The sequence below is a fragment of the Caloenas nicobarica genome, chromosome 4, assembly GCF_036013445.1.
Source record: "Caloenas nicobarica isolate bCalNic1 chromosome 4, bCalNic1.hap1, whole genome shotgun sequence".
Lineage (NCBI taxonomy): Eukaryota > Metazoa > Chordata > Aves > Columbiformes > Columbidae > Caloenas > Caloenas nicobarica.
Window position 1 is genome coordinate 51,374,106 of NC_088248.1, and position 56,140 is coordinate 51,430,245.

At 40.5% G+C, this 56,140-nt stretch overlaps 3 protein-coding genes across 8 annotated transcripts; 2 read left to right on the forward strand and 1 right to left on the reverse strand.

Annotated features, from left to right (window-relative positions):
* Positions 1 to 8,250: 8,250 nt before the first annotated feature.
* On the reverse strand, positions 8,251 to 30,849 carry SPATA18 (spermatogenesis associated 18). Of its 5 annotated transcripts, XR_010606181.1 has the most exons (14): positions 30,664 to 30,849; positions 28,062 to 28,167; positions 27,834 to 27,949; positions 27,135 to 27,253; positions 24,124 to 24,219; positions 19,445 to 19,579; positions 18,581 to 18,818; positions 17,373 to 17,531; positions 16,631 to 16,806; positions 14,637 to 14,760; positions 14,215 to 14,289; positions 13,356 to 13,401; positions 12,837 to 12,894; positions 8,251 to 9,874 (listed from the first exon to the last, which is right to left on the reverse strand). XR_010606181.1 is itself a non-coding variant. In XM_065634749.1 (13 exons), exons 1-13 carry the CDS (start codon positions 30,748 to 30,750, stop codon positions 12,887 to 12,889), a joined length of 1,485 nt encoding a protein of 494 aa, XP_065490821.1. In that variant the 5' UTR covers positions 30,751 to 30,849; the 3' UTR covers positions 8,251 to 12,886. The 5 variants fall into 5 exon arrangements, 4 of the variants coding, with proteins under 4 accessions (XP_065490821.1, XP_065490823.1, XP_065490824.1 ...); XM_065634749.1 differs by having other exon boundaries at positions 8,251 to 12,894; XM_065634751.1 differs by lacking the exon at positions 24,124 to 24,219 and having other exon boundaries at positions 8,251 to 12,894.
* A 293-nt stretch (positions 30,850 to 31,142) lies between these two features.
* Positions 31,143 to 40,146, forward strand: SGCB (sarcoglycan beta). Of its 2 annotated transcripts, none has more exons than XM_065634748.1 (6): positions 31,143 to 31,248; positions 33,488 to 33,697; positions 34,596 to 34,781; positions 34,894 to 35,085; positions 36,307 to 36,438; positions 37,299 to 40,146. In XM_065634748.1, exons 1-6 carry the CDS (start codon positions 31,228 to 31,230, stop codon positions 37,500 to 37,502), a joined length of 945 nt encoding a protein of 314 aa, XP_065490820.1. In that variant the 5' UTR covers positions 31,143 to 31,227; the 3' UTR covers positions 37,503 to 40,146. The 2 variants fall into 2 exon arrangements, with proteins under 2 accessions (XP_065490820.1, XP_065490819.1); XM_065634747.1 differs by lacking the exon at positions 31,143 to 31,248 and adding an exon at positions 31,784 to 31,992.
* A 504-nt stretch (positions 40,147 to 40,650) lies between these two features.
* LRRC66 (leucine rich repeat containing 66) lies at positions 40,651 to 48,394 on the forward strand. The gene is made up of 4 exons (XM_065634349.1): positions 40,651 to 41,146; positions 43,509 to 43,678; positions 44,239 to 44,569; positions 45,890 to 48,394. Exons 1-4 carry the CDS (start codon positions 40,651 to 40,653, stop codon positions 48,307 to 48,309), a joined length of 3,417 nt encoding a protein of 1,138 aa, XP_065490421.1. The 3' UTR covers positions 48,310 to 48,394.
* The last annotated feature ends 7,746 nt before the right edge of the window (positions 48,395 to 56,140 follow it).

The following is a 56,140-nucleotide window of genomic DNA, read 5'->3' on the forward strand; positions in this document are numbered from 1 at the left end:
CTTGTTCCAAAATCCAAGTGTGCTAAATGCACATGATTGAATGATCGCTGCCATCATAGTAGTTTATGACTTACTACATTTAGCCTGGTCCTTTGTAGCTGCATGAATATATATTATTCTGCTTCATATGAGACTAAGTCTGGTTTTGATTAGACTTGTAGAGAGCTGTCAGAAAGTCAGACTCGAGCAAATAAGCCCCTGTAGGTTCACTTGGAAAAGCCCACAAAGTGTCTGCTATTCATTTAAAACAAGCTCAGAAAGAAACACAAACCTGAAAGCTGCCAGTGTTTATATATTTGATTAAGATTTTTGGGTTGGGGTTGTTTTTGTTTTGTTTTTTTTCTTGGGGGGCAGAGGAGGCTGGGGGAGGAATTATCCTGTGAATGAGCCTAGTTAGAGAGGAACCTTGGGCCCATACCCTCACTCCTGCACACAAAGCAAAGGAAAAACAGGCTTATGCAAGCACCTTGAGCTATAGTATAGCCAGAGTAAATCCCTCCCTTGAACCAAAGTCCAGCAGTGGAGGAGCAGCACAGCTACTCTGCAGGCATTTCTGAAACCATTAGGTTGTGTCAGTGGCTAAGTCAAGTTCTGGGAATACTTTCCTATATGTGGCTTGCTTCATTGCACTTTTTCGACATGTCTCTGAGCCTTGCTTGAGGAAATCTGCCTGGATTGCAACTCAGACAGCAAGGCAAGGTGGCTCATGGCACCCGAGCTTCTCTAGGGCTGGCTCAGGTCTTTCCATGGGGCTGCCACCCCCAGAGGGTGGTGCCTGTCCTACATATGGATGTCACAGTATCACAGAATCATAGAATGTTAGGGATTGGAAGGGACCTCAAAAGATCATCCAGTCCAATCCCCCTGCCAGAGCAGGAACACTCAGATGAGGTTACACAGGAAGGCGTCCAGGCGGGTTTTGAATGTCTCCAGAGAAGGAGAATCCACAACCTCCCTGGGCAGCCTGTTCCAGTGTTCCGTCACCCTCACTGAGAAGAAGTTTCTTCTCAAATTTAAGTGGAACCTTTTGTGTTCCAGCTTGAACCCATTACCCCTTGTCTTACTGTTGGTTGTCACCGAGAAGAGCCTGGCTCCATCCTCGTGACACCCACCCTTTATATATTTATAAACATTGATGAGGTCACCCCTCAGTCTTCTCTTCTCCAAGCTAAAGAGACCCAGCTCCCTCAGCCTTTCCTCATAAGGGAGATGCTCCACTCCCTTCATCATCTTCGTTGCCCTGCGCTGGACTCTCTCCAGCAGTTCCCTGTCCTTCTTGAACTGAGGGGCCCAGAACTGGACACAATATTCCAGATGAGGTCTCACCAGGGCAGAGTAGAGGGGAAGGAGAACCTCTCTTGACCTACTAACCACCCCCCTTCTAATACACCCCAGGATGCCATTGGCCTTCTTGGCCACAAGGGCACAGTGCTGGCTCACGGTCATCCTGCTGTCCACCAGGACCCCCAGGTCCCTTTCCCTACATGCAGCAGCGTTTTGCCCTGCTTGGAACGGGTATGCCAGCCAGCCCCTTTATCTTGTACTGTCCTTTTATTTTCTCAGTACTCACTGGTTTTATACACCCATGCTTTAGCTGTCGGGGTTGAGGTCTGCACCCACAGCCTGGATGATGACATTGATCTGTCATCTTCAACTCTTAGTCCATGCTATCTGAAGCACTGCTTACATTTGGTTTCACTTAGGAGGCATCGCCTGAACCCGCTGCCTCTACTGTCTCTGAGACGAGCAGGCTGGCTCCTCCCTGCCCCTCTCCCTTTCATGCACACACATGTGCATCCTCAGCTCTCCCACACCCCTGACTCATACATTCTCCTTCTTTGCCTGTCTCTGCCTCATTTGGGTCTCACAGGCTTCAGTACGTCCCCTCCCCATGTGCAGCTCCATGGCTGTCCTCCAGAGCCTTCCTCGAGGTGCCTGCCTGTGTGCCACCACCATAGCCCCATTTTCAGGTTTTATGGGTGCATCTCCTATTGCTGGGCTGCTGTAAATCCAGCAACACCTCCCAAAGCCTCCAGCTGCATGTTTTTTCCTTGACTCCTGCACGCATGTGCACACGTGGATCTCGTCTGCTGCTCCTGCTCAGTGCTTCCTCAACGTGCTTTTGGCCTCCCAGGCTGGGACAGAGGACAGGTACCGCCTCTGAGGTCCCTGGGCCAAGCCCAGGGTGCAGAGCCTCCCCCGGGACCTCCATCTGCCCCCAGGTCACCGGAGGCCCTGTCCCCCTGCTGCCGCAACACAAGCATCCTGGGCTTGAGGCTGCCACTTCACGGGGCAGAAAGGCCAGACATCCTCAGGATTTTGGCATCACGACTGCTAATTATTTAACAGGCTGAGAAATAAGTAGATCAAAACACAACTTGGAGGTCCTGCACGACTGTGTCTTTAACTACTCCAGACCAGCGTTCAAGCTCTCCGTGGGGAAACTGGAACCTTGAACCCCAGTGAGAGAGAATTTCTCTTTCCTTTCTGTCTGGCCATCCACCGAAATGCTTACAGAGATGTTGCAGCTGCCGCACCTAAGCAACCAGAAAAAAGTCCCTCACTGCCCACTGCAGGGTCCTGGGGTGAATTTAGGAGTCTCTCAGTATTGAAACTTTCTATTAATTATTCTCATTGTTGCTAGCAGGAAGGTGGGAAAGCACTGGCCTGCTCAGTAGGGCAAGTGACAGGTGCTGCCCTTATTTTAATCAGAACCTCTCCTTCCTACCATACCAGGGTCAGGCTGCATTCGGCTGAACACACATGTGCTAATTATAGGAAGCAGTTAATAGGCACAAAGAATTATCTGTATCTTATCTAGTGCTGGCATTTTATTAGTTGCTCCCAAAGACTGAGGCTTTTCAGACTTTCATTTTAATTAGAAAGAACAGTTGCCAAAAGCAATTTCTCTCAGGCAACTTTCACCATTCATTGAAATCTTCATTTATCTCATATTACTACAAGGCCTGTTTAAAAAAAAAAAAAAAAATTATAAGAACAGTCTGTCTATTCAAGTCCCGAGAAGTCTCCTAGACAGCAGCTGGGGCCAAGAGCTTGCCTTGTGAAAAACCTCCTGTCCTTGGCTCAGCCAAATCTCCCAAGCAGCTTTGTTCCCTGCATGCACTCTGTGCTTCAGGAAGACATGAGGAAGCACCCTTTAAGTCTGTCCAAAAATACGGGACAAGTGGACAAGTACCTGCAGGAACACTTAAAGGCGCACTTATGTTTCAGGGGTGACTTAGGAAGGCTCTCTGTGTAGAGGCAATCTGCCTTTTGATCATATTCCCTCTAATCCTTGCTCCCTGCCTTTATTGCTCACAGGAATTGGTGCATGTAAACACTCACCCAGCTGCCTGGGTTGTTTTTATTTATACTAGATGACAGAGCTATTCAAACTGCACAGTACTCAGGCACAGACAGCGACTGACGCCGTGCAATGGGAGGGTGGATGGGTTCACAGACAGCTGGCAGGACCAGGGGAGCACGTTGCACCAAGCAGTGACAGCAGTAAAGCTGAATCTGCTGTGCAGACACATCGCCTGCAAAATCCAGCCCTGCTGCACAAGCAGAGGTAAGAAACTGTCCCCGCCCCAAAGATTTTAGTTCACAACAGGCAAGACAAAATGTGGAGGAAGAATCGTGGGGACATTAAAACCATCCTGTGGGTGCATAGAGACTTAGACACATTAACAGGGCACTTCGGTGACACAAGCAGCCCCGTACCTGCTGCCCGCTCGGCTATCACTGCTTGCGGAGCTCAGACATGAAGTGATGGCAGCAAATCATCTCCTGCCTGGGGAAAGTCCCATCCAACGACACACTTCAAAGCTCTGGGTGGCCCAGGACTTACAGAGAAACAGCACAAAACCAGAAGCATCACAGAAAATATTTGCACAGGGGCGTTTGGTCTGTGACAAGTGATATACCTGTATTGTAGAAATGGCTATGATGGCCCTCAGCAAATTTAAGAGATGGACAAATATGACTGAGAAAAAGAAGCATTTCTCAATAAATGAGAGCCATATCATTGATCAATCAAAAGGTAAGGAGTTAGACAACTTAAAAAATGTTTTTATTTTAAGCTCTTGCTGCAAACCATCAGGTGTGCATATTACATCCTTTTCTTGAGAAATTTCTAGTATTTAATTCTGTTAATACTAACAGAGACCTGTCAGTACCCTATATTTCAACAAGTTTATAGTGACACTCTTAGCATTTATTTTTTCTCTTGGCAAAGTGGATATAAATAGAGCTAAATAAGATGCTTTCCTTTGCAACGTTAAGCTCCAAGCAGTTTGTTTTATTGCTACTAAAGCTCTGTAAGGTTGGTTGTTAAACTCCACTCAGGCAACTTAACACAAGGCATCACCCTGCAGTAGTTTTTAGTAACAGAAGAACACAACCATGACTCATTACAGCATCCACAGACACCGCTGTCATGATATGTGCGCAAATGGGTGTCCGAAACTCAGAATTTCTAAAATAACCATGTCACCCATATAAAAGGCATTTACAGATGGAAAATCAAGAGCCCACAAAAAAGTGTGCGGATGAAGTGGCATTCTAGGGGAAAAAGGCCCATCAGTCTGAAACAACTGAGAATAATAAAGCTTATTAATTGATCACAGACATTGAGCCACTTCCCACAGAGATACTACAATGGTACAATGAAATTGATAAATGTACGATACAAAGCTCTTTTCAGGCCTTATCCTGAATACTGCACAGCACTTCTAGTTATCTGTGCTCAAGAAAGATGAATTGAAACAGAAATATACCCAGGGCCACCCAAACAGGATAATCAAGGAAATGAAGAGCCTCTCTCTTCAGAGGAGATGGAAACAGTTGGCTTTTTTAGCCCAGAGAAACAAAAACTAAGAGATGATTCCTCTCATCAGAAGGGCAAATATCAAAGGAGGGAATAAGGACTTCTGAAGATAAAGAATGATGCTGGCAGAAGAACAAAGAAATAAAGCCTGGAAGTGAATACATTTGGGCTGGGAATAAGAAGAAAATTTCCAAGCATCAGGGAAGTGAAATTCTGGAACAATGATGCAATAAGACAGTGTGGTGCAAAACAAACTTGGGTTTAAAACAGCAGTTAATAAGACTAAGAATATGATCATCCAAAGCAGTTGCTGTGACAGCAGGACTCCTTCCAGCTCTGCCCTGATGGTTCAGGAGATGCAATTGACCCTGTCTTTGATTAGAAAATCAACAGAAGGTGTAGCTAAAGACAGGGAGTATGATTCTGACTCAGAGACTTTGCAGAATTTGTTAGGAAAACAGCTATTTGAATCATAGATAAATGGAATAGTGGGACAACTTGTCAGCCAGGCAGAGCAACTGAACAATCACTCAAAATACAACGGTTTTGCAAGCTGAAGTTTTCTTGAACTAGATAAAAACTAGAAATAATAAAAAATAGACAAATGTTAAACGGAGTTCATTTTCAATGTGATTTTCAGTTTGGGGTTTGGTTTTTTTGAGGGTTTGTGATTTTTTGTTTTGTTTGTTTTTTTAAGATCTTTGAGAAGGTCAGGTAAATACCATTTGCTTTAGACAGCCACATTAATTTTGAAAAACTGACCACCAAAAAACCTAAATTCAAACCAGTTTCTCCAATAACGGAGTGAAAGTGGTGTTCATCACTCGTGCCAGAATTTTTCACATCCATATCAGGCAGCAACCTCCAGTCAGCAAGCTAATTTTCCATTTGACATATGTTGATACTGCTCCGATCTGTAACATTTATACACTTATTTGCAAAACTCGCTTTGGCAATCAGCGTTTAAAACTGCAGTTGAACCTAAAACTTGCTTTTTCCGTGCATAAGGCAATAGTGCCATCTCGTGGGATATGCTCTGCTCCGTGCCTTGTGGTGGGCGAAGGAGCTTGGAGCCTTTCTTCACACTAATATCTCCTCAAGAAAAATAGGTGTAAATTATTATTATTTTTTTTTAAGTTGGCTCCCTCAGATTAGCACACAATTTCACCTGAAGTGCCCACCAGTCTTTTGAGCCCTCGGGTCTGCTGCACATGCGCTACACACACATACACACCTGCCAGTCACATCTCAACCCTGCTATCGACGTTTTGGGTCTGTTTCATCTGATCTTGTGCCTCTTTGCCTTTTTAATGGCTTTTTTGCTTCAGCCTCTGCAGAGCCAAAACACAAACAGCACTTCACGCACCAAAGCACTGGAAACCTTTTTACCTTCAAAACGTCATCCGCCTTACACAGGGAAAAACAAGGATCCATCTGTTTCTTCCAGAAGCGGCAGAAGAAGTGTGCCAGGAACAAGGCCCTTTCTTCCATGTGCAGGGCTCCCTGGTGAAGAAGGGAACTGATTGACCCAAATCAGCTTTCTTTTTCACAAAGCAGGTGTTAAACAGCAACCAGCTGCCTGCTTCAGACTCCAGCCCTTTCTGCAAGGCCTCCCCTGCTCCCAGCATGCTGGTCTGCCCTGACTCCTCATCAGAGCCTTTAAGAGCGCTCTCGCCAAAATTACAGGAGGCTGTAACCCCGCCGGGGTTCTCGGCAGCCTGCTTCTCTGTCAGCAAATAAAGGTAAACCCCAGCATACTATTTTTGTCTGGATCCCTGTTAAAGGTGGCGAGTTTTGGAGACATCAATCAGATAGATGTTAACCAGAAATAGGAATTAAGTAGGATCCTGTACTCACAGTAAGTTTCTTTTTGCAGCCTGTACTCGGTGGTTCAAGGCTCGCTCAATAATGAACCTCAGGCTAGTACTTCCATGATGCTGTTGGTTCAGCATTGCCAATGAAGCCAAGCATCAAGAAAAACAGTCAAATATTACCTTCATTTACCATTTCTACGTTCTTGCCAGTATTATAAAAAAAAAAAAAATCAGTATTTATATTTTATAATAGCAGTATTATAAAATGAGAAGAAACTGTCACACCTATCTGTTTCATCTTTCTGTATGAGGCTCTAGACTGTTTCCCTGGCCTGTTGCAGATGTAGTATTAAGACAAACCTGCACTCCCGAGCTTAAAATTCCTGTGATGGACAACGTATCACAACTGTCAATAACTTGTGCCAGTATAGTTACAGCAGTATCAACAAAAAAAGGCCACAAGCTTATTGAGAACAGATGTCACCTTGAGGCTTGGCATCAGATGTCCATTTGCAATAACAGCAATTGAGATCTTGTTTCATTTGGTTTAAGCAGAATTCAGAGCAGGTCAGGTGCTGTTAGTATAAGATACAAAGAGCTTATGCTTGGTGTTTTATTAATTTTCTGACAAAATAACCAATTTACAATAGAGTTCTGAGGTACTAGTTTAAAACACGCTGTTTATTCAGAAAAATTGAAATGGACACGTTATCTAAGATCGCACATAGTCATTCCTGAAATTCCACTCTGGGTGAGAAAAATATATGGTACTAACTCGTATTAATCAACTGAAAATGGTTAAATTCAAAAATTCATATGCACACTTTAATAGCTGAAGAACTTGAAGATAGTACTTCATTTAAACCACAATCTCTTCAAGTTGAGCAATACACCAAACACTGACTGGAAATGAAAATACTAATTGTATTTCTATATTAAAGGACTAGCATAGTTCTATCTGTGTCTGGTTTTAGTTGGGTAGATTCCTGCCCAAATTACAGCAGCATGTAGAAATAAACAAGTTTCCTTTTCTGAGCAAAGGTGTGATGTTGAGGCTAAAGCTGAAGGCAGCAACAATGTGCCTTGGGGAGGACTTTGCACTGAACCAGCTAATACTTTACATGCCCTCATGTAAGCAACTCACCTCAGCCTGAGCAGTAATCACCCACTTACTTGTGGTATGTAAAGTGCTTTTAAAGCATAAAACATTCAATTTCTGATCGACACATAAAACCATAAAGCATGCATAAAGGTTTTGGAAAAGGAAGTCTGTCTACACAACGTGCACTAAATACAATATGAACAAGTTACCCTGAAAGCGGTCATAAAGCTTAGCCTTAAGAAACAGAGAAAAAATTGATAAAATAGCCCTTCAGATTTTTGGAATTTTGCATTCGCATCACAAGACATTCTGAAAAAAAAAATCTTTCTTGTAAGCTATTTGATATAGCTGCATATTCTAATATTTTTTTTTTAAGTATAGTAAGTTTATACAATAAACTTGGCGTGATTTTTCTAAACTGCAACATTTTGCCTTATTTTTTCATTAACAAAGTACCTGAGAATCACGCCTTACCAGAAAATAGACAAAACTTGAAAAATACTTGCCACATTTTAAAAATTTCATTTATTTTTTATTAATTCAAATGAGTCAGCCATAAAAAGTGCAAACTGAATAAAAGTTCATAGGGCAAAATGGTTTCTGTGAATAGAGGATGATGCTTCCAAATACTAAATGTTTGTCTTGTTCATGCTGTTTTGCAGGTACATGTATCATCAACACAGAGACAGGTTTTTACTGAAGGTCCTGAACGCAGTTTACAAAGGTAGGTGTCATATCTGCTTGTGATAGATCATATTCCTCTAATGTAAAAGCCTCAATGCCAGCTACTCTGAAGAGAAGGAATTAGCTTAAAATTATTTCTCTTGATAAATTTTTTTCTTGTCAAATGAACACCTCTGAATGCAGGCCAAAGTCCTTTAGGAAAAAACAGTTTCACAGGAAGCAATACTAACAGCTGACATTGTACTCTACATAGCTGCTCTATGCTGACATTGTACTTTCAAGCAGGTGACATTACTTTGATAACTGCGCTTTTGCAATGCAGAAGTGTTGCCTTCTCAAAGCCATAAGAAAGTATAAATACACCACCCACTTCATGTGTGTTCAAGCCTCTATCTGCTAACAGTAAAATGACACCAAGTGCTCATAAACAACACACCTGTATATCAGCAAGAGCCTGTGACAGATTTGCTTACATGTGTTGTTTTAAACCTTCAAAAACCTACATACAATTAAATGTACATTTCTTTTGTGTATTTGCTTAGTATGCTGCATAACTAGAAGAAACACAACACAGTCTTGAAGCTTAAAACATTCAATCCGAACACATGCTAATGTGGCTGCAAGCCATAACAAACAGATTTTCATTTCTTTAATACAAAGCTAGACTATTTAATACTACAGTAAGAAAATAATCGTGTAGTTAACACCAATCAAAAATGGTTGACAAAGGTTACATAAAGCTGAAAGACAGTAATTCTGATGGCACTTCTATGGGATGACAAACTTTTGCAGTACATACATGCAATATAAAAGTAAAGTTAAAGGCTCAAATCCTGGAGGATGTACAGGCGTATGTTTTCCAATGAGTATTTTGATAATTTTCAGCCTTCACATTTACTTTCTTCAGGCTGTAGAGTATTTCTGCTGTAACTTACCACCCATCTCCAGAGATATCTCCAGAGACAAGACTGAATCAGCACCACAGCTCACTGCCAGCGAAATTAGATGGGAGGACTCCACCAGCCTCCTGCTTCCAACTTTCTTTCTCCTGTCAGGAGGCTGGGAGAATCTAACAAGGATAATTTCTGAATTTAAATCTTCATTTTGCAGTAGCAAATTTAGCTGAGCCATTTACCCTCAGTATCCACTAGCTCTGCATGAGTCTCTGTGTTATTGAGCTGCAAACCTTGAAGAAAGAAGACTGAAGATATTTTGACAACACTGTACTTTCCCAGAAACAAGGGATAAAACATCCACATGATTAGACTGACTCCAGGACAGCCTTTGAATTGAGATAGATAAAATCAGCCTTCAAAGAGCTGACATGCAGGGAAATTTTCCAGCAATCTCAAAATGCCTCACAAACATGTGCTGTTCTGCATGAACATCTTGGCCCAAAGCTGGTACTTTTTTACATCTTGTGCAGTCTCACTTCCATCAGTCCATCTACAAAGACATTAAATTAGCTCAAAATCTAGCCTTCTTTTTCCTGGTATTAACACTTTCATCATGATCATATTGTTTCAAAAATATCTTGTAAGAGAAGCCTTACTGGCTTTTTTTAATTTGTCACTTATTAGAATTTGTCACTTATTAGAATTACCATTTCTATTTTGCATGGCATTATCTGGCCTTGTGGCTGACAGAAGAAAGAGGAAAAAAACCCAAATCTTACCGAAGATTTTAAAAACTCTTCTTAAAGTATTGAGTCATTGATTTCACATTAATGTTCCATTCTTTCATAGGGTCTCACAAAGCAAATGCAGAAGTCCCTTTTTATAAGTTATTTTGCATTTGCTGGTTAATTCCATATAATCTTTATTGGTATGCATTCTCTGCACAGTTGTCATGTGGATAAAAAGCAGCACAGGAGCTATTAGTGTCTAACTTGACACCAAAACCAAGCTTCTATCTGACCTACAGATTTGATTTGCTATAAATAAGCTATGCAGGCAAGTAGTACAAAACAGTCTATTCCTATAAAAAGATGATGGGCTGCAGAGTACAACTGAGTAGAGTAAGGTTTGTTTCACTAATTGTTACCATGCTGTGGACTGACTTCCTATTTTGATGGAAACAGTTTTCTCTGCTCTGAAACATTATGAAAAAAAAAAAAAAAAAAAAAAAGCTAGAGCTGCTTTCTCCCTACCAAAACAAGTCACTGCCTGTCATTTCATTAGTTTTTTACTTTGAGACTAACTAGTTCTCTAGGTACCTGCTGGGGGTGTAAGATGAGACGGTCAACCAAGCACCACAAATTTGTCTTTTATGGCAATTTTAGACCTTTGGGAATACTAGTTCCTAGTGGAATCACAGGTGTGTGCAAGTCTGGAACTACCCTGCCTCTCGTGCTTGTCAAGAAAAACATATTTCCTCGGTGTGGTCTTGGTTTTCTCACAGTTGGTGTGGAAACTTCCTTCAACTCAAAATCATAAGACAGACATGTCTTGGTCATTATATGCAGAAGACAAACACACAACAACTAGGGTTTTTTTAAAACATACATCTCCCTAGCCCTTGGTAATTAGAAGATTTTGAGAAATTCTTTGTTTTTCTGCTCAAAACCATATTTGGTATATCTGATTGCCTTCTGTTGCCACACAAGTTGCAGGTGCTCAGTTTTTCCACAACTGTGGTGGTTTTAGTCATGATATCAGTGCAGAAATATGCAGGTTTTCTTCAAGCTCAGATCCATAGCTGTGACCAACAATCAGGCTCTTAGATGAGGAAATACATTGCTTTGCTTTTTCTCTTGTGACTTTCTCAGGTAACAAAGTACATCACACCCGTGCATGTACCTTTGTGTCCCCTTAGGTCAGTCAGAGTGGCTCTGGGAATAACTCTCTACACACAGGGCCTCATTTTGCTCTCATCGGCTACTAATGGCCTAATTCCAATGAAAATACATCAGTAGAACTCAAGTCACAGCTGACCCACGGCTCATGGGGACCAACGCTAAAGTCTGCCTGAAATCTGATCCTGTGCCAAAGAGCCTTGTGCCAAAGTCTTAAGCCACACAAGAAGTGGAGAGAAAGAGCATGGATGTGTCAATCTGCATAAGATCCCTGGAAAAGGATCGCAAAATCTGCTCCTGTACCTTAATTTTAAGGACTAAATAGTTTCAGAACTAATAAAAATATGTTTGCTCACGTTATTACAGTCGTGCTAATGCAATGTCATGTTCCTGGGTATAGGTTGATTAAAACAGGGGACAGAAAGGAATTTTTCCTCCTTCTGATTGTGTATATTCCAAAATTGTGGAGACGAATTTGGGCAATGCTTCACATACCTTTGAAGCATCAGATATTGACTGGAATGAGCCAGTGGAGTTGGTGAATTACACCTCAGCTCCATTACGACAAATCCTGTGTTTCCATGTAAAAGCACAAGGCCACAAGCAGTCACTTGTGTGGCTTGCATTTAAGGCTGGCCCTACAGATGAGGTTCTGAGAGGAAGACAGTATCAGTTCTCTCAAAAACAAAAATGCTGATATGAAAATAAACATTTACAAGGGGAACAAACTATTTAAAGTGCCAGAATAAAATCTCTTCAGCTCTCTAACTTTTACACTTAAAATGTAATAAACACCCACAGCAGGAGCTAACTGGACCAGTTTTTTTCACCATGTTCACAAGAATTACTAATCTATCAGTCTGGTATGGAAGCCCATTAAAAGCGGTACCAAATAGGCCACTTCAAGCAGGTATTTCAAGCCTACAAATAGTGGCACACTTTCAAAATACTTCAAGTTCCAAACTACAAATTTTTATGATATTCATTTCTAAGTAACAACGAATTTAACAAGGACTATTACCACCTTGCTAAAGCACACTCCCATGCTTTCATAAGTAAATGGCAATAAAGTCCTGGGGATTGCTAAAGCATTGGTAGTTTATGAAGGTTTTGTGCAACTTTTACATTGTAGTTAGAAAAGTCAGTTTGCCGCAAGGACGTATTTCAAATCCTGCTGTGTGGGACTGGCACTTCCTAAGATTATTGCTATTTTCTAAAATTGTAAATAAGCACCAATTAATGAAATTGTTTTCAAGTAACAGCTAACCTCAACATTCTGCAACGTTCACCATTTAAGTTATACTAAACATCCTATAAAGATAAAATGCATCATTTGGTATCTGTGGAAAACATTATAGATGCAATAATTTCATCTGCATCTGCAGGACTACAGCATGCGCTACTGGGTGCTTTGCAAATTTTGCCAAATGAGTATGATCCTGTATTGCACACACTTTTTTTTTTTTTTAAATCGGAAGGGTTGAATTAGTTTCTAAAATCATAAATAAGCCTTCTATAATTCTAAAAACCACGCTGAACACAAACTCCATTTGGAGTGACAGTTGCCATTCACATTATTGCAAGGTTTGAGGTATTCTTGACAGGAAAAGGCACCAGTGAAGTTCTTGGATCCAGATGTAACTGCATCACAGGAATGTGTTCTGTTAACGCCCTATTGAAGAAAGAGACACATTTCAGTACAACTATTTATTTCTAAACCTCCAAATTGGCTTTGCTTCAAGATGGGCACACATTCATACTGTCTGAAATCCCACACCATCACCACTTAGGTATCTCTGGATTCTGAAAGGCATGGAGCCAACAGGCATGCAGATAACTGTCTCTTGTGTAGGGAAGAGAACAAGCTTTACTTAATATAAACTGGCCACAATAAAGGCAACCAGCAGGGAGAACTCATGGCAGTGGTCCGAGCAGAGTGAAAAACAAGTTCTTCTCCAAGTCAGAAATTTCAGCCTTTTTCCAGAAAAGGAAGGAGCTACCCATTTTAAAAATAAGACTTGGACAAGTATTTTAGAGTCAAAGACCTTCAGCATGTTATTTTTCTCTTTACTCAGTCATTCAAGAGCTTAATGTGAAAACCATGAGCCATTATGAACTAATACGCTCACTTACTTGGGCTTGTGCTCCTCAGGGGTGAAGGACTGCGGCTTCGAGACAACTGCAAGACAAATAGAAAAGGAAACTCAGGTGTGCTAAAGAACCGTACCCAGGAAAGGCACCTGGGGACCCACCAACATTCAGAAAATTTGCACGTTACTCTAGCAGTGCAGTTGCACTGCTACAAAGTCAAATTCAACAACTTTCTAGTTTTAATTTCACACCCTGCACATGCACAAAAAAGTGAGTCTTAACCAAAGCCTGTAACATTTTTAATATTCACATTTTAAGCTAAGGGCACCTATATCAATTTAATAAGATAGGGCTAACAATTAGAAAAAATATACTTCTTTTTACAGAAATAATTAAAAATAATGTGCAAGTATACCATACACAGAACTCTGCTAAGGTTTTACATAACTTATTAGTACCACCTCAATTCTTCCCCTTTTGCCCACCCTACACTGATTTTCTGCTCCTCTGAGGCATTAGAGGGTAAAGTTACATTACTAATTTGAGGAGGCAGGGACCATGTGCTGTGTACTGCAAGATGATGAAAACACTTCCAGGTGACACAATTAGTTACTCAGAAGGGTAGCGAGGCAAGGGGGAGTAGGGGGAAAGCATTCTGAGATCCACAATTGATACTTCTGAGAACTTCACTATGATCCACTTCTCATACAGTATCTCCACTGATAATTATACCAGGCAATAACTGTCAGTTCAACTTCACCTCATTCCAGACCCAGCAAAGGCATTTATTCCCAATGTTAAAATGTACATGTGGCACATGAGCATTTTTAAAAGGTTGCCTACATTCTGAGTTTAAAATACTTGATGCTGTTTATACTACAAGCATTTGGCTGGGGCTTACGTGGTGGGCTAGAAGAGGACCAGGGCTACTGCTGCGGCTTCGGCCTCTGCTGCGACTTCTACTTCTGCGAGACCACTACAAGAGAAGAGTTTCACAAACCTCTTTTGAGAGAAAGCATTTCACAAAGACAGACTGGGCAAGCAGATTTCCCATGCTGGAGACAAGTCCTGAGGACAGAGGGTAAACACAGTAAACTGCCCCCTTAGAACAGGCTCTGCCGACAATCATACATCTGCATAACGAGTACATTAAGGCAAATGGAACTGTTCATCCTAAATACAGGATGAGGCACTAAGACCTAACTGATATTTGATATGCACAACTCCAGCCATATAGGGAACAATGAAGAATTTATCTTTTTAAATTTTAAAACAGTGTTTAGATCCTATTACTTCCCTTAATATGTTCCTTAAAGTACATACCAGAGCTCCTCTTTTTGTGACTGCCTCTCCCTTCAAAATTACAACATCTTTTTCCATCAGAGCAGGCCATACGTGATAGGCCACCAAGAGAGCTGTGAAATCAGAGTCAAAACTACGATAGTACCTGTTGAAACACAGAGCACAAGAAATGTCTGCATGTAAGTGCCAAAAGAGAAACATGACGCTTCAAGCTGTGAAAGCTGATAAAAAGCAGAATACTAGTTAGAGCTCATAAGCACATTTCTTGACAATATTTCCATATCACAAAAATAAGTATTCTTTAAGTGAACCTGTAAAAGAAATGCATTTGTAAGACAGACTAAGCAGAATATACTGTCTGCTTATACTGAGAGACACTCCAATAAAGCCATCTCACACTGCAGAAAGCCACTAGACCATATTTTTGCATAAGCCACACACAAGGTCCTTGGGCCTACTGACAGATTAAATCTCCTATGCAGCATTTTGGCAGTATAGTCATCTCATCTTCCTGAAATAACTTGCTAATACAAGATCCCTATAGAGGATATTACAGAAATCCTCTATCTCAACTATAAAGTTACATTCTAGTCTCTTAAGAGACATGAGGCAATTTTATTAGCAAGACCCTTAAATATTGATAATGAAACAGTGACTTTTTAGCTAAGAAAAAAATACTTTGAAGGCCTGTATTAACATACCAGATATATATTACCTCCCTAAGTGTGCAATATTGGCTGAATAATACATGTCTGGTTTTGTGGATTCAAACTCAAAACAAATACCAAATAACTGAAAGAACAAACAGCAATGCATTAGTAACATACATACAACAGCCACTTACATAAAACAATGTTGTAAACTGAGGCATGAAGTTCTGCATGGAGGAAGGTATAGGGTATGAGGAGGTTTGGCCAGCCCTTTATAGAATAGCATCCTACATAACTAACAGAGCTATTTTAATTTCTACAAATTTTGTTCCACTTCTGTGTATCACATCCATATGCTATACATGTAAACATATATATGCCACATATTTATCTATACAGAAGAATAGATGTGCATATGTCTCCCACAGAAGCACATAGAAGAACATTACACCCATTTTTTGAAGACAAGAACATTACACCCGTTTTTTGAAGACCACACACATAAGTAGGTGGAGAAAGCATCCCAAGCCCACAGCATTGCTGCATTCTGAACTCGGGCAACTTGGGTATCACCCAGCTCACTGCCGGGCTTTGGCAGGATCATTAAGTAGGTACCTATGGCTTTTCACTCTCCTGTTGAAGGGCTACTTTTACCTTCTCTATTTTCATCCTTGGCTTCTCAAGCTCTTCCCCATCTGGGTTCCATTCTGGTTTAAATTATTATTAGAAACCTCCTTATTGCTGTGGCTTTTCTTGCTTTTGAGAGGAATTTTTTTGAGCTACCAATCCCATTAGTCTTCCTGAAGGCATGGAAGTTCCCTGCAGTTACCTGCCAGCTAGCAAAGCAGCCAGCCCTGACCCTACAGAAAAAAACCAAAAACTATCTTATCGTGCATTTTTTAAACAAAATTCCCATTTTTAAAAGGCATTTTTCTTTTTGGTCAGCTCTAAACCAGAAGAGATTGGGGAGTATTAAGATCCGTACATCGTACAGCAGCCACAGCCTGGAGGTGACAGCACACATGGTGATGATCCTGGAGGCAGACAGAGACTAAATAGGGAAAAGAAAGCTGATCATAATTTTCCTCTTAAAGGACAAGTTAAACATTCTCTAGAGACTGAAGTTTATCCAGAAAATTGCTCTGCTGTTCATTAAAAAAAGCTGCTAACACTGTTCTACATTCTGGCATTTATATACCATCATAGACCTTAATATAAAATTCACTACAAATCAGAAGTATTTTCCCCAAATTAATATTTAGCAGCAATCTCAAACCTTTATATTAATTAGGAAAGAAGTAGACTATAAAACTTGATGGATTTTTTTAAACAGTAATAAACTGACTGAAAATAAAGAGTTCTTACTTGGTCTCACTGAAAAGTTCTCCATCAGTACCAAAGGCAATATCAAGAGGAGGAATGAGTGTCTGCATGGAAAAAGCCACGCGGCACAACTCTCGAATCAAAGTGCTGATCACAATGAAATCAATTTCTGGTGGAAATGAAATCTTTGGGTTGATGTTCATTGAGCGAATTACTTCCTGAAAATAAACACAATTCAGTAATTTGAGCTCATTAACACTTTTATTCATGGGTAAGTATGGAAAACCCTCCTAAATATGACTCTCAGCTTTCTCCATTAAAAAAAAAAAACCACAAAACAGCACAAGAAGCTCCCAGCAATGTTGTCTTAGGCTATTCCAGAAAATACTAGCTTCAGAAAGAACACAGTTATTTTTAGAAATAAAGTATGAGCTACATCATCTGTATCAACCTTAGGAGTGAGATGCAGCTTTTCAGTAGAGCACAGAATTTAAGAAAATTATGAAATTTAGCTTACATTTATTTGATTATGACAGTTACACTGTATCTTGCCAAAATATCATTCTGGCAGACAGAGACATTCTAGGCACTCACAAATAAAATAAGTGATTACTGGGCCATACCACAATATTATTTTGGAAAAGAAACTGCTACAAGACATAAAATCCATGCACTAAACTTTTTTTCCTTCTTCAGGTTACAGTGCATTTCTAGTCTACACACTCTGAATTTATGAGCTACTGAAACAGATTAACATGTCACTTCCTCAACGCCCTTGACTTACATTGACACTGGCTTGAACGTCATACAGATCCTCATGGCGAACTATGTAATCCAGGACAGTGTCTTCAAGTGACTCAGGCCCCGAGTGACCTAGAGACAGAGTGTCTCTCACACGTATTTTGAACTGCCTGTAGGCCATCTTAGCCGCATTAAAAGATTCCTGCAAACACGAAGAACATCTAGTTAAACCCAGAAGACAGATTAATTTTTTATCAGTTATCTGAGAGGATGAACTTAACCCAGTATTATCATTGTAAGGAGGAATATAAAATGCTGCTGTAAAAGTGAAAGTTAAAAATAGTACTCATCTGGGCAGACTTCTCTGATTAAATCAAGTGTGATTTATTTGCAGAAGACAGGACTGAAAAGCTTCCCACCTATCTTTCTATTTTTATGTAAGATTCCATCACACACTCACAATCAATGGAATTACATTCAAAGATATCAAGAGCAGAATTCAGTAATATAATGGCATTTCACGTGCACAGCCTATCAGGTCAGACAGGAGCACCTCTTGTCTGTTTGGCAGAAAGGTTGAACTGGAGAGTGTAAACTGAATGACAGCTGTGGGAAAAAAACTTCAGTAATTTCAACGTGCTTGGGATCACATACATGAAGAGACACACTGCCTCTCTGACACAGGTTTGTGCTACATCCATTTTATAGAAAAGACGACTAAGTACAGAAAAATGAAAAATTTCTTCAGACTCATGGTAAATGTGAGGTATCTAGGTAATTTCAAGGGACCAAATAAAACTATTAATAGAAAAGCGCATAGCTACAAGCAAGAGGAAAGCACAACATGGAAAGGTTTTTAGCTTTCTAAAATGTAGTATTCCCAAAATAATTCATCTAAATGAGGCGGTGGTGTTTAGTGCAGGAATCATGTACCTTTCAGAGCCATTCATTCTTATGTGCCCCTTTTAGCACCTGTACTGTAGATCACTGACCCTGTCCTACTGGTGGGACACGACAGTCAGAAAAGGACATCGAGAATTCAATGCAAAAGTGTGAGGGGAAGAAGATAAAACCAAAAGGGAAAAAAGAAGAGAAGTTTTCTTCTCCATACTTCACAGAAATGCTAATTTACACAAAATTTAATCCAATCCAGCCATAATATTTTATAAAAACAATATTGTAAATATTGTAAAACAATATTGTAAAACAATATTGTAAAATATTGTAAAACAATAAATATATTTTTCTTACCACAGCTGCAATGTATATTATCCTCTGCACCATCTCCATGTCACTGATGTATGTCCTCAAAAGGGTCTCTGCATCCAAGCGCTCTTGAGCATAAATGTCACCGAAGCGAGTTACGAGGCAGGCGCGGCGTGAAGCGTTTGTGCGCCTGGCTCGGCCCGGGGAGCAGCTCCTTGGGGGAAGCAGATTCGATGACTTGATCTCACTGCGCCTTGGGGAAGGAGAGCGGCTCCGTGCAAGCCTGTGACAGACATGGAAAGAAGCAAGAGGTCACTTCACCATCCTCAGATGCTTTTGCCCAGTGCACAGGATGAGATTTTGAGCTGACATTATTAAAGAAGTAAAGCTGCCGCTGGTTAGTCTAATATGAAGGCATTTGTGTCAATACATTTTATGGGCTAGAGCCTGAACAACAAAATTAAAGTAATTCCTAAAGCGTGTACAGCCAAGCACTTTGTTCTGGGGAAACACATTTTTAACTAATAATGCTCCGGAGATTTGTTCCTCCTTCAGTACCACTGAAGAGTTGTAAAGTTAAACAAGTGAGAATGTAACCAGTTCCGCCATGTAACATTATAGTATTCAAAGACAACAAACAATTAAATTAACTACCTCTTTTCATACTGTAGGGTTGCTCTCAATGTATTTTGTAAAGCTGCTCTCTTTGCTGTTTTGCCAGAAACTTAACATAGCTGCCTAAAATTAAAACATTTGGGCACTAGGAGAAATCACTGAAAGAGTTTATGTTGCTTCCTAACAAAGTACAAAAGTCTAGCTTTTGTTTATACTTCAAATGAGGAGGGAATTATGGCTGTCTAACGTGAACAATTTCTATGATTCAGTGACTTCCCTGAATAACACCTCTACCTGCTCTGGAGAACAGAGTTTTGGGCATCCAGGATAGTAATCTCATCCCGCAGTATTTGAATCTGCTGCTCATAGTCATTCAGACGATCTAACTTCCTCAGGGCGTCCTCCTCTTGGGCACGGGAAGTCCTCAGACTTAACCACACAGAATAAAGTCAGTCACAAGATGTCCTTCTACCAATGCAAACCATCTATCAGTTAATCCTCATCATCAAACAAAAAGAACAAAAAAAGACCTGCAATACTGAGCATGTTCCTTATACTGAAATACAGGGAAATGAAGAGTTTTAAAAAAGCATACTCCAAACCATACTCTTAATTACCCTTTAAAATGTAAAAGTGTGGTGTGGCAGGAGACTGGATACACTACACTTTATGTTACAGGAGAGATCACTGGTTAACATTTGGTGTCCTTGCATTAGCTCAGATGATGAGGTCTAAGAAAGAAATGGGTTTTTTTCTCGTATTTAAGATGTTAACTAAACCAGCTCAGTTTTATTTCCCAGAGTTTAAGACTCTAGGTATTTTCTTGTATCAGGTCCTTGGGTTCTTTTCTTTGCTGGAATATATTAGTCAAAGGATATGACCAATGCTGTTATTCAAGTAATACCAAAAGCTAAAGATACCTCTTCTGTTCGCCCAAGGAGAAGCAATGTTTCTTAAACATTGGCAACCAGTTAAGCAGGTTTACCTTCTGTCCTTTACTCTTACTTAACGTTAGAAAGTATCTCAACATCTGTTTCCCCTCCTAACACAGACATTACTGTTGTTTTCCATTTTCTAAAAGAAAAAAAAAATAAAAGAAAAAATAATTTTTTTTTTTTTTAAAAAAAGTATGCTTTCTGTTCATTCTGGAGGCATTCAGTCTGTCCTTCCTTTTCTTTACTGAAGGACCCTGGCGAGATTTTTGAGGCTCTGAACCACTGAAAGCTGTAACACCTATCAATTGACAAGCTTCCCGTTCCAGTCCTTTTAAGCAGCGTGCTGACAGAGACCACAGGTGAGGCCAGCGCATCTGCTAAGAGGAAAGACCATCCTTCTAATCTGGGTAGGGAAAGCTGCAGATACTATCACAATCCCATGGACATCCTTAGTCAGCTCCTCCAGCAGGGACTTGTAGCAGAATACCAATAAAAGAGGGCTAAAGAATTCTAATATAAAGAACAACTGCGAAAGGAAAGTAGATTTGGGAAGGCAAGTTCTAGAGACGGAGGAAAATCATTATGTACCCAAAAAAAATGCTTTCCTTAAATTGCCATGATAGACAATGCAGACAGACCATGCAGTGTTAGTAACTATCCAACAGAAAGGATAAATAAAAGTACTTCTGTATTATTTTCTTTTTGCTATTTACCCCTATTCACGTGGAGGGGTTTCAGAAAGTTTTAAAGCAATTTTTGATGGTCTTTATCTCACTGCTGTGAGATCCACAAAGCTTCCATCTTTTCAGCATGACAACAGACAATGATTACGAATACAAACAGATGCTTAATTATAGGTCTACCTTAATCAGGAGAGGGGAAAAACAACAACAACACACACACGAAAAAGAAAAACAAGAAAGCCTATGACAGACTTAAACCAGCAGAAATACCTGCATCTTTCATCATTCATCACAAGTCACATGGTAAGGCACAAACATAAGAAAAGCCACCACCGAAAACAAACGTTTCTTTCTTTGTAAGAAAAACTAAATACCGCAAGTAAAAAAAAAAACAACTTTAAGACAGACACATTTATGAATTACCAATGCTGACTTTTATAAGCCTTAACACTAATCCTTTCTATGCTAATTAAATATATGCAGTATCCAGAGTTTCCTCTGTTTTACTGTTCATTCACTCTACTGCTAAATATTCATCCGAAATGAAGAGAGTATTTTCACTTTTCTGTTAAAGACATGTAGATGCTAAAAAAAAAATTGGAACAAACAAGACAAAATATAGTTCTTAGAAAAATCAGAAGAGTTTTCATAACCCACTTTTATTTTAAGGCTATAACTAGTGTTTTAAATGCCACCATCTAACCATTTAAAAATAAAATAGGCATCTTCAGCCAGTGTCCCAGGAGAAAATACAACAGCCTTGAGAATTTGTGTCAAGTTTCTGCTTAATGCTGTTTAGATAATGAAGCCCACTGCTACACTCCAGTTTCAAACAATTCATTACTGATAAAGTCCATCACAGTTCTTGGGTTAAGCCTGATTCATTCAGTCAGATTGCCTTGAAATTCAAGGCAAGGGCAACTCCACGTATGTGATTTTTGGCCACATGCCTGTGTAACCTATTTCTAAGAGCCCCCTGCAACAGCGACACTACAAGGTCTTCAGGCAGCTAATTCAAGCTCCCATGTTGGCTGTTATCAGTTACAACCATGTTTATCAAAATTTCTTCCTGCCAATCTATATAATAGGTCCTCTGCACAGCGGATAAAGAAAGAAAAGTCCTCTTGGCCTCATTTACTTCCAAGTGAGTTGTCTGACTTTGTCAAGTTTGACTAGACCTTGGCACGAGTCTAAGTACCCTAGTAATAAGCTTCCATTTGTAACAGTACTAATAGGCTTTTGTTCAGTTTGCATATAACAGCTTTTAGTGCACAATTTTTTGTCTTTCCCTGAATAACTTCCAATTACTTTTGAATGTTGAACATTATTAATTTTAAAAAATGTGTATTTTCCTAAATAATTCTACAGGAAATAGCTAAATCCTGTTAAAAATAATATATTGATATAACGAAAGCTTCTACTGGCTATAGAGTTTAATTATACTGAGTCTACACCACATTTGCTCTAACAGCCCAGCAGACCAAGATGTCTAGCAAAACATTTTTCAATTTAAGTATGCAAGAGAGGCAGGCAGACTGTAGATAAGAGGAATGAGATCATCAGCTATTCCAAAAGTCTCAAAAAACAAGTTTACGGACAAAAGTGCAAAGGGCATTCCTGGCAAACTGTACCTTGTGCAAAAAAAAAAAATCCATCCCTTAAGTGTCACAGATCAGTCCTGACCTCACTTTCTCTACTTTTAGAAGGATTCCGGTTTCGACAGGCAGGTAAAGACTAGGCAAACCTGATTTCACCCAACTAAAAGGATTCAAATTTTGAAAAGATAATTCACAAAACATGAAAAATAGCACATTTGATCAAATCAAAAATTGACTACCCAGGCAGAATATGCAAATGTACAGTGTCAACTAAACTGTGAGCAAACATGAACCATAAGTATGTAGAGATTATGGAATTTCTGAATTTATGGGAAGACAGGAATGTTTTGTTCTTCTCAGTAGTACAAATAGCAATATGAATTTCTGTCCAGTCTACATTAAGACCTACATATGGGAATTGTGAGATGCTTTATCCTCTACTAATAGTTCTAACCAGGAAGGCAGCAGTCACGTTATATCTAAGAATCAAGGAGTTATAAGAGCTACTTTTCACCCAACAAATCCAAAGACCCCATTTTATAGGAATATGAGTTTTTACCCCAGGTAGCCATCAAAAAAATTAAAATCCTAGCAACCCACTTGCTAGGAAAACCCATGGATGAAATCTGACAATTAACATTATTCTAGAAGCAACGATAAACATTCAGAGATGAACAAGTGATATTCAACTTGATCATGGAAGTAGAAACTCTAATGGCCTGAGGTTTTTTCATTCGCTCATCTTTATCAGTAGTTCATCCTCTCAGTTGCCCTAAAAGGAAAGATAAACTCGTGTACAGTTATATCCTTTCCTGCAGTGTAAGCAGCAAAGTCAAATTCCCTCCATTTTTGAAAGTAGCAATGTTATTTTTCTGAAAGGCTACAAGCATCTATTTAACAAGTACGGCTTGTTAAATTCCCATGGTTGAAATGTCAGTTATTGAAAGAATTCACATGTTGTTGGAATTAATTTCAACTACCTTGTATTCTTTTCTGATAGTATAACACACAAAAACCCAAACAAAAAAAGAGACATAGGCTACATTTCATAACAGTGAAGAATTATTACTGCTTCTGGAAATGCCTGTAGGTCAAGCCACATAAGGAAATTATAATAGTTTTAAGGACAACTGTATTGAAACTGAAAGGTTAGGTCCCTTAGTTTCACCCTTACTGATCCAGATTAACTTCCCAGATGTGACCAACACACTTAAAAACTCAAAAATACCATTTTTAAACCAGAAACACTGACATTGCCAATAGCCATTGCTTCTGTGCAGGCAGGCAAAAGGATTTGGCAAAATGGTCTAAAAGAAAAAGCCATATAAAGAACTTTATCTTAAGACAGACAGACTGAAGTGTCTTTTGTTTAAGACACACACTACTTCCAAGAGCATGATAGCAAATTGCAAACAACAGTTTCCAGCTATATTCAGAGTATGGTTCTCTCCTATTTAATTTCATATACAAAATTCTTATGCTATCAAGCTGCTAGTTTCAAAGTAATCTTTCCTCTGTCCTAAAGAAAAAAGGACAGAAGTCCAGCCATAAAGGTTCTTCTCACATGGATCTACTTATGCTAATTCTCTGTATATAACAACAAGAAACGAAGCCGCAGTATGTTAAGGTGCTAGACTTATTTTTTGCTACAGCATAGGAATAAATGGAATAAACGGAACCCACTCAGGTAAATGACAGACTGTGTCCCTGCATGCTGACCTTCTTCCACAAATACCCCAAGATCCAATTTTTCTTACGCTGCTTTTAGCTGAACAATTTCATCTTCTGCTGCCAAAGCAGTAGTGATTGATTTGGTCTTTGTGTCTTCAAGAGCCAACTGGGTTTTTGCCAGACTGCAAGAAAAATTAATAAACTTCATGGTAAAGGCAGAGATTCTACCAGAGAATTTAATATGACAAAACGACTAAGCAAACCAAGTCCATACCAATTTAACACATGAAAACAATCACAGTGGGCTTTGTGCAGACTATCGGCACACAAATAGCTTATAAAAAGTCATATCTGACTAGGCAATAACAAAATTATTTTGCTATGACCCATTATTTACATCAAGACTCAATTCCAGTGTCTCCATCGATTTCAACAACTAATAGTGCTCAGAATGACTACACTGTCCATAGATGAGTTATCCTTGGACATGAATTCTCTTTCTCCTGCACTTGTCCCCTGCCTACCAATAAGTACAAAATCATTATTCCGTACTGCATGACCTTGAAAGGATCAGTTCTGAAACTTTCACGCATGACTTCATCTCTGCTTGAATTACCTCTTCCCAACCCTCCACCTTCCAGACTTCTGCCGTTGCAAACCACAGCCAACACCTCTGACCTGACTGCACAGAGAAATGCAACCCACAAAACTGTACAAAAGCTTTACCATTGATTTCCCACTTCTCGCAGATCACCCAGAATGACTTTTTCTTGTATTGCAAACTGTCACACACACACTCCGATCTGTATTAGTGATTAACTTTCCTTGTACTCCTGACCTTCACCATTCAACACTTTTTTCCAGCTCATCAAACAATCTCTATCTACACAGGAGCATAGGATGAAATGTATCACCCCTAAATCAACCTTTACTTACACCTGAACTACAGAATGGCTGAGGTTGGAAGGGATCTCTGGAGGTCATCTGGTCCAACCCCCTACTCAAGTGGGGCCACCTAGAGCTGGTTGCCCGGGACCATGTCCAGATGGCTTTTTAATATCTCCAAGGATGAAGACTTCACAACCTCCCTGGGCAACCTGTGCCAGTGCTCAGCCATCCTCACAGTAAAAAAGTGTTTCCTGATGTTCAGAGGGAATCTCCTGTGTTCTAGTTTGTGTCCATTGCCTCTGGTCCAGTCACTGAGCACTGCTGAAATAGTCTGGCTCTGTCTCCTTTACACCCTTCCTTCTGGTATATACATTAATAAGATCCACCAATCTCGCATAGATCTTCTCTATAATTGGAAATATCAACAGAAAACAACTCCTTCGCTTATTTTTTTTGTCCTCATCTTCTTTTCAGGGGGATGCACTGATCTTTAATTCAGGGTTGAGTGAGAGATTTTTTTTCATAGTGAAAAATTAGAATGCCTGCATTCATCCAAGATGAGACATAAAAGATATTAATATGCATTGGTGAATAAGGGAAGAGCAACTGATGTCATCTCCCTTGCCTTCTGTAAGGCCTTTGACACAGTCGCACACAACATTCTCCTAAACAGGAGACATAGGGATTTGATAGATGCACAAGGAATTTGCTGGATGGCCACATCCAAATAGTTGCAGTCAACAGCTCAATGTCCAAATGGAGATCAGTGACAAGCAGTGTCCCTCAGGGATCTGTGTCGGAACAGGTACTGTTCAATATTTTTATTAATGACATTGACAGCAGGATCAAGCACACCCTCAGCAAGTTTGTGGATGACACCAAGCTGACTGGTGAAATTGATGCTCTTGAAGGAACAGATGTCACCCGGAGGGACACTGACAGGCTTGAGGAGTGGGCCCCTGTGAACTTCATGAAGTTCAACAAGGCCAAGTGCAACATGATGCACCTGGGTCAGGGCAATCACCAGTATCAGTACAGACTGCAGAGAAAAATGGATTAAGAGCAGCCCTGTGGAGAAGGATGTGGAGAAAGTGGTAGATGAAAAACTAGAAGTGAGCTGGCAATGTGAGTTCAGAGCCCAAAAAGCCAACCATATTCTGGGCTGCATAAAAAGAAGCATTGCCAGCAGGTCAAGGGAGGGGACTCTCCCCTTCTACTCCCCTTTTGTGACACCTCACTGGGAGCACTGCATCCAGCTCTGGGGTCCCCAACACAAGACACACAGGAACCTGTTAGAGCAGGTCCGGAGGAGGGCCACAAAAATGATCAGTGTTGCAACACATCTCTTGTGAAGAATGGCTGAGAGAGTTGGGATTGTCCAGTCTGGAGAAGGCTTCATGGAGACCTTATTGCAGCCTTTCAATATTTAAAGGGGGCTTATAAGAAAGATGGAGACTTCACTTCTTACCCCTGTCCTAGTGACAGGACAATTTCTATGAAATTTCTGTGAAAGCAGTAGATATCTGAAAGATTGGGATACAAGATAAAATATTCTGTTGACCCTCTTTCCTCTAATCTAGCTAATACAGTTTGCAGTTCTGAGAAATTTATATTCCTGATATCACTTAGTATAATAAATTGAGAACACAGCACTCCACAAAATGTGTTTTATGCAACTGGACAAAAACTGTTCAGTCCTAGTCGCTTATTTGAAAATCTGTCTCTCTTTCTCCCTCCATCTTACCACAGTGGGTTTTGATCTTAGATGTTCACATACAGATTACATACCATAACTAATTATGACATGCTGCAGGTCCTTCAACAGGTGTTGCACTATAGCTATTCAACTGATTTTTATCAAGGTTTGCTCAGCAGGCAACAATTCATTGACTATAATTCCACTGGGATGGTCATGCACTGTAGAAAAACCTTTTGTGTAGAATACTGGCATGTTTTCCAACTCCCTCACCAGAAGCAAAACCTACCAAGTCAATTCATGAACATGGGTATGACTGCATCATTTGTATCCCACTTTGGACACACACAGACAATCCAGAGCCTAGATGTATTTCGAATATCTGCTTTTAAGCCAAAAATGAAACATTTTACAAATCTCCATCAGTATTTAGACGTCAAGAAAAACACACAGCCTGTTGAAAAACAAAAAAAAAAAAAAACAAAGAAAAAGAATCACAACTAATTCCCTTACTCTTGTTGCACATTGCTGAGCTGTAGACGAGTTGAAGTCAGTTCTTCCTGCAGCTCTTGTAGTTGAAACGTCTGATTGCTGGCCAGCTCTCTCAGCTGCCTCTCTTTCTCAATTGAATCCTACAATGAAACACAAAATCAAATTGCTTGAATGTGATACCATGATGGACACGAGAACTTTTCCCCCCTTCTGGTGATATTATAATGCTCAGATACTAAACAAAGATTGTTTTCTTCAAAAAAATAAAAGGAGTTCACAGATAAATGCATGGAGTTTATACAGACCTTCAGCTTACACACGTATTTTCACAGTGTTAGGTTTTTACTGATAGAGATATGGTATAAATACTTCTGTGATGTCTTTGCAAAGGTAAATGTAGCATAATTCTTCTCCTAGAAAAGAAAAGCAGTAGAAGAACAGCTCCTCCTACAAAGCAAATTCCTCCATATTGTCACTCGTTGTGAAACAGCATAAGCCCTAGAAGGCCAAAAGTAACTTTAATGACCTCTTTGATTTCCCTTTCAAAGGAAATGTAAGATGAGACAGAGAAATAGCATAGTTGTCTCCATGAGCAACTAAGGACATATGTCACCAAGCAAAATCAGGGAGGGAGGCTATTATTAACAGTATGTTATAAGAGTTCTCCTGCAGGTATAAATTCACACTGTTCTGTTTCCTTAAAAGAAATTTTCTACATACCTGAGTGAGAGAGAGGCTGTCTTCAAAGTGCCTTCCTGAAGCAGCACAGGAAAAACAGGTCCCTAGCCATGGCAGAAGACGAGTTTTTATTGTTTCCACACCTGCATAATGCCCACCTAAAAAAGATACATACATTAAGAAACTGTGAGAACACTTACAGAAACAGCCAGAGCTTGAAAAGATGACACTTGTGAAATGTGTTACTAGTAAGACAAGGCACTGATTTACCTTCTCTAGATGTTTCATTGAGGATTGTGAAGAGCTGCCCTTGAATCTGAGAGTTCAATTCTATTATTTCACAGCATCGGTTGAGATTCTGATCACAGGAATTAATCTGTAAATTAATGTGTATTAATACATCTGCCTGGGCTTTCCTACTTGAAATTATTCCTGTTATGATTATGACTTTTTTCCTATAATTACATCTTCACAACCTTTTCTTACTGCATCCACTAGAATACTCATCTTTAAAAGGTTCACATTGGTAATACGCAAACAAACAAGACATCAGGACTTGTATCACCCAGTTAATTCACTATGTGAGAAAACTTGCTCCTTTCCCCACCCATAAAGAAGATGCAACCACAAATATGTCTAAAAGATGACTCATAAAAACTGCAGATCCTTGTTAAAATCTTTCAACACAGAGTTTTTAAAATAGTAAGATGGGAGATTGTTGGATGAAAAAAAAAAATTAGTCTAAAAATCTGATTTTCCGTATGAGCTGAAATACTACCTGTAAGGCTATTATCTTGCTTTGTCAACAGCCACGTGAAGCCTCCATGCATTTTTTTTTATTTTTAAGAGCTACCAACTGAAACAAATACAACTGAAGAATGGACAAAATCCAGCATTATACCTAGATGTAATTCTGAAAAGGAGTTGACAGGGTTAGTCTGTCCAGTATGCTACTGCACTCACCAGGAGAACACATAATTAGTACCTACTTCCTTAATCTTTATCCATAACCTGTGTCTCATCTTCGACATAGATCACCCTCTCACTCTCTAGGTCTTCGGGCTTTCCTGGCTCCATATGGTTTTCACAAGCTTCCAAAAGAGCTAAAGCTCCCACCCATGCCCCTGTCAACTCGCATTTTGATCACTGGCACATGCTTTCCCCTGGCCTCAAGGAGCAGAGTCTCACCCTGCTACCCTCCACCAGAACACCACTGCAAAGTGCATTTTTCCAGCTCATTGCACAGACATAACACCCATGGTGCTTCCATCTGCCAGCTCCTCCTTTTCTGCAACAGCAGCCTGAAATTGCGCCCATCTTCTTTCCCAAGACCTCAGACACTACTCTCACCTCATTTATTTGGGAGAGTTCAGCTCCCACTATTGCTCAGGCCTCCCCAGTTCTACCTCCACCACCCATTTGCAAGATTTTTAAATGCACGCCTCTGTTCTTCCTCCTCTGGTGTTCTGCACTCTGTGGTAGCTTTACCAGCTACTCTCAAACTCCTCCTTAAAACTGTCCTTTGCCATGAGTCTTGCAGAGAGTTACACTGGTCACGAATATGCCGTAACTCATACATACCATGAAGCAAAAAAAGAACTGACTTCCTTTGAAAAGGCTACATGTCTGCTCAGCACCTTTTCTCAGCAACCATAGCCATGAGCCTGTAGCCATCTACTGTGTTCTACGAAGATGATTAGGAGCCTACAGCACTTTTCTTATGAGGAGAGACTGAAAGAGCTGGGTCTGTTCAGCCTGCAGAAGAGAAGGCTGAGGGGGGATCTCATCAATGATTATAAATATCTCAAGGGCGGATGTCAAGAGGATGGGACCAGACTCCTTTCAGTGGTGCCCAATGATAGGATGAGGGGCAACAAGCACAGGAGGTTCCATCTGAATATGAGAAACTTCTTTACTTTGAGGGTGCCAGAGCACTGGAACAGGCTGCCCAGAGAGGTTGTGGAGTCTCCTCCTCTGGAGACATTCAAGACCCACCTGGACACATTCCTGCGCGATCTGCTCTGGGTGAACCTGCTTTAGCAGGTGGGTTGCACTAGATGATCTCCAGAGGTCTCATCTTTCCCTAATTTTACACCTTCTCTCTTGCTTCTGCTGTTTTGCCTCCTCAGTATTCTGTTACTTCTTAGTCCTCCATGCATCCTATTACATCCACCTGCAGCCTTCTCCTTGCCCATACCCAAAACTCTCTCCTCACACGTGTGTCCCCCTTCCGCAGTCCGTCTGTGGCAGTGCTGTCTTGCAGCCGCCCCTCAGCTCTCTCAGGTTTCCCACCCAGAAGATCCAGGAGGCTGGATGAGCCCATTCTCACTTCCAACATCTTTTTTCCTCATGTTTTCCTGGCTGCTCCCAGGCCACAAGTGATTCCTTCTGAGCAGATCCTCACCCGTGGTCCTTCCATCTGCTGGTCTTTTACCACAAAACTCTTTTCTAATCCAGACTCAGTCATTACAACTCAAGTATCACTTCTAACCTCTAGCTCTGGCTTTTGGAGAACCTTGTCACTGGCAAAGACAGAGAACAGCTGAAGCCGTGGGTGCTACAGGCACTGGGTGTTAACGTCGCCATAACTGGGTGCACGCGTGGGTCAGACATCCCGAACTGGCCTTTCGGACCCCAAGCAGTGGCCGCTCCCGGCTCCCCGCGGCCAGGACGCGGAGCGGCGGGTTCGGGTCACTCCCGGGGCCCGTGTGGCCGCCGCCGCTCCGCGTCCCGCCGTCACCGGGGAAACCGCCGCCCGGCCCGGACACCGCAACGGCGCCGCTGGGGCGGCCTCCCGGCCCCGAGCGGGGACGCGGGCTGCCCCCGTACAGCCCCCGGCAGACGCGGAAGCCCCGCCGGGGCCGCGGCCCACCTCGTAGTCCCGGTACCAGTTCTCCAGCTTCTCCTGCAGCGCCCGGCAGCTCTCCGCGCACACCAGCCTCCTCAAGCTGTCGGCCATGGCCGGCTGTCAGCTCGCTCCCGGGCTTGGGATGGGGTGGGATGAGCTGGGCTGCGCTGGTTCCCCCGGCCCGGCCCGTTCCCCCGGGAGCCCCCGCGGGCGGGCGGGCGGCGCGGAGCTGGTACCGCCGCCCCGGGCCCGCTGCTCTGGGCGGCGCCGCGTTCGCGCCGCCTTTATAGTCGCGATTGTAACGTGGGCCGGGCCCGGCGCGGGCGCCAGGGCGACGCAGGCTGGCGCGCCGCCGCTGTGGTAACGCGGCGCCGGGTGCCACGGCCGCCCATGGGCGCAGAGCCCGGCCCGGCGGGCTGCCCGGGGGAACACTCCCCGGCCGCCAGGTGGCGCCGCCAGGCGACGCGTTTCCGAAGCGGCGGTAACGACGCGCGCCACCCCGCGCCGCCGCACCGCCCGCCGCCTCCCCGCGCCGCAAGGGGGCGCCCGCGGGCGCGGCAGCACCGGCAACGGCGGCGGCAGAGGAACATGGCGGCGGCCGCCGAGCAGGTCTGTGCCCGCCGAGACACAGGCGCGGGGAGGCGGCGGGGCCGTCGCTGCGGGAGCGAGGCGGCGCCCGCGGCGAGCCGCCCGGGCCGCTGCTCCGGCCGAGGGGCGCTGCTTGAGGAGGGGGCGCTCGGGCGGGGGCGGTTGCCGGGGCTGGTTCGGTGCCAGAGTCCTCCGGGGCGGCGGCCGTGGGGCGGCGATGGCCCCCCCGTCCCCGTCGCTCCCCACCGCCCGCCCCAGCCCGGGCGGGGAGGAGCGGGGCGCGGAGGCGCTGCGGAGGCGCCGCGCTGCCCGCAGGCGTGACACGGCCGGCAAGTAGTGTCTGTTTTCGGAGTGAAGCGGTGTGGCATTTCTGCGCAGGAACGTGCCTGACTTGCGCACGCAGGCGCTTGCCGCTAGTCCGCGACGCGAGGAGCAGCTGCGCAGGGCCGTTGGTATTTATGGCAGCGCCGTGGGCCCGGGTGCAGCGCACAGCTGCGGCAGCTCAGCCGCGCCGTGTAAATAACACCGAAGCCCGGAGTCGGGCTCAGCCTCAGCGGTCTCGCATTGGAGGGAAAGCTGAATTTGTTGGAAGGGGTGTCCCTGTCACCCAGTCGGGGAGGTGGCACAGGGACTGGCAGCGCCGCCCAAGAACGGGGAGGACAGAGAGCGGTTCAAGGGCGCATCTTGTGGGAGCTTCTGCATCTCCACGGGACTTCTCATCGGAGCGAGTCCACGTACATACCCGTGCGCTGGTGTCGGCAGCAGGTAGGGAATCCCAGATTGCTGAGGAGTCCCGTACCAGCCTTGTCTCGGGGCTCAGGAAGCGCCGCCAGGCTCTGCAGGGGTGCAGCGGCAAGCGCCGCCAGGCTCTGCAGGGGTGCAGCGGCAAGCGCCGCCAGGCTCTGCAGGGGTGCAGCGGCAAGCGCCGCCAGGCTCTGCAGGGGTGCAGCGGCAAGCGCCGCCAGGCTCTGCAGGGGTGCAGCGGCAAGCGCCGCCAGGCTCTGCAGGGGTGCAGCGGCAAGCGCCGCCAGGCTCTGCAGGGATGCACCGGCAAGCGCCGTTGTAACCACAGTCTCCCAGCCCTGGTGCTGTCTTCTGTTGTGCTGCCTTTACCAGGTGAAAAAAAACTACACTGGAGTTCTCTTTCACCATCAAATCCTTTCAGGAACACACTGTCCTCAGGACAGGATACTTACTATGCTGTCGTACAAGATTTCTGTTTCCCTTTTCCCAGAGTATAGATCTCTCAGTTTTCCCTTCAATTCTGAGTTTGTGCAGGGTTACGGTGGCTTCCAGAACATCATCTAGGAAGCCCTCCATAAACCTCTTCAGGTCAAGCACCTTTCTCAATACCACTTCTTTGGAGAAGAAAACAAAAGACGTTTTTAACCATTACATGGGTATAGACACATAAAAGTGTAATAAGCTTAAGGTGCAGCTTCAACATTGGTTTCAGATGAGCAAACCTAATCCCATCAAGAAGATCAAGCCTCTTCTTTGAAGAATTGAACCCTTAAGTAGCAACCTGCTCCATTCAAGGGAGGTGGAAAAAAAATTTGGACAAAGTTTTATGACAACATATCGAAGGGTTTTTTTTCCTATGAATATCTACAAGAATTTCCTCTACATGTTAATTTGTCACATTGAAGGGATATCCCTTGCAATCTGGTCACTTCAAATGATTAAACTAAAGCTGGACTGGCCAAGGTCCCCATGCCAGCTTTGAAGCCTTATGGTATTTTTCTTAATGCTGCATGCAAGTAATAGAAGTTGAATGCAAACTCTGTGCTATCAAGTAACTGTATCCACCGCACTCCTTTTGGATAGATTGATTGAGGGTCTGTCCTGCATTAGCATGCAGGGAGCTAAAATCCTGTGTATTGGTAAGTGACCTGCAGGATTATGTCCTGTTATCGTCCCTAAGAGGTAAAATCTTGATGAAGTTCTTTACAGCTGATATTTTTTTTACTGCAACTATGTCATTAATAATTCCTACCTGCCATGTTAAAGAATACATATAAAAACATACATTGCCTGAAAATACCTTTATTTTAATTTTAGTCATAATGTTAGGAGAGATTGCAGTGGTTGTACATGTGTATTCTAAGTGCGGAGCGGCAGACTGAAATATAATACTGAATATAATGTGTAATATATTCCACTAGTTAATTCAGATGTATAATTTTTTGCATACATACATGTGTATTATTCTGGTAGATTTACATGCCTTATAACAGATAACCCATGCTTTGTATTATAGCAAAGTTCTAATGGCCCGGTGAAGAAGTCTATGCGAGAGAAGGCTGTGGAGCGCAGGAACGTTAATAAGGAGCATAACAGTAACTTTAAAGCGGGATACATTCCAATTGATGAGGACCGTCTCCATAAAACAGGCTTACGTGGCAGGAAAGGCAACTTGGCCATTTGTGTGATTGTTCTTCTTTTTATTTTGGCCATCATCAACCTTATTGTGAGTATAATACTTAGGCTGTAAGCAACATTAGGACGTATTTCATTTTGACACTTTATTAGAGGAATAAAACTTATTTCAGTGTGACTGAGAAGGACTTAGAATGCACTGAAGGAGATTTCTCATCTATCTCCTTTCTTTTTTGTTCTTTTGTAGTCTGGGCAAGATTAGATGGAAGAATCATACTAGTTCTGTCATTATTTCAGTTATCATGGCCCCAGCAAGGAGCCTACCATTTATGGAGCACAGGAGTAGGAACCTTGAAAGTGCCTCTCCATTCACAAAACTCAAACACAGCAAATGTGCTAAGTGTTATTAGTGCAGTACTAATGCATTCGGGATAAACTGTTACGCCATGAATATTTTATATATAATAACAGAGCTGCATGTGAGCATTTGGAATTAATTATCCACTGCACTCAAAACCTTCATTTTTGTAACCGCCATCTCTTCATTGCTTGATCAATGAGAAGTAATGAGTTATTTTTCATAGCATAGTTATTTTTCATCTACATCAGAAAGCGCTTTCTTATAGTTGAAGAGTAAGTATAGCCTGCGCTGAGCTACTTTGTTGAGGAAATTTGTTTAGCTTATGATACCCTACAGTTACCCTTAAACTGGAAAAATATTTAATTATGGATGTGATTTAATTTCAAATAGATATATAATACAAATTATTTTAGCTATTATTTCAGATGAGTCTAAAATACAAAATGCTTTTCATAAATGTATTCTGATGTTTGCAGCAGGAATTACACATACTAAAGTAAATACACACCTAAAGCTCACTTAAACACCAGTATTAATAACTATGTAAAATAAAACATTAATATGATACTTGTTGTGGGAAGATCCAAACAATCAAAGTAATATTTGAAAATGTGCATTTCTCTTTCAGATAACACTAGTTATCTGGGCAGTGATTCGAATCGGTCCCAATGGTTGTGACAGTATGGAGTTCCATGAGAGCGGCTTGTTGCGGTTTAAGCAAGTTTCTGACATGGGCGTTATACATCCCTTATATAAAAGCACCGTAGGAGGCAGACGTAATGAAGATTTGGTGATCACTGGAAATAATCAGCCTGTAAGTTATACCGTGAATTGAAAGTTGGCGAGCAACGCTATGGAGTTACACTCACATTATTAATAAATGTTGTATCTGAAACATCATTAACTTAATGACTTTGTTTCTTAAGATTGTGTTTCAGCAAGGAACAACCAAGCTTAGTGTGGAAAAAGACAAAACTTCTATTACCAGCGATATTGGCATGGAATTTGTTGACCCACGGACACAAAATACCTTGTTCAGCACAGACTATGAAACTCATGAGTTTCATCTGCCAAACGGAGTTAAAATCTTGAATGTACAAAAGGCCTCTACAGAGAGGGTTTGTCTCTTTTAACTACTTCTTTTTTTTTGTGAAAGCTCATTACAGAATTGCTGTAGTTGTTGAATAAGAAAAAAGTTTACTAATACAATCTTTCAAGCATAGTTAGAAATTTGACTAAACGTAGCTAAAAATGCAGCTCTGAAAACATAAATCTCCCCAAAAATCAGAACAGAAATGACATAAAAAACTGACATAATTAGATGAGTGTTAATTTGGAATACCATGCCAAGTAGGCCTGTGTGTCTTTTTATTAAGCAGTCCATTTGTTTGTACATCAATAACTGTTTCAGAAATAAAACTTCTATGAAAAGCTTCTCTGTTTCTAGTAAGAACTTACAAAAATAATTACCAGAACTTCATGTATCATTTTTTTTTCTATTAGAGAGAAATGTTAATACAATCAGATTTCACAAGTCTGAGTAAAGTGTAGAGAATAATCACAGCATTATAGGAGTTATATCAGTTCATGGCTTCCAGGTCAAACAAGTTCTTAGTTGGTTTCTACACTAAATATGCTTCATCAGAAAATTTTTAAAATCTGAATATTTGTGTGTGTACATTCAAAATGTTGATCTTCAGGTCAGACTGATGTTTCTTTCTTGCATATCATCACTTATAATAAAGGTTTTACAGACAGAGTACAGCCTGTAGTTCTTCTGTATAACATTAAGTAGAGTAGTATCAGGGCTTTTGTGGAGGGCTGAGTGTGCGTTAGGAAGCATTGAGCTGTTAACGACAAACAGAAAAGAAAATTTACTTTGCTCTTCTTTGTGCTTTCTCTGCAGGCTAATAATTCAATAGTATGCTCAAAAAAAACCCCTTTAAATACATAGGAGGAGCAGATTAAGTGAAAACAAAGGAATAAGTTTACGTAGTCACTCATAACAGCAAGCCTATATTTGCTACCAGTGTTACAAGTGTTAACTGTGTATCCCATAAAATTGTCATATGAATTGTTATTTTTTATCACAAGCAACATGTAGACATAAACTATTTTACCATTTTACCTACCTTCCAAAATTAAGTAATCCTTGTTTTCAAATGTGAATGTGGAAATGGCCAGAAGTTTTACAGGCATAATGGGAGAAGGGCAAAAAGTGCAGTGAAGGTTTTAATTAAATTGTATAGCAGTATTTTTAAGGTAATTAAAGTTAATCAGACAAACTCAAGCAGCATTTTCATTGATCTGTGATACACTTTTTTTGTTTATGTTCTCAGATTACCAGCAATGCAACCAGTGATCTAAACATTAAGGTTGATGGCCGTGCTATTGTCCGTGGAAACGAAGGTGTTTTCATCACAGGCAAAACAATTGAGTTTCGAATGGGGGGTAACATGGAACTTAAAGCAGTAAGTATTTCAAATCAGCTGGTTTTGAACAGCTTAGTTGCAAATTCAGGCTGATAATAGACTGATGTAGCTTTATATGGATTCAAATTTTATATAAAGTAGTCATGCATAAAAGTTTAGTTGCAGTCAGTGTATATAGTAAGGTTTTTAAAAGGTGGATTATTACTTTGCTGTTAATTAGCGGTTCAGTAGTTTTCAGGTAAGGATGATTTACTGCTATTAAGATGCTAAAAACCCACAATGCAATTAAAGCTGAGCTACTGGCCTCTGCACTGAAACGAATACCATTTTCTCTTCTGGATGTTTTACTGGGGACAGCAACCTTTGACAGACGAGCAGAGCACACAGGTGGGAGAACAACCTTTTGTGCTGCCGCAGCAAAATTCGCCAGCATTCATTTAAGATTTTTGGACATTGTTGAGATTGCAGAGAATATAGAGCGATGGAAAAGGTTAATAGAGGATAAAAATAGGGATACATGCGCTTTCATTTAATGTGTGAATTAATTCCGTCCATGAATTCAAACACTCCTGTTTCACATACATGTTTTTAGATTTACTGCATTTGCTAATAGGTCTGTCAAGTGAAAAGCCACACTGCTGTCTCTCTCAATATCAATCTGCCACTGGAATAGCAAAGTATGTTGCTGATTATAGTTGAGAAATTAATGGGCATTACTCACAAATTTAATTAAAAAATGAAACCTTGTCGTATGTACTTTTTTTTTTTTGTTCTGTTGATTTCTGCAGCCATCCTAATGATGTCATTGATTCATTAAACCATCTTGTTCTTTTCAAAAACAACCTACCTTGTTTAAATTAGAAGCTTTGATGTTTTGGTTTTTTTCTCTCTCTTAATAGGAAAACAGTATTATCCTGAACGGAACCGTGATGGTCAGCCCATCGCGACTGCCAAGTTCTTCTTACGGGGAACAGTTCAATAACGGCAACTGGCTGCGTTTCAAGCTCTGTATGTGTGCAGATGGGACACTGTTCAAGGTTCAGGTGACGGGTCATAACATGGGTTGTCAGACTTCTGTCAATCCGTGTGGAACCACGCACTAAAACACCAACCACTACCAGGAGAGTTCTCTCTTGCGTTTACATATATTTGTATGAAGTAATTGCATGTCTTCAAGGGTTTCTGTTTTTACAGCAGTTTATACTAACACTTATTACATAATACTTTTAAGCAAATGCTGTTACGTTCAGCGGTATTATGGCATCATCCTGTCAGCCATAACAGCGGCACCGATTCAGTAAGCTTTCAGTCTACATGCATACTGAAGTACCTTTCTGAATTGGGATCAGTAGAATATATTTAAAGAACGTGATCTTAGCAACAATCTCGATTGCCTTCAGTTGCCTATAAAGGAGCTTCTTATATTTCCCAAGACCTTGAGGGCTGCTGAGAATACAACTGCAATCTGAATTACTTCAACAGGAACGTCGATTTGTTGTTGGAAACGGATTTGCCTGGGATGGCTGAAGAGGCAAATTTTTGTCTTCATTTCTTTCCAAAGGTTGATACAATAATTTCCCCCAAATTATGTGGTTTACCATATATGTACGAAGAGAGGGGTAATGGCAGATTCACTTTAAAATATTGCATTATTTCTGCCATATATCCTCATGTAGTTAAAGAAAAAAATTATGTTAGCACAAATAATATTTGCAAATTAATATCAAGTGTGGAAATGTAACTTTAATTTTGAAATAGCCTTGCGATTATGGAAGTGTTGCTTGAGCTCCTGCTCTATTTGTGCAGTTCAGGGATTCTACAGTTGCTTAATTTATGTGAAGTATTTATAAAATGTGTTTATATTAGAAGTACATTTTTAAAAGTTGTACTTATAACTTGCTCACTACCCAAAAAAAGTATTTTCCTGGGTGTGAACAGTGTCTGAATTCAAAACGTAGTAATCTGAAGCATGACTGTAAGGAGCAGCATCTGAGATCAGATCTCCTTTTCCCCATAAATGTCAGTACTGATGTATTATTGAGAAACTCAGAATTAAATTCTGAAGTTAAACTGCGGGTCTATAATTCTTAATGTGATGGTATCAATCCTATGCCAGCAGAGTAAATTTGTGTGTCAACAGGGAAACTGTCTGTGGCAAACTGGGACCTTATAGAAACTATTACAGCTTTGTAACTGCCTTTGCAGAGGGAGGGTGTTCTGTACAAAGAATAGACCTGCTTACTGTAAGTTTCCCACTCTTCCCTCCTCATGTATTTTCTCCTGTTTAAAATAGTTTTGTTTTGCAGTAGCATCAAGTAACCTTAATAATGGAGGCCACAAAGGTGACTTTCCAAGTAGTTTTTTTACAAGTTTTTCTAGATAAGCACACACTTGTCTTCCTAACAGTTGAGCAAATGTTACATATTAACTTCAGAATTGGTGATTTGTTATGGGAAGAGAAACTATTGACCCTTGTTTTATAGCTCTCACAGTACATAAAATTCCACAAACTACAAATCAGCTCCTGCTGCAACAAGAACTTTGCATTTCAGGTCCCAGTGGCCGCATTTACTGGCAGTCAGTCTGTCCTCATGCAGGATGTGTAGAAGTGGAAGTGATTTCTAGCAGGGGATCCTTTGGTCAGGTGTTACGTTACACGGGAGCCCAGGGGTCACGTCTCCCTCGTTGCTCTACGGCAAAGCCAGATTTTGATGCTCGATAGTTGCTGGGGTTTGTGGGGGCGGACAGCAGCACTGTTCTGACAAAACCGGAATAAACAGAATAAAATGTAGCAAAAGCCATTGAATTGCACACTTTAAAGCTTATGGGAAGGTACTAACATTTTGCATACTGCCTTCATGAACTTCACAGTTTTACTGCAGTTAGTATTTATTAACCACTTCAACACACATTTTGCTGAAAACACGCACACATCTTTGCTCCTAAGTAGTGCCCCGATTAGTATCTGTTACAATTAAGAGGAGGAAATAAACTATAACATTTTTTGAATTTTCACTCTTGCTAATGGAAGTTTGTCACTTTTGTATAGGTATGTATTTTTATATATATATATATATATATATACACAAATATAAGCAGCAGCATTCTTGAAGCTGAAATAGATCTTGAAAATGACGGATACTGTCTCAGTCAGGTAGATTAGACAGGAAGAGCACAGTAAAGCTCTTTGGTTAATGCTGCTGTACCTATACTAGTATTGGGTTGTTGCTGTTATCAAGAGTTCTGTTTACAATACTGTATGCAGCGTAGCTGAGAGATGTGTCACAAAGGTACTCTTAAATCATGGTCTGGAGAATTGGTGTTGAAGTGTGGATTTTTTTGTCAAAACTTAGCAAAACCAATCATACAAATACCAAATGAAATAAATTATCAATTTGTTTGCTGCTATGTATGTATTGTTAAGATATTTTGTTGCCTTCTTTACACAGTTTGAGAAATATTGGCACCACATATGCCCTGTGGTGTACATTTATTTGTGTTTATCTTCTAACTGCCTAAGGTACGTTTTTCTATACATATTTTAAACATTGTGTGGCACCTTACTTCAGTCCCACAGATGCACTTAAGATTCTGTGTGTTTAAAGTACATTCTACATGCCTCCGTGTAAAACAACGTACATGTGAAGAGTTGTCACCATATGGAAAGGCGGTGGTTGTTTGAATAGGTGAAAGACAATTGAATTTCTCATCTTTGTTTTGAAAAGAAACAATAAATTCTAACATGCAGCTGTGGTGCAGAACTGTTATTTGTAAGAATATAGTTTCTCATTACAAATACATTGTTGTATTATTGACAGGGAAACTAGTGTTTTATTAACTGTAAGTATGAAAATCATTCCACACCTATTTGTCATTGATTGTATCTGGTGGACTTTGCTCAGTGGTAATTGTGTATGATACCTGAAGTGGAGTTCAAAAGTCTTCACTTTTGTTAGTTCACAAGTTCCTGAGAAGCTGCATTTCTTGTCCAAAGGGCTGGAAAAGAAAGAAAAGGTTTGGATTGTTTTTTTGGGGAGAGGTGGAGGGAGGGGGAAGGTTACCGGTTTATGAATGTTCATTTTGAAACATACCTAAGAGTCCAGAACTGCATGTTTAAGGCAAACCGTTGGCAAAGCTTTGAGTATTATTTGTTTGGTGCTGATTTTTTTTCATGTCAAAGTATTTCTGCTTTCTATTCAACTCTTTGTTATGCCGAACTTACCATAATTTTACATTTTATATGTAGATACTATGGATAACCTTCACTTGGGTATCATAGCTGTGATCCTTTACTTTAATCTTCCTGGATCAGTGGCAACCAAGTCGCAGTGGATTCTTCGTGACACACATCACCACTCAGCCTGCCGCTGGGATGGGGAGCTCTCAGTCAATTGTTCTTTTACCGGAATATCTGCTATTCCAGAAGACTTACCACGAACAGCAATAACAGCTGATTTTAGTTACAATAACATTACAACTTTTAAGTGCACTGATGGAAGAAATGAAGAATGGATGCTAAAACACCTGAATCTCAGTAACAACCTGATTTCTGAACTCTCCTTAACTACTTTTAGAAATTTACCTGTTTTAGAAACTCTAAACCTCAATGGTAACGCCATCCACACCCTCATGCTGGACACACATATCCCCGGACACGGGTCTAATAAGTATGGAAAAGGCTGTTGTGTCCTGCCTGCTTTGAAAGTATTGTCAGCTGAAAGAAATAATCTTAACACAGTTCCAAGAGGTAAGCACTTCAGAATCTTTAAGGACCTCACTCCAAAGGGGTAAGTTGGGTTTGGGTATGGTTCGGAACATCTTGCTGAAGTCAGAATGTGACTCTCTCATTTAGTTATGGTTAAGGTGAGAGTAAGTTACACCTGAGTGCAAATACAGAGACTGAAGCAAATGAGTTGTTTTGGATCAGTTGCGGTTTTTTATACAGTCTTTGCAATCGTAATGCCTTAACGTCAGTCAAATATAACCACATTTATCCTCTGAGAGCTCAAGCAGGCATTTTCCTTGTATAGAAAGGGAGGTAAGGATCTTCGGAAAAACACCATCCTCCACAACCCAGTCATGAACCTTAACAGCAAGAAAATTATGAATCATGAATTTCATATTACTCTTCAGAAGAAAGTCACTACTCTTAAATAAAACCTGCTCAAATTTCAGTATTTCACAAAGACAGGAAAATACATTTTGTTCAGTCAAAACAATTTTGCTCCATTCCATCAGACACCCAATGGAAGTGTCACCTTCTAGTAACAAGAGGGGGCTGCAAGTTTTCGATAAATGATTAGAAAGTGTTTGCTTGTCACTGAACTGTGCCAGACATCACAGCCTTTGTGACAGTCTCTGCCCTTGGAAACGGATGGTTCGCATTGTCCGAACAGTGTTTGAATGAAGCAGAAGCTGCAGTACAAGCAACATGATCCTATATATTGTTTGCTGAATTTAACTGATCTCTGATAACATAATCAGATTAATTAGCTCTAGATTTTGAAAATACTGGGGCAGAGTGGCCAGCAAACCAAAACCCCACTTCTCTCACAAAGTTAGTCAAAGGGAATAATTTTGTACCTACACAGGGTCCTCAAAGTTCTATTTTTCTCTTTTTTTAGATAATAATTCTCTGGCATGCAGGAAAGTGTGTTGCTTAATCATTCTGTAGTATCTGTAAGTTTTCCATATAGACAGTATAGAAAAGCTTACATTATACAATACATTGATGCAGATTTTGTTTTGATATATAACTATACATTATAGGATACCTCAGTGGGTCAGACAGATCAACTCTTTTCTGTAAGAGATTCAGTTTTTAGACGTTCAAAGTCAAATTGCTATGCGTCAGCCCACCATACTCCAAGTTATACTTAAATCCCATAATAATTTAAATGCATCCTCAGAGCTATTTTCCCTCCTCTGAAATACTTCACTAACATTCTAGTCTGTAGCCCTGTAAAAAACCACAAACTGAAGTGCTAAAGCCGAGGGCTTTGGCCACAGAGAAACCCTTCTCACAGCCTCCACCCCGCACCGGGGGCTGGTTTTGGCACCAATTTAGCTCCAGCGAAGCACCCAAACAACTCTTCATGCAGGTGCAAGGAAGAATTGATGAACTGCCAGAACTTCTGAATGCCTGTCCTATCACCTACCTCTAGTTTTACAGCAGGGATGAATCATTCTCTCTGCTTTTCACAATAAACAATAATCCCAAAGATGAATAACTCAGCAAACAGAACAGCAAACTGGAACAAGAGATTTCCAGTAAGCCAGATGACACCAAGGGCAAAAATTTTAAGGAGAACTAGTAGCTTCTCAACAGTGCTTTATGATCAAAAATCAGTTTAGAGTGACATTCAGGTGTTACAAACTGTGGCGATGCTGAGTGTTCAAGTGCCTGGGACTTATAGGCTGGCGCTCTGGAGCTGCCTGCACAGCACCTAAGAAAAATGAGGTGTCTCCAGCATTCAAAAGGGCGACTTAAGCAAGACAGGTGCTGTCGTAACCAAGATATGCTGAAGAATATACTATCATGCTTGATAATTCACAGGCAGACTGGCATAAGCGACATGTTTTTGCTTTCAGTCAAGTTTACATCCTATGAATATGGCTCAAATAATTCCACGTATGAAAAAAAAACCCGTGAACCTGCAGATGGCAATGAATAGGAGATATTGTATCACATTTTGCATCTCCGTCTTTTATTTACAATTAATGTATTTGGATTTTCTAAACTGAGTGTATTCCACCCTTTTCACACTTCTTTCCTGCCTCCAGTTCTCCAGAGAAGCGTGACCCAAGTGCAGAGATCACAGTCAGAATAATTCTAATAGCACAAAGGAATGTTACTGCCTTTATGGAGATGTGCATTTCCAAAACATGTGTTGATTGTGAATATATTACGTGCCTGCTGTTGATGCTACACAACTTTTAGAACAGGACAACCACTGAATATGGAAAGCCTGGTAGCTCCTCAAACCCTGCAGCTATTCATTGAAATAGGCAGGAATGGAAGGAATTTTGTCGCAAAGAATTTTACAAAGCCACTTGACACACCTGGTAAGACATGACCATGAAATGTGAAATAGTTTTGTTCTTCCTAGGACTAGGCCTGCTGCCATCTCTACAAAGTGTCCATTTGTCATCCAACGGCATACGACAGATTGGGCTGAGGGATTTTCAAAACTGTTCACAGCTGAAGGACATCGACTTGCAAAACAACAAGATAACTAAAATTCATCCAGATGCCTTCAGGGATCTCAACAAATTACAGGTGGTAAAGCGAAATTACTTGCAACCATTCCAATGTTTTGTGTTAATCACTATTAAATATATTAATTATCAACTATTCAGCATTATTATTTTGGTCTTTGATTATTATGTTAGTATACAATTATAAAAACTAAAGCAAATGGTGAAAATAATCATTACTTGTTTATAATATATATTTGCTTTTCATATATAGGGAAACAGACAGACTTGTAAATATACAAAATATAACAATGCATTCATCATTTATCTATGCCACAAACCAACCCATAACTGGCTTAAACACACACACGTCCTTTTCTACCCCATCCCTTCCATGGCGAGAGCCCTGCAGCTTCCCATTCACACAGGGGTAGTCTACAACAGGACAATTTAAGTATACCACAATTTAAACTTTTCATTTAAATTAAAGACCTTAGAACAGTATTCTTGAAATCCTAACCAGACATATTGTTCCCGTAACTGCAAAAGTTATTGTATACTAAAATAAATGTTATTGTTGACATCGCAATTAGGATTCCATCATAAGGCTTATCAAATTCATTCTGAATTATTTCCAAATAGGTCGTGGATCTCCGTGAAAATGCTCTGACAACCCCTCTACTACAGGTATTCATCAGTTTGAACTTCTTTCAACTTGAAGTGGATTTGTCAAGCAATGCCTGGATATTTAACTGCAGACTAAATGCTTTCAAACATTTATTGCATTTTCTTTTTGACTCCGCGAGGAAAAAATGGAGGATTTCATACAATAAATCTGCCAACAACTCACAGAAACCTCTGTTATATCTTTCAAGTTCCCATTTAAACTGCAGTGACGGTGTTTTGCTCAAGCGGGCTGCAATCCCAATGGGGAAGACATCTGTGTTAAACTGTGACCTGGACACCGCAAGGGGTACGTAAAACAAGGGGCTCTATCCATATGCTGCTAAAATCCAAATGCATGCAGAATGATCAAAGAAATCTGGTTTAAGAAGTAGATTTTTAAAGGTACTGTTTAAAAATAACTGAACAACAATTTAACATAGAAACTATTTCATTAGAAAGTGGTATACCAGTTAGGATATTTGAAAGTCATAAAAAAGTATCCATCCTCTTCCTTAATTAAACTAGTAAGCAATGCCAAATTACACACAGCTAAATTTCAATAAGTAGCATGTTACAAATTTATCAGTTAATTCTGGAATGCAAACAAAAGACAGAATAGTGGGGTGGCACTTCTGGGGCATGTAGAAAACTGAGAAGGATACAATAGTGTTTCTAGTGTTCAGTTACAGCAAAATGAAAGTTTATTTGCGAGGAAAAGGATTTATATTTCTTCTGAAAAACTACACCTAGTATAGCACACAGCGCACTTAAGAAATTCATTCACCACTTACAGTTAATACAGAACACAAAAGAGTATTTGTCATGTGCCATAAGGCAAAACCATTTAATGGACTAGCAGCACTTTGAGATGGGAAGGTTTTCTGCCCAGAACACTCTGTCCCCAAAGCAAAATACCCCGGGTCTATCAGAAATGCCACCTGCTTTGTCTATTAACAAGGAAAGTCAAGAAAACTCTGATCATGGGATTAAAATCAGCACAGTGGATGGCACCAAACCCAAACCAGGAACACGAGCAGATCCAAAAGCAAAGGTGTACATACAGCCCTGAAAAGCACTCCAAAAGGCAGCAAGCAGCTGGGGCCTACAGTAGCTCAAGTTTGGTACAATATAGATACAAACACCCTTGGTTTTCAAACCTTTCTGAGGTAGTCAAAGCAGTAACTACAGGTCAATAACGGTGGCTGAAACACTGACGGTTCAGTAGTGAAGTTGTGTCTCACAGCTGCACGCGTGAGCACGGCCATGCTGGAGAAGGGCTGGCTGGAAACAGGCACCTCGCACGAGGGAGAGCAGAGGATGTTTCACTATCACCCAGAACATACTTAGATAATTTCAGTGGCCTCGTCCCTCACCCACACCATTCTTCTTGTGAAGTCTGCTATGAAGACCCCACCTGTCCTGCATTTTAAATGTGTGTGGGGTGAAATAGATGATGGTTTAACAGATACTTGGTATTATGTCAAATGACTATGGATGGATAAAAAGAAAATGGATTTTATACTAAATAGTTTAAATTATCAAAGATAGGTCAGAGTATGTCCTTACAGAAATAACTTGTGAATCAAGTATCCTATAAAGATTAAATTTGTATTTTGTTTTATTTCAGGTAATGGAGTCTCTTGGTGGACGCCAAAAGGCAGAATTTCAAAAGATAACAATCTTCCTCATGTGACACTGGATAATATGAATAATTTAGTAATATACAATGCTGAGAAAACTGCTGAAGGGTTATATTTGTGTATTCTTAATACAACAAAGAAGAAATATCTCATGTACAACCTACAGGTGAAAGAAAGTGTTTCAACATTTTTGATTAGAAGAGCCCGGGACACTAACAGTGTTTTTAGAAAAGAACGAACAGAACAAGACTTTGCATTGGCCGTCAGCCTCTCGGTGCTCATTACATTTGTTTGTGCTTTTTGTCTGGGTGCTTTTGCCAGACCCTACCTTGTGAGCCTGGGGAGGCTCATGCACAGGAACAAAAATTCAAGTTCAGAACACACTTATTCTAATCAAGCTTTTTCAGATGAAACCTTGCACAGAGAGCACTCTGCAAGCCAACCAACAAATACCCAGACTAATTTGTTCATTTGTGATGAGAATTCTTCAAGAAACACATACGTCAGTCCTATAGAAACTTCTACTTTGTATGAAAATGTCACTGATAGCAGTGTACATGCACCAAATACTGAAGACTACCAGAAGCAAAGCAACGAGGTCAATGTGAAAAAAAGCCCTGTGTTTTCGGACATCAAAACTAGTACCAGCAATGATGAAAATGTAAATGTTGATGATAACGGACTATTTTCTGCAAGGATAGATTACAAGAACATCAATGAAGTAACGCCAAGAAAGTTAATGAGTAATGACATTTCATTACAGGAAGATGCAAAATATGCAAATAATGAAGACTGGGAGAAGAGCAGGTTCCCTCCCATACCCAGGAGACTGAACACCGACTCGTACTCAAATCACACCAACTCTTCAGATTTCGGTTTATCTTTCACAGGAGGCACCAGCTGTCCGTTCCCCACCATACAAACACAGGCAGTTGCACAAGAGCCCAGCAGCAGCAAAGTGAGCACCAACTCTGCCCTGCTGCAGTCTGAAATTTCAGCAGGTATATTTGGCGACAGTTCTTCAGATGAAGGGACTCCATTCACAATGAGCGACTGCAGTTCTTTAGCAGACTTCGAACTGGAAGAACCTGGTGTTAGCGACAACCTGCCAGCCTGTCAGTCGTTACTAGTTGGGGCTGATAGGAACAGTGGAACTGCGAAGTTCTCAACACTTCCTGAGTCTCCAAACGTTGATGCTGAACTTCAGCATATTGGGAAAACTGAAGACAAAAACAATGCGTATTTTGAAACCACTATTAATTACAGATCAGATACTATCATGCCTGAAACAGCATCACCTCATGCTGATACATGTAGTGACCACGCAAGCATGCCAGATTCAGACACAATTAGCTCTTCAAGTCAAGAAGTTCTTGATACATTTGAATATTTCACCAACCCAGAGTCAACAATACAAAACTCCATTTCTGATTCTCTCCACAAACAAAATATAGACTTTAGTAAAATGTTACTTTCCTTAAAACATTTTCCCACAAGTGACACAGATACAGAGAACTCTCCTGAAGAAGCAGAATTGCAGCCGTATTGGTTTCCCACTGAACCTCAGCATTCCCTCAGATTCAGTCCCACCGAACAAAAAGAAAATGCACTAGAGAGAAGTCCAGATGAGCACATAGGTGGGATCTCCTCTGAAAAGAATCATGGTGAAGCAGCCATTACCTTAAGAAGGAAGACGGGTACATCTGAGGATGATGATTTTATTTTTGCTCCCATTGACACTGGTTTGAATGAAATTGTTAAAAAAACATCACTACTGCATTCCAGCAATGAGTCATCTCTTCAATCTCTGCCTGAACACACAACTGAAGAACATTTTATGGTTATTACAGAGACAGAAAACTTGTTACCACAGGGGAAGCAGGTGAATACAACTAAGGCCTGTGCAGATAAAATGCAAAGAGGTTTAAATGAGAAAGACTGCAATGGATGCACAGAATTACAGGATACTAGCGACTGCCCTCCGCCCAAAGAAACGCAGGCTTGCAATGCGATGGCAGATTTCCTGCACCTTCACTCTTCTGGGAAACCGCAATCAAACACAGAAGATTGTTTCCAGCTGGATCAGAGTGACAAGGATGCGTATTCCTTCTCACTCCCACAAGACTTCTTCAATGACAGCACACGATACAGTCCATGTTCATTCCCACAAAAGACTGCAGGAGATCCAATCTGCAAAAGCACCGATTCTAGCGAGGCGGAGGATGACGCTACTTTGACAGGACAGGAGAACAGTTCTACAAAAGCTGTCAACCTCCAAAATTCAAGTGAAAAGCTCAGTCAGAAAAGTCAGACCCATTTAGGACAGGGACAGTTTTTTGTTAAGAAGAAGAGAGCCTTTGATGGATTTGCTAATATTTTGCAAAGCAGAACAAACTTCAATAGTTGAGACGTAAGAGTGTAATACTAAGCTCCCACAGTGTTTAAGTCATACAGTAGCTGCAAAGAAACCAATCGTGTCTTAAAATGAAATTTGTGACTTATCAATAACTGTTAAATACCATGGTTGGTTGGGGTTTGGTGGTTGGGGTTTTGGTTTTTGTTTTCGTGGGTTTTGGTTGTGGTTTTTTTCTTTTCCCTCAGTACGACTATCTACCTACCTTTAACTTCAGAAATGCAAGTTGTGGAACTAGACTTAACAATGAGATGTATAATATAAAGCCTGGATGCATCCAATTTAGAAACACCGTAACTCCAAAGGGTAATTCAGACCAGAAGCCATGGACTTGTGTTTAGAAGGGCACTTGTAAAAAACAAAAATAGACTTTATGAAAAACAACTCACAGATACTCAAATGAGTAAACTACTCAGTAGTTGTAATTATTAAGCTATTGCTAAGTTATAATAATATTTTTTACTTTCTCATTATTGTTGGTACTAAGATATTCAGTTCCCTTAGAATTTGCCACTGATAAACACTGTTTTATTTCTCTCTGTATAAAATACATGTAACACTGAAACTATTATTACATTATTGCTATTCTTGTGTTTTCCTATGGGACTTGCCCCGTACAGTGAAATAGTACATATTACTGTCTTCTGCTTTTTGAACTAAATTTGTGGATTAGAAGTCTCTGAATTCCTAGTTTTGCAAAGACAGGTAAAATCCAAGAAGTATTCCATTACAGTAAAAAAATTACTCTTTAACTTGGCAAGACGGAGTAATGCAACTCTTCTTTCCCAAAGGATGTGAACAGAATTCAAACCTTGCAGAAAAGCCATTTACGGAGATCCAGCTACTGACGGGCGATCACCTGCAGTTTGCAGATGTGATGACATGCGCAGAGTAATTAAAAAAAAAAAAAGACAACCTACTACTACTAAGCTATAATTCTCTACAAAAAAGGCTCCTATAGCCACTTCAGAATTTTACTGAGAGGGGCAAATCAAGAGCAGCTCAAAACTGCTGTATTAGAGTATCAATAGCTTGATATGCAGTAACTTTTTCAAAGCAAAAAGATAACAAATGTTAAACAATTTTTTCTCTGAATATGGCCCAAGGCCCTTTTAACATACACAGAATCATTGATGTAGTCCTTGAAGGGGAACGGTCACGAAGGGGAACAGGCCCAGGTTCCCCAAAAACGCAGGAGGCTGGCCAGCAGCTCTGTGAAAACTGAGATGAAGACACCATCAATTCACTAAAAACTCCAAACAGAAGGAAAACATTTCATTTCCATCAGATGAGGAGCAAGTCCAATGGCACGATACGTTTTTGAAACTATATGTAAAGAGAAAGCTAGGAAAGAACAAAGAGATGCTGACAGAAGCTAATCTTTTTTTTAGCTTCACGTACTTGGAACTAAAAAAAATCATGTACTGCAAAAAACTTAAAAGACGCAAGTAAAAGCAGCTAAAGGAGACCAGTGCTGATACTATTTGATCTTTTGAAAAATGTTTTCTTTAGTGTCTTGAGTTCCTTTTCAAGAATTGCTTTACACATCTAGTGTCACAATTATCAGTTATACATTTACTGAGCCAAGTCACCTACTCTTGGATCTCCTATTGGCCTGTTTGTTGTTGGGGTTTTTTGCGGTGCAGTTTCTTGGTGGGGTTTTGTTGTTGTTGTCTGGGTTTTGTTTTCGTTATTGTTTCTCGCCAATTGTCTCAAAATATGTAACACAGCTCAAAATAGCTTCTATGGCAGTTTCAGGCAGGTGTTTCATGAATTTGATTTAGGTCACCACAGTATTTGCGAATAACTACTCAGTAACATCTGCAGTTCAATTACAAGCAACCTGCTGTCATTCACACAGATCTTCTTGCTTTCCAATTAGTTCTTCAAAGATTTCTGTTCTTTTTGCTCCAGTACTCAGTGATACCTAAACCAATAACTAAGAAGTTATTTTTAAGAGTTGGTACTGGGTTCATTCTTTCAGTAGAAGTCTGCTCAGGAACAAAGGATGAAATAATCTTCTGAATAAATGGATCATTTGTCATCAAATTATTCATGAGTTTAAGGGTCTGGGTTTTTTTCTGGTTTTCAAACACAGGAAAAGATTTTACACATTTAACTGTCCAGAATTGTTCATGAAGTCTGAGTAGACAAGAACTAAGTGACAAAACACTAAAATCTGCAAAAATCACAGCATTCCCAGAAATGCTAAAAACACAGTAACTCTAAAATAAAGTGTGTTTCTCAGTACAAGTCATTCCTTAACTATATATATGCCTGTAAATGTTATACCCTGTTCTTCTGCAATTTTTCTCTCCTAATCCCCACATAGCCTCAATACTCATGTAATGCCTTAGCTTCTCTTGAATTTAAGGCTGCTGTTTTCAGAGAACAGTATGTAACATAAAAAACAACTGGGTTTAGAGGCTGTAAGTAAAGAACCACGTAATTTTTGCATGATTCTTCATAGGAACAGCTACATAGCTGCTAGGAGCAGAAAACAGAACAGTGTTTCCTCAACACCAGCACTTTTCTCAGGACCCATAACCAGCTCATTATAAAGCTCATTACACACAGAAGTTACTTGTGGCCAAAGAAACTTTAAAAATGGAATATATAAAAAAGTACAGACACATTCTTTATAGCATGTGTAAGGTTTCAAACACCATGTTGACAGACCTCTCCAACATGTGTTACCTTTTGGCTGTGCCATCTGCTAACAAGTTAAGAAACCCAACTACATAAGCAAGACAATTCATGGATCGTGGGGAAAAAAAATGTTTGAGTGGCTCTATCGATGTCTCATACACAACAATGTTTTGTCATTTGTTTCTGGTACCATTCAGCAGGCTTTCAAAATATGTACTGGAAAACTATTTTCTCATCTTTTTTCTGACCATGGGAATGCTGCAGTGGCGATGCTGACTGTACACAACTTGTGAGAAGCTGCAGCTTTTCTAAGCCTCCCTTTATGCCATAAAGTTAGAGGAAAAGGTTATTTGCTGTTCTCATCAGAGAAAGTAAATTTGCTCCTTCATCAGGGGATTTTTAACATGGGACAAAGCATCCCATTCAACTGTCAGAACACTGATGTTCTGTCTCAAACTCACCTTCAGATTTCTGCCTAATCTTGCAGCTTTCCTTTGCTACTGATGACTCCAGACACTCCAGTTATCACCTGTTCATTCAAACCCACTCAGCTGCTTCTCCTTCATGTTAGTTCCTCACTTCATTAGCAATTGCTCTTAAAGTTAATACAAAACCTTTTGTCATTTTGTGTGGCTTCCAAGCAGTACTCTTCACACTCCTCTCCATGCATCCTATTTCTCCATGCCTTTCTCTATACAATATCTATAGAGTCCCCCACTCACCGACTCCTTCTGAGATTTTATCTGCTCACTTTGCTTTACATTTCAGCTGATATCAATCCACTATCTTGCTTGCACTGAAAACTTCACTAGTTCAGCTGCTTTGGTCACTGAGAATTTTCTAGAATACCTGTACTAGTACAACTAGTACCAGTCACAGTTATAGGGGTTTAAGTGTAAATTATACAGACACCACCATGGGTTTTTTTCCCCTGCACAGAAGTCCCAGCCTTCACCACCAATATGAAAGTAAAGATGAACAGCATGTCTAGAATGGGCTCTGCATTACAATATTCTAATTGTAACATAAAATATTATTTAAAGTTGAATGTATTTAAGTCAAGAGCCTTAGGACTGGTAGCTCACATAGTGCAAAATATATTAAAAATATTCTTGTGAAATCTGTCTTACATGTGTTCTTTATTATCTTTGCCAGCTTTTAAGTCTGTTTCCTATTCAAGACCAGATTTGTAACTCTGCAAGCAATACAAAGTCATAAGATTAACTAATGGCTCCTTTAAGAACTAAATTTGTGAATGTACTATGGACATTTAGGCTGTAATTTTCATGTCTTATTGCTAGCAGCTTTTCTGCTACTCTGTTTAGATACTATCGCTTCTGCTTTAAAAAGATCAACATGACAGCTCATTATGAGTCGAGTAACTGAAAAATTCTCTAGCAAGGTAAAAACCCAACAGAACTTCGGATTAGAATATCACCACATTTAAATACTACTAGACTGGTCTCCTTTTCCAGGATTACATTTGAGTAATTTAGAAAATTTTCTTTAGCATGTGCTTTTAGAAATCACAGAATGGCCAAGGTTGGAAGAGACCTCTGGAGGTCATCTGGTCCAACCCCCTGCTCAAGCAGGGTCAGCCTGAGCAGGCTGCCCAGGACCATGTCCAGACAGCTTCAGAACATCTCCAAGAATGGAAACTCCACCTCCTCCCTGGGCAACCTGTGCCAGTGCTCGGTCACCCTCACAGTGAAAAAGTGTTTCCTGATATTCAGAGGGAATCTCCTGTGTCTCAGTCTGTGTCCATTGTCCCTGGTCCTGTCACTGGACACCAATGAAAAGTCTGGCTCCATCTTCTTTACAGCCTCTCTTCAGAGTTATATACATTATTAAGATCTCCCCCAGCACCTTCTCTTCTCCAGGCTGAGCAGTCCCAGCTCCCTCAGCCTCTCCTCAGAGGAGAGATGCTCCAGTCCCTTCATCATCTTTGTGGCCCTTTGCTGGACACTCTCCAGTATGTCGGGGTGTTTCTGGTACTGGGGAGCCTAGAAGAGGACACAGGACTCCAGGTGTGACCTCACCAGTGCTGAGTAGGTGGGAAGGATCACCCACCTTGACTTGCTGGTAGTACTTTGTCTAACACAGACCAGGATACTATTCGCCTTCTTAGCAGCAAGCGCAGGTTGCTGGCTTATCTTCAAATTGGTGTCCACCAAAAACCCCAGTCTCCATCAAGCTGTTTTCTAACTGGGCAGCCCCCAGTGTCTACTGGTGCCTGGGGTTGTTCCTTCCCAGGTGCAGGTCTCTGCACTTCTCCTTGGGGAAGTTCATGAGGTTCCTGCCAGCCCATTTCTCCAGCCTGTGGAGGTCCCTCTGGATGGCAGGATGACCCTCTGGTGTATCAGCCATTCCTCCCAGTTTAGCGTCATCAGCAAACATGCTGAGGGTACACTCTGCTCCACCATCCAGGTCATTAATGAAGATACTGAAGAGGACTGGACGCCACGGTACACCACTAGCCACTGGCCTCCAACTAGACTTTGTACTGCTGACCGTCGTGCCCTGTGCCCAGCCATTCAGCCAGTTTTCCATTCAACTCACTGCCTGCGCATCCAGCCCACATGTCACAGTTTTTCTATAAGGACCTCATGGGTCAAAAGCCTGTTTCAAAATGAGCAGGTGATCATGCTTCTTGTAGAATTTTAACATACATTCCTGCTCAAATTGACTCTTTTTGTTAAAGCTTCCATATTACAATACTGTTTTACACCCACACACCCCCCATTTGAAACACTCCTGTTTCCAACAAAGTTTAAAATACTGATTTGCCGTACTATTGGAAATAAGGATGACAAGATTGTACATAGAAGTTCTCTGCTACTAAATGATAAAGGTTGCCAGCTGACATGATGCATGTTCAGCTATGAGGATTTCTGAAGAATGAATCACAGAAGTCTGAAGTCAGTTGCTGAAACCAACACAAATACTGTTTATTTGTGGGATGCCATTTTACATCAATACCAGCAAAAGACTTAAAAAAAAATAAAATAAAATCAACTGAATGAACTCATGTTAGGTGGCATAACAGTATTGTCGTCAGGTTGTGAGTAACAGGAGTTTAGCACACCTTATGTATGTAATAGGCAAATAACTAAGACATAAAGCATTCACATTTACAGGTTAACTGCTGTTCCTGCAACAGCAGTGTCAGTAGGTACTATTTTGTGACATGTATACACACAGAGAGGGAAAAAAAATATTAAAAAAAAAAATCAAGCCAAGTTTTGGTCTCAATTACAGACAAACTATTTAGTTGGTGGATGGATTCTATACACTTTTACAGCAATATGAAAGGACAAAAATCTAAGGCCTAGAAAGAGGTATTTTAGCAGTTATAATTAAAACCAGGGCACAAGCCAACCTTTAAAGCTGTCTACATGAATTCCAAGAGTATTAAACAATCTGTTAGACTTGTGACCAAGGGTCAACAGAAATCTGGGAAAATGTTAACACAACTCAAGTCCATTCCTTCCCCTCCAGAAAAGTAACTTCGGAACATAACGAAGTAGCAATGAGCTATAACTAATTTTGATTGTGTGAGCATATTTATAATGAAATAAAATGTGTGTTATTTGTGGTAGAATGGGAGAAGCCTCCAGTCCTCAACAAATGTTAGAAAAGGCTACACAAAGGTGACCCAAATATTTATCATAGCTTAACGACAACCTTAAAGAGGTTTTAACTGAAAACTCAAGTGCATAAAGGATTCCAGTAAGTTCCATCCTCTTCAGCTTGCCTTCCTTGAAAAAGATAAAAAGTAAAAAAACCCCAGTAACACAGAATTACATTAATATTTTAAATACTCAGTATTATTTTGCTGTAGAATGAAATTGAATTTGTGGAATGTTTCTGTTACTAATATTCTCTATAGCTATTCTAATAAAGAGCTCCAAATGTTTGTCATCTATCAGAGTGTCTACTGCCACCATCTCTGGATGCTGTTTTCCTTTCATTAACTGGCTTTCCACTTTGCATCTCTCAAATACCAACCATGAATTGCACATAGATCATCAAATTTCTGCTGTAAAGATGGAAATATTACACCAGAAAGATTAGTATAAGACCTACGACGTTTCTGCCAGAATGACCTTCAGTGTCTTGTCCAAGAAGTGAGCATGTTGTGTATATTACTTTTCAGAAGGAAAAACACACCTACATCAACTACATGATGGCATAACAAATAAAAAAGCAAACACCAAACTTGTACTAAATACAAGGTAAACTGAGTAGCTTAGTTAAGTTTACGCAATTATTTAAAAATGAGAAGGAATTTCTCCAAAATACAAGAGCTGGCAATGTTAGGATCCTCTGCTTATCAGCATACATAGCAAAAACAGGAGGATGGATAGCACAAGGAAGCTTATCAAGCCATACGTTCCATTTCAGTCCATTTGTTTTCTATAAATGTCAGTAAAGCTGTCTACTAGCTGTAATTGAATTTGTGGTTTACTTTATGAAGAGGCACATTTATAAACCAGCTGAAGACTACAGACTCATCCTGCTTGCAACTGGAAGAAAAAAATACGCAGCATCTGATTAATTTCCAAACACAATGTTCCCTTCCATCACTCCCAATTATTTTTACCCAAAGAACAAGTGAGGAGTTTGTTTACTTAGCGCAATTACTTTCTGAGGTTTCTTTTCCTCTGTTTTCTTTGCTTTTAATTAAATTTTGTATTCTGCTAAATGTTAGCAAAACTTGGAAAAAGAGCACCTGGTTGAGCTGAACAGATTTCTGTTGACCCTGTTATATGAAAGTTATACCTACAACAGTAATAGATTAAAAGTGTCTTTGGCTCTTGCTTCCACTATTGGAAGCCAAATTATTCACGACATACAAAACCTCTTATGCAAACCTTGTATTTGCTGCAGTATTCATGCCAATTTGTGCTAAACAGTTTTCTAGAGTCAATAACTAGCATAACATTTAAGAACAATTACAGTACTTCACTTAAAATCTTAGCCACCACGATTTAGCCTAATGTTAAAAGCTATATTGCTTCGAAGTTCATTCTTTTAAGAACTAAACCAGCAGCTCCACTGATACTTCCTTATGGTTATATTATGGTAATATACACATTTACATCAGAAGTCTTAACAAAATGTGTGTGATTTAGTAAGAGGCTTATTGTAAACATTAAATAACACACTCCACTGA

Coding starts and splice junctions, on each gene's coding strand:
- SPATA18 (XM_065634749.1), bottom strand. CDS start 30,750: ATGGCCGACAGCTTGAGGAGGCTGGTGTGCGCGGAGAGCTGCCGGGCG. Junction 27,254..27,833: donor ACAGCCTCTCTCTCACTCAG/GTATGTAGAAAA, acceptor GTTTCATTGTAG/GATTCAATTGAGAAAGAGAG. Junction 17,532..18,580: donor TAATATACATTGCAGCTGTG/GTAAGAAAAATA, acceptor TCGTGTTTGCAG/GAATCTTTTAATGCGGCTAA.
- SGCB (XM_065634748.1), top strand. CDS start 31,228: ATGGCGGCGGCCGCCGAGCAG. Junction 33,698..34,595: donor TGGCCATCATCAACCTTATT/GTGAGTATAATA, acceptor TTTCTCTTTCAG/ATAACACTAGTTATCTGGGC. Junction 35,086..36,306: donor AAAAGGCCTCTACAGAGAGG/GTTTGTCTCTTT, acceptor TTATGTTCTCAG/ATTACCAGCAATGCAACCAG.
- LRRC66 (XM_065634349.1), top strand. CDS start 40,651: ATGGATAACCTTCACTTGGGTATCATAGCTGTGATCCTTTACTTTAAT. Junction 41,147..43,508: donor TCTTAACACAGTTCCAAGAG/GTAAGCACTTCA, acceptor TGTTCTTCCTAG/GACTAGGCCTGCTGCCATCT. Junction 43,679..44,238: donor GGGATCTCAACAAATTACAG/GTGGTAAAGCGA, acceptor ATTTCCAAATAG/GTCGTGGATCTCCGTGAAAA.